This window comes from Hirundo rustica (assembly GCF_015227805.2).
Source record: "Hirundo rustica isolate bHirRus1 chromosome 1 unlocalized genomic scaffold, bHirRus1.pri.v3 SUPER_1_unloc_2, whole genome shotgun sequence".
Classification (NCBI taxonomy): Eukaryota; Metazoa; Chordata; class Aves; order Passeriformes; family Hirundinidae; genus Hirundo; species Hirundo rustica.
In genome coordinates this window covers 1-68,196 of record NW_026690165.1, presented here as the reverse complement: position 1 = coordinate 68,196, position 68,196 = coordinate 1, and the positions used below count along the sequence as shown (strand labels likewise).

General features: G+C 52.5%; 6 protein-coding genes and 2 pseudogenes across 6 annotated transcripts; 2 read left to right on the top strand and 6 right to left on the bottom strand.

Moving 5' to 3' along the window:
- Positions 1 to 573: 573 nt before the first annotated feature.
- LOC120766044 (erythroblast NAD(P)(+)--arginine ADP-ribosyltransferase-like) lies at positions 574 to 2,299 on the bottom strand. The gene is made up of 2 exons (XM_040091418.2): positions 1,544 to 2,299; positions 574 to 821 (listed from the first exon to the last, which is right to left on the bottom strand). The coding sequence occupies exons 1-2, from the start codon at positions 2,292 to 2,294 to the stop codon at positions 736 to 738; spliced, it is 837 nt and encodes a 278-aa protein (XP_039947352.1). The 5' UTR covers positions 2,295 to 2,299; the 3' UTR covers positions 574 to 735.
- A 27,180-nt stretch (positions 2,300 to 29,479) lies between these two features.
- On the top strand, positions 29,480 to 30,948 carry LOC120766046 (NAD(P)(+)--arginine ADP-ribosyltransferase 2-like; annotated as a pseudogene).
- Positions 30,949 to 34,015: 3,067 nt separating this feature from the next.
- On the bottom strand, positions 34,016 to 36,789 carry LOC120766035 (NAD(P)(+)--arginine ADP-ribosyltransferase 2-like). Its single transcript, XM_040091405.2, has 3 exons — positions 36,669 to 36,789; positions 35,161 to 35,945; positions 34,016 to 34,815 (listed from the first exon to the last, which is right to left on the bottom strand). Exons 1-3 carry the CDS (start codon positions 36,710 to 36,712, stop codon positions 34,730 to 34,732), a joined length of 915 nt encoding a protein of 304 aa, XP_039947339.1. The 5' UTR covers positions 36,713 to 36,789; the 3' UTR covers positions 34,016 to 34,729.
- Positions 36,790 to 42,261: 5,472 nt separating this feature from the next.
- LOC120766072 (NAD(P)(+)--arginine ADP-ribosyltransferase 2-like) lies at positions 42,262 to 44,836 on the bottom strand (annotated as a pseudogene).
- Positions 44,837 to 46,187: 1,351 nt separating this feature from the next.
- LOC120766045 (erythroblast NAD(P)(+)--arginine ADP-ribosyltransferase-like) lies at positions 46,188 to 51,200 on the bottom strand. The gene is made up of 3 exons (XM_040091419.1): positions 51,091 to 51,200; positions 47,216 to 47,997; positions 46,188 to 46,342 (listed from the first exon to the last, which is right to left on the bottom strand). Exons 1-3 carry the CDS (start codon positions 51,198 to 51,200, stop codon positions 46,188 to 46,190), a joined length of 1,047 nt encoding a protein of 348 aa, XP_039947353.1.
- Positions 51,201 to 52,618: 1,418 nt separating this feature from the next.
- Positions 52,619 to 54,081, bottom strand: LOC120766070 (NAD(P)(+)--arginine ADP-ribosyltransferase 2-like). The gene is made up of 2 exons (XM_040091439.2): positions 53,304 to 54,081; positions 52,619 to 52,704 (listed from the first exon to the last, which is right to left on the bottom strand). Exons 1-2 carry the CDS (start codon positions 54,079 to 54,081, stop codon positions 52,619 to 52,621), a joined length of 864 nt encoding a protein of 287 aa, XP_039947373.2.
- A 5,176-nt stretch (positions 54,082 to 59,257) lies between these two features.
- On the top strand, positions 59,258 to 60,007 carry LOC120766073 (NAD(P)(+)--arginine ADP-ribosyltransferase 2-like). Its single transcript, XM_040091442.2, has one exon. The coding sequence runs from the start codon at positions 59,258 to 59,260 to the stop codon at positions 60,005 to 60,007; it is 750 nt and encodes a 249-aa protein (XP_039947376.1).
- Positions 60,008 to 63,755: 3,748 nt separating this feature from the next.
- On the bottom strand, positions 63,756 to 66,510 carry LOC120766071 (NAD(P)(+)--arginine ADP-ribosyltransferase 2-like). The gene is made up of 3 exons (XM_040091440.1): positions 66,462 to 66,510; positions 64,954 to 65,738; positions 63,756 to 64,608 (listed from the first exon to the last, which is right to left on the bottom strand). Exons 1-3 carry the CDS (start codon positions 66,503 to 66,505, stop codon positions 64,523 to 64,525), a joined length of 915 nt encoding a protein of 304 aa, XP_039947374.1. The 5' UTR covers positions 66,506 to 66,510; the 3' UTR covers positions 63,756 to 64,522.
- Positions 66,511 to 68,196: the final 1,686 nt, after the last annotated feature.

The window sequence follows — 68,196 nt, the reverse complement described above, 5'->3', positions numbered from 1 at the left end:
GGATGGAGTGTGTTGGGTGCTGCCGCCTGCTGGTGGAACCCAGAACTGCAGCTGGGGGCGGTGCAGGCTCAGTGCTGCTGTTTAACCCTGCTCGCTGCTGCCCTCCGGTGGGCAATTCCCAAACTACAACTCCCAGAATCCCCAAATCCCAGAGTGGGACAGGCTGGAAGGACCCAGAGTGGGCACCTGGGCCAAGCTCCCAGCTCATGCAGCACCATCCCTGAGCACAGAGTTGGATCCAGAGCAGCCCAGAACTGGACATTGCACTTGACAGAGCTGGACATGGCACTGGAAAGAGCTGGACATTGCACTTGACAGAGCTGGACACGGCACTGGACAGAGCTGGACACGGCACTCCTGATGTTCCTCACCACACAGGACAGAGCTGGGCACGATCACTCCCTGACCTCTCAGTCCTTTCTCCTCCCGATGCCCCCTGCATCTCTCCTGGCCCCAGGACACACATCCAGCTCCCCAGGTCACCCACCAGCACCCCCAGGTCCTTCCCGAAAGCTGCTCCAGCAGGTCCCCCTCAGCCGGGCATGGCACTGGGAACTGCCAGAATTCTTTATTGGAATTATTTTGTACAAACTTTTAATTGAATTGCTTTGCACAATGGCCTTGGTGGCCACAGTGGTAGCAGTGGCTGTGGCAGCCTTGTGGCTCAAGGAGTCTTGGTGATGATGTTGGCCACAGTGGCCACAGTGACGGCAGTGACGTTGGTGGCCTCGTGGCTCAGAGGATCCCGGTGGCCACTGCCTGGGCTGTGGTGGCCAGGACGAGGCCTGCACGGTGGAAGGGGGCCAAGGGGACGCTCCCACCTGGGGGAAAAAGAGGGGTGTCAGGGGGACCATGGGGGAGTGAGGGGGTTGGGGAGGGCCATAATGGAGGGTTAGGGGTGACAGGAGAGATGGGGGCCATGAGGTGACAGGTGACAGGGTGTTGGGGGTATGGGGGGGGAGAGGGGCCAGGGAGGTTAGAGGGGCCATGATGGGCTTAGGGGTGACAGAGGTCAGGGGGAATCATGGGGTGACATGGCGGTGACAAGGGGTGACAGGGGTTCAGGGTGAGTCATGGGGGTCCCAACCCACCCACGTCCAGTACAGAGGGGCTGTCCCCACAGCACTGCCTTTGACAGAGAGGGAAAGGGTCAGAACGGTGGCGTCCCTGTCCCTGTCCCTGTCCCTGTCCCTCTCCCTGTCCCTGTCCCTGTCCCTCTCCCTGTCCCTGTCCCTCTCCCTGTCCCTGTCCCTGTCCCTGTCCCTGTCCTCCCTTGGCAGGGATGTCCCTGTCCCCTCCCAGATGTGGGGGTCCCCATCCCTATGCCCAGTCCCTGGGGAATTCTTCTCCCCATGCCAGTAATGGTTGTCCCTGTACTTGGTGTCCCCACCACTGGGTGTCCTTGTCCCCCCACACATAGTTGGTACCTCCCTCACTGTCCCCAGCCCCAGTGAGTGTCACTGTGTCCCCTGTGCCTTACCATGAGTGGCCCCATCGCCATGGCGGGTGTCCTCATCCCCCAGGCTGTCCCCTGTGGTGTCACCTCGCAGCCACTCACAGTTGTATTTGCTGTAGGTCCCGGTGGAGCTGAGCTTGATCTCTGCCTTGCCCCCTTTCCGGGTGACTTTGGTGACCTCAAAGGTTTCATATGGCGGGATCAGCACCTCACGGTTACCTCGATCGTAGGAAAAAGCCTGGATGTCCACACCGTGACACGTGTACACCTGGAATACTGTGTCTGTCCCATAGCGTGTGGCGACCTTCCTGCTCAGCGACGTCGACGTGAATTGTCCAAACCGGACCCTCTGGCCACGCTGCGCCATGAAGCGTATGTCATGCACACCCCGGAACACGTTGCGACACCGCGCATTCTGATCCTTCCTCAGCTTCACCAGGGCCTGAGTCAGCAGGAAATGCAACGTTTTGAAGTGGAACTTGTCCCGGTATTCCTGAGGGGATCTCCCGGCCTGGCGCACAGCATCATTGAACGGCCTGTACACGTACTTCATTGAGTAGGCCATGACAGCAATGGCCTGGGCTGAGGATGACAGAGGGGACACAGGGGACCTCTTCCTCTGCCACTCAGCCACGGCCTTAAGCCAGGCATGGGCGAACACAGGATTCTTCTGGAACTCGGAGCGGTTGAGGGCCGGCAACGCCGCGGTCATGGCAGGGCCGCAGCCCCGGTACTGGTCATCAAAGGAGTTTGGGGCCATGTCCATCCACTTCACATCAATGGCTGCAGTGGCCAAGGTCATTGCCAGCAGTGCCAGGGTGTGAGCCAGGGGGGCCATGGAGAGGAGAGGCCTCCGGGAGAGTGTGGGACACTGATGGGACACACAGAGGGGACACACTGGGGGACACAGAGGGGAAACACTGAGGGGACACAGGAGGACACTGAGGTGACACTGAGGTGACACAGGGAGGTTTCCTCAGGGAGGGACTGGGAGGGGAGTGGGGTCAGCCCAGTGGAAAGGGAGGCACTCCTGGCCAGAAGACCTCTGGACATGTCCGGGGTCCCTGATCCCCAGTTTTGCGGTTACTTGTGCCTCCCCAATGTCCCCCAATTCCTCAGGGTCCCCAATCCCACAGTACCATGTCCTCCTGCCCCCCCGGAATCCCAATCCTACTCCCATGATTACAATTCCCCGAACCCCCACACCCAAACCCTGACCCAAATCCTGGAGTCACTCCCTGAACCTCCCGGTGTTCCCCTCAGCCCATTCCCACACCCCAATCCCACACCCAGTCCCCAATTTCTTCAGTGTTGCCCCAGGACCTCAACCCAAATCTGAGCACCATCCCCTACCCCAGTGTCTCCCAGCCCCCCCCCATGACCCCACTCCCATCATCCTGTGTCCCCTCAGTTTCCCTCAGAGCTCCACAGGACCCCAGTCCCAGTGCTGCAACTCCCCCCGTGTCCCCCCTGGAGTGCAATCCAAATGCCACCGTCCCCTGTCCCCATCAAGTGTCCCCAGTGCTCCCCAGCCCCTGGTACCGGAACGGGCCAGAGTGAACTCCCTGACAGAACTGCAGGGATCACAAACTGCAATTCTTTATCAGCTCACACTCACTGCGGATCTCTGCTGGTCCTGTGGGTCCGGGGGGAGGCTTTGCCACTGGGTATTTATCTACCAGAGTCATAAATATTCATTTTGGTGGGGCTCCAATTTGACACAGAAACAGCACTTTTCCCGGAAATAATTTGCATGGCTCTGCCTCTCTAAGGAAATAATTTCTGTTGTCCCAGAGAGGAAACAAAGTGGGGTCTCTGGTGTGGTTTTCTTAGAGTGCGTCGGCCTCCACAATGACTTCCTGTTGAACTTCTGCTTTCTGCAGACGCAGCTCCTTCTGTGATCCAGAACTTGTCAAAACACCTTCATTGGAGTTCCCTTTATCTGTTTCTCCATGGGTTCCAGCCGCATTTGCCCTGCTGTGTCCAAATTTTACATCCTTTTCAGGCTTCTGCCTGTTTGTTTTTAGGCTCTATGCAGAACTTTCTGAGGAACTGAAACTTTCTATTCTCTCTCTGATTTCTCACCCTCCATGACCCCAACCCCAGGGTCCCATGTGCCCCCCGAGCCCCCCAGCCCCACTCCCCACTGCTCACGCAGTTGCTGTCACACCTCAGACACCACATGGGGTCCCCTATCAGATGACATCCCTGCGGGCACCCCGAGCCTGGCCATGATCTCCTGGGGAGTGCCTGCGTGACTTCCCCGGCCTTGTTGGGGCAGCAGGAGAAGTTCTGGAGCCCAAAACAGGGATCCACTGACACCAGGAGATCCCTGAACCCTTGTTGGCGTGGTGGCTCCGAAAATCCATTTGCCAGCAATCCCCGGCAGTGTTTCCTCTTCCAGGGATCCCTGGAGGTGATGGGTTTGGATTCACAGGGTTCTTTTTAACACACATTGTCCTAGGGTGACTTTATGATGCTGGTATCTCCAATCCTCTGTTCTGTTAGTGCTGGAGATTGAGTTCTGTGCCTTTAAGACTGGATCTAGGAGCAAAGGAGGAGCAAGAAGAAGGGTGGAGTTTGTTTTGAGAAAACTGCCTGGTTCCTACAAACTTTTCTCGAGGCTGGGTGTTTGGCTGAGGCTAAGAGAGACTGCAGGACACAGATCTTTTTATTTTTAGTTAGTTTTAGGTAGCTAGGGCAGAGAAGTTCACTGGACTGGTTTTTTTTCCCCCTTTTTTTCCCCTGTGTTTTTTTTTCTTGGGACTGTTTAAACCTGCTCTGGACTGAAAAGACCCAGGGGAGTACTGGGGGGGTGTTTGCACCTGTGGCCCACCGGGGCCTGGACTTTGCAATTTTCCAGCAGCGTCAGAGGGGCCGTTTGGGTTTGTTCCTCAAAGGGACCCCAAAAAAGGGGTTCCTTTGAGACGTTAATTTTGAGGGAGTTGCTGAACTAGCTGAAATAGATATGTAATCTTTGTTCGCAGTTAACAGAAGCCAGATCTTAGATAAGCTGCCCCGGATTTTGTAACTTATTTCTTGTCAGGTTTATGTTTATGTAGTTGTGCTTGTAATGAAAAACAAAATGTGGTCAATAGGACATAAGATAGCTGCAGATTTCCTGCTTAAAGGACCCATTGAACACAGGAAACTGTAAGTTCTACCAAGGAATCACTTGTCATGAATGCATTGAAAAGGTAGAAAGGTCAGGACGAGGAAGACTCATCTTACTTCCTCATTTTGGGTGTCCCCTCCCCAGAATAGACCCCCGACTCATTTTAAGAAACAAAGTACGCATGCTTAATAGCCTTTTTGCCAATTAGCATACCAAGCGAGGAATGGGAGGTGACAGGGGTATGAATATGCATTTGTATTTTGGATATTCAACACTTTTGTAAATAAAAGGCTTTGTAATTACCTGTGAATTTTGCAGTGCGAATTAGGGAAATATCCCGTGTGCTGCCCGGCCGTAATAAACATACACTTTCTAACTTTAAACTGTTAGAGAGTTTTTGTCTGTCACAGTTGGGTATCGATACTAGATCAATACCCATATTTCTTTAATAAATCATTTTGGCGAGCCAGCCAGGAGACTGCTCTCTCTGGCCCTGGGGCCAGCGGGGTCCAGGACCCCTCTTGGCGCCCACCCGGAATTTTCTGGGAAGAGGGCTCCTGCGGTCCCACTGACCACCCGGGGAAAGACCAGAACCTGCTGGAACTACGGACAAAAGGTATGTTTATATTTGAAAATAGGTGCCTTGGTATAGGCGGTTGGTAAGACACTGAGAGACGTCTCGTGCACAACATACGCCTCTTGCGTTTGTTTGTAAAAGTTGTGACAGCTCTGCGGAGCTTGGTATCAGTGGTTTGGTAGTCCATGTCCCGTAGTGGGGACAGCGGTAACCGGTTTTTTGTTATGTCATCTTGCAATTTAAAGATGACTTGGTAGTCCGTGTCTCGTGATGGGGCAGCGGCGGCAGTGAAATAACCGTTGTTGTTGTCGTGTATTAGGAGCAGTGGTGGCTCCGGTTACAGTTTGTGGTTCAAAGGTACCTTGACAATCCGTAATCCGTGTGGCGAGCCCGTGCTGGGACGCGAAGGGTCCCGTTGTGGGTCGCGGAAAATCCCGATTGCGGCCCCGAGTGCACGGAGTGTGCGTGGTGTGAACGGATCCGTGTTCTGTGGTCTCGTGGTTTTGTGTGTTTGTGTCTTCAGGTGTGGAAGAATTATTGGTGCACCGTATGTATCGTGGTCTGTGGGAGTTTGTGTAAGCGTTTTGATTTGTGTGATTTTGGAGTGTGTTAGTAACGTGTGTAAATGGTTTTAGGAGTTTTGCAAGGTTGAAGTTGTAAAAGCCTTTTGAATTCCCCGCCTGATCAGTGGAGGGATACCTCTGTTTGCAGGACGGAAGGATTTAAAGTGTTTGTGTTGTATCCAGATTGTGTGCTGGAGGGGAGTTAGACTCTGTGTGAGCTTGAACAGCGAGTGCTTTTGGCAACAAGATTTTGCTGACGTTTTGTTAGGTGGGGGGAAAACAAAACAAAACAAAACAAAACACCAAAACAAAACAAAACAAAAAAAACAAACAAACCAAAAAAATTTGTGTAAGTTTAAATTGTTTATTTTTGAACTAAAAGGAGCAAGCGGCGTAAGGAGGTTTGAAACCTGAGCCAGCCCCAGGAATTGGGAGGGGGTGATCTGTTTCCCTGGTAACTGCGGGGGAATCCAGGCTCTGCAGCCTCGGGCCGTGTCTCTAAACTCCCTGTAAAACCCTAAGAAGTTCTTTTAGCGAGTGAGTGTTTTAGTTAAAGGGAAAAAGGTTTTGCTTGTTTGTGAGGCTTGCAGTTGCTAGAGTGTGTGGCGATATTCTAAAGTCCTGGTGGTGTAGTCCCTAACCACAGAGTGGAGAGGCAGCGTGGGATCAGGGTTACCCCCCCACCTCCTTCTCACGGAGGGATTTGTGGGTGGTGTCCCAGCCGAAATCCGTAGGATTTTTCGGCGAGACCTTGTTGAAACTTCTGGTGGAGTGTGTTTGGGGTCGTGAGGGACCCCTGGCTATTTTCTTTGCGAGCCTAAATCGGTTGGTGTTTGGAGTTGGGTCTCTCTAAGAAAAGGCTTTGATTGTGTGCAGAAAGCAGAGAGCCCAGAACTTATGCCCAGAGCTAGCAGAAATAGCCGAGAAATTTTTGGTGCTGAGAAGCGCAATTGAAGTAGTCTACTTTGTGTTTTGTAACATCTTGGACCAAAAGGGATTCTAAACATGGGGGCAAATGAGAGCAAAGAGATTCCCAGAGGAAGCCCTTTAGGGTGTATCTTAACACACTGGAAGGAACTGGTGGGCTGTGGTGGTACCGAAACTAAGAGGGAGCTTGCTAAGCTTTGTACACAATGGTGGCCGTTATATAAACTTGATGAAGGTGTGAAGTGGCCAGTAAACGGTACACTAGACTATGAGACGTTATTGCAATTGATGCCTTTCCTTCAGCATGAACAAAAGTGGCAAGAAGTAGCTTATGCTGATATGTTTTTCACTCTCAGGAATCATCCCGAGTGGCAAAGGGATTGTGGAATGAGGTCACCATCTGATCCTTTAGTATTAGCCCTTGAAAAGGATAATAAAGCTACTGAAGGGAAGCCCAAACGGTGTTGTAGTACCTGCTCGATAAATCAGAGGTGCACCCATCCTGACAAAGTATACCAAGCAGAGGCTTTGGAACAAGAGACAGAAGACATACTTAAGCCAGCCCCTAGGAGGCAGGAAAGGAGGAGGGTGGTGGGGGATGCAAATTCAGAACCATCATTGACTCCAACCTCCCCCACTTCATCTTTAGCTTCATCTTCCTTTGGGAGGACAGCAACTGAGGTAGGGGTTTGTCCACCCACTCCTAAACCCCGGGATCCACCACTGCCTAGCAGTGACAGTGAGTGGGATGAACCTGAACCCCTCCCACCAGGTCCTAAGATTCCCTCACGAGGACCTATAGCATCAAGGACCCGAAAACAAACCAGAGTTGTCGTACAAGCACCTCTAAGACAAGCAATAACCTCTGATGGGGAAACAAAACTGATTAAAGTTCCCTTTTCCTCAATTGATTTAGAAATTTGGGAAAGGATTGCTAAGGGCTATCGAAGTGATCCTATAGGGGTTGCTAAGAAAATGAAGTTTATGATTAAGCAGCATTCACCTGATTGGGCAGATCTGCAACTGCTACTTGATGCCTTAACAGAAACTGAGAAACAATTAGTTTTGAAAGTAGCTGGGGATCTGGCTGAAGATGATTGTAGGACAACACAGGAGGATGTTAAAGATGTATTTCCCCTTCAAGACCCAGGCTGGGATCCTAATGATGATGAGGAGTTAGGGCAGTTAAAGAGATACCAAGAACTAATAGTAAAAGGGCTAGAAAGAGCAATCCCCAAAACCATAAACTGGTCAGCCTTATATGCTATCAAACAGAGCCCCTCTCAAACACCTTCTGAATTTCTAAATCACCTGCGAGACGCAATGCGCCGACACACCACCCTGGATCCTGGATCTGATGAAGGAACGCAGCAATTAATAAATTTATTTTTAGGACAATCCACAGGAGATATCAGGCGGAAACTCCAGAAGATCCGGGGCCCAAACAGCCGGAATTTAGAAACTTTATTAGATGAGGCCTGGAGAGTTTTTAGTAACCGGGAAGAAGGGTATAAACAAGGGATGAAGAAACTAGCAGCAGTAGTAAAAGAAGGAGAAAAAGGGAAACATGGGCAAGGTCCACCAAAACAAGGATCACCCCGACTAGGAAAAGATCAATGTGCATTTTGTAAGAAATTTGGTCACTGGAAAAACCAGTGCCCAGAATTAAGAAAGGGTAATGAACATAGAAAAGGTGATCAGAAAAGGGAAAAAGTAGTTGCTCATGTAAAAGAGGACTGAAGGGGACCGGAGGGCCCTATCCTAGGGGACCCTCTGGTTATAGTTAAACTGGGGAACAAAGAAAAAGAAGTGAAATTTTTGATAGATACAGGGGCAACATTTTCAGTGTTGAATAAGGCCCTAATACCTGTAACCAATGACTATATTATGGTAAAGGGGGCAACTGGCCAATCTGAAAGAGCTTATTTTTGTAAACCATTGAAGTATAAATTGGGAAAACAGTGGGGCATCCATCGATTTTTATACATGCCTAATGCTCCATCTGCACTTTTGGGCAGAGATTTGCTAGAGCAGCTGGAAGCAAGAATAATATTCAAAAATGGGGAAATTAGTTTGGAGGTAAAGGATCAACAATATGTAGAACTGTTAAGCTTAATGCTAATAACCAAAGAAATTGAAGTGGCAAGTGAAAAGGAAAATTTTAGGAAAATAATGGATCAAGTATTTCCAGGAGTGTGGGCCTCCAATATACCAGGAAGAGCAAAGAATGCACTCCCAGTGCAAATCAGGCTTAAAGAGGGAGGACAGCCAGTAAGAGTTAAACAATACCCCTAAAGAAAGAAGATATAGAAGGGGTTAGCCCAATTATTGAGAACTTTCTGCAGCTAGGACTACTGAGAGAGTGTCAATTTGATTTTAATACTCCTATTCTGCCAGTAAAGAAACCTGATGGGTCATACAGATTAGTACAAGATTTAAGGGCTGTTAACAAGGTAACTGAAGACTTGTATCCAGTGGTTGCCAATCCCTACACCTTGTTAACCCGTTTAACACCTGAACTAACTTGGTTTACTGTTCTAGATCTAAAGGATGCTTTCTTTTGCCTCCCTCTCCATGAAGCCAGCCAGAAAATTTTTGCATTCGAGCGGGAAAGCCCTAAAACTGGAAGAAAAACTCAGCTCGCATGGTGTGTGTTACCGCAGGGGTACAAGAACTCCCTCACTATATTTGGGGAACAGCTTGCCAAGGATTTAGAGTCCTGGGAACCTCCACCAGGAGAAGGACAGTTACTCCAGTATGTGGATGATCTCTTAATAGCCACCCAGACCCAGGAGACATGCGTGGACTGGACGGTAAGCCTCCTAAACTTTCTAGGCCTGCAGGGGTATGGAGTATCCCAGAAGAAAGCCCAAATGGTGAGGCAAACAGTTATTTACCTGGGTTTTGAAGTGAGTGCTGGACAAAGGACTCTGGGGCAGGATCGCAAGGAAGCAATATGCCAGACCCCAAAACCTCAGACAGTGAAAGAACTAAGAACCTTTTTAGGCATGACAGGGTGGTGCAGACTGTGGATTTATAACTATGGGTTGCTTGTTAAACCTCTGTATGCCTTGATCACGGAAGGGAGCAGAGATCTTCAGTGGACAAAAGATGCAACCCGAGCCTTCAACCAACTAAAGAAAGCCCTTATGTCAGCTCCAGCCCTAGGACTTCCAAACGTGAGTAAACCATTTTTCCTGTTTTCTCATGAGAAGCAGGGGATTGCCTTGGGAATATTAGCACAGAACTTAGGCCCGTACCGGAGGGCAGTGGCCTATCTTTCCAAGCAACTGGACACAGCAGCTAAAGGATGGCCAGGGTGCCTCAGAGCAGTTGCAGCAGTAGCAATAAACATCCAAGAAGCACGCAAATTCACCCTAGGCCAGAAGATGACTGTGCTAGTATCTCACACAATGTCTGCAGTCCTTGAGGCAAAAGGGGGACATTGGCTCTCCCCACAGAGATTTCTGAAGTACCAAGCCATACTGGTAGAACAAGATGATGTTGAAATTGTGGTAACTAACATTGTGAACCCAGCTTCCTTCCTCAGCGGGTGTATGGGAGAACCAGTGATCCATGACTGCCTGGAGACCATTGAAGCCACCTACTTGAGCCGCCCAGATCTGAAGGACACCCTGCTTGAGGATGCTGACACCTGGTTTACTGATGGAAGCAGCTATGTTGTCAGTGGAAGAAGGCATGCTGGGTATGCAGTTACCACAAGCAGAGAGGTAATAGAGTCTGGGCCATTACCAACTAATACATCTGCACAGAAGGCTGAAATAATTGCCTTAATCCGAGCCCTAGAGCTGGCAAAAGGAAAAGAGATCAACATCTACACGGACTCAAGGTATGCATTCGGAGTGGTTCATGCTCACGGAGCCATCTGGAAGGAAAGAGGACTGCTGAATTCACAAGGCAAGAGTATTAAACACGCACAAGAGATACTGAGGCTATTAGATGTCATACAACTACCTGAGAGAGTAGCCATAATGCACATCAAGGCACACCAAAAAGTGAGCTCTGAATTGGAAGAAGGGAATATGCTGGCGGACAGAGAGGCAAAAGAAGCAGCAAAAGGTGAGGTACCTGATAAGGCTGTTGAGGCAGCATTGATTCCAGATGGAAAAGTTTCTATTGAAGGTAAGCCAGTGTACAATAAGAAAGATAAGAAACTTATCAAGGTAGAAAAGGCAAGCTATAACCAGGAAGGATGGGCTGTAACAGAAGAAGGGAAACTTGTAGTACCCTCCTATTTGTTGTGGTCATTAGTACAGAGGGAACATGAGAAAACACACTGGGGAATAGATGCCCTGTATAACCATTTGAAAGAAAGAACCATGGCCAGGAAATTGCAGGGCACAGTGATACAAGTAACTCGTCAGTGTAGTCTTTGCCTCCGAGCTAACCCTAAAAATACCCCAAAGCCTAAAGTGGGACAAATTGGGAAAGGTTGTGGACCTGGGCAACAATGACAAATTGATTTTACCGAACTGCCCAGGAAGGGAGGGTATCGTTACCTATTGGTGTTAACTGACACCTTTTCAGGATGGCCCGAAGCCTTTCCTGCCAGGACAGCTAAGGCCCGAGAGGTGACCAAAGCACTGTTGCAAGAAATAATACCACGATTTGGAGTTCCAGCCACCATATCCTCAGATAGGGGACCACACTTTATTTCGAAAATTGTGCAGCAAATAAGTCACCACCTGGGAATAGACTGGGAATTGCACACCCCATACCACCCTCAATCTAGTGGCCAGGTAGAAAAGATGAACCATTTGATTAAACAACAAATTGTAAGATTGGGGCAAGAAGCAAATTTGCCCTGGCCTCAGGCTCTCCCATTGGCCTTGTTGCGAATTCGGACAAAACTAAGAGCAAAAGAGAAACTAAGCCCTTTTGAAATATTGTATGGAAGGCCATATGCAGTTCAAGAGGGAACAGCATCCATTCAAGTAGGGGAAGAAACCCTACATGGATATATGGTGGCCCTAAATAAACAACTTAGAGAAATTGAGAAATATGTGGCTGGAACTCAAAACAGAGAACTGGATGGGCCAGTACATAATTGTACAACCTGGGGATTAGGTGTATGTTAAGTCTTTTGCAGAAAAAACCTTAGAACCACAGTGGGAAGGACCATTCCAGGTGCTCCTCACTACCTTCACTGCAATCAAGATCCAAGAACAGAAGGCCTGGATCCATCACTCCCGAGTGAAGAAAGCCCCAGAAGGAATTTAGAAAGCCACACCAGGCGATAACGAACTGAAGCTGAAGCCCACTCGGAACAACGAATAAATGGACTAAGAGTTATTTTGGACATTATGTGGAAAGTTGTAACTATTGTAGTAATTACCTTATCCATAACAGGAGTCAATGCAATACCACGAAGGTATAATGTGACTGGGATATACCAGTGCCAAGGAAGAGCCTATGATCCTTACTGTCGTAAGGCTTTAAACAAGATACTAAAAGTCACAAATGCAAGCTTGTGGGAGGGAAGAAATGTTTGGGGATGTAAGTATGCATTTGTACAGGATGGGTTCCACGAGGCTTACCATCCACCCATGAAACTCATCAGGGTTAGTCCTGAATGCTGTGATAAATGCTTGAGTAAATGTCTAGAGTTTAGGCTCAAAACAGAAGGGTGTGCGATAAGGGGGTATGACATTGACTTTAACATCACTCAGGTATGTACTGAGGACCATAAGAACCAGACCAAGATTACTCCACCAGTGCCAAGAAAGGCTGTGACTATACACTATGACACAGAGACCATCAAAGGCGTTTTTAAAAGGCTTGAGGAACATTTGTCTCATCATTGGTGGGATGTGCTTTTTGAGTAGTCACCAACAGCAACCGGAATATTGAATACCTTAATCCACCCTATAGTTGTGTTGCTTATTTTGGTCAGCATAAGTTTAGTGTTAGCCATTGTAATACTTGTTTGGAATTGGAGGATGCTACGACGAGTGGCAGCTCTAACATCACTGTCAGAGGCGTATGGCTTAGTCTTGAGAGACACTAGCTGTACAGCTTGGATAGATGAGGAAGACTCTGTATACTGAGTAAAAGAATTTACTCATTTCAAAGAAGAAGTGGGGAATGAGACGTTAATTTTGAGGAAGTTGCTGAACTAGCTGAAATAGATAAGTAATCTTTGTTCGCAGTTAACAGAAGCCAGATTTTAGATAAGCTGCCCCGGATTTTGTAACTTATTTCTTGTCAGGTTTATGTTTATGTAGTTGTGCTTGTAATGAAAACCAAAATGTGGTCAATAGGACATAAGATAGCTGCAGATTTCCTGCTTAAAGGACCCATTGAACACAGGAAACTGTAAGTTCTACCAAGGAATCACTTGTCACGAATGCATTGAAAAGGTAGAAAGGTCAGGACGAGGAAGACTCATCTTACTTCCTCATTTTGGGTGACCCCTCCCCAGAATAGACCCCCGACTCATTTTAAGAAACAAAGTAGGCATGCTTAATAGCCTTTTTGCCAATTAGCATACCAAGCGAGGAATGGGAGGTGACAGGGGTATGAATATGCATTTGTATTTTGGATATTCAACACTTTTGTAACTAAAAGGCTTTGTAATTACCTGTGAATTTCGCAGTGCGAATTAGGGAAATATCCCGTGTGCTGCCCGGCCGTAATAAACATACACTTTCTAACTTTAAACTGTTAGAGAGTTTTTGTCCGTCACAGTTGGGTATCGATACTAGATCAATACCCATATTTCTTTAATAAATCACCTTCCCAAATTTACCCTAAACCAGGACACCCATCAGGCACTGTTCTGTACCAGACCAGACCATTCTGTCCTACGGACACCGAGTGTCTGAGGCCGCAGACCCGTCCCCATCCCATCGATTCCCCGGAGGTTTGCTGGGGCTTTTCTCCTTTACAAACTGCAGCATCGGTTGGGGTGGGCCTGACCTGGTGATTGGGCGTTACCACTCACCCTCTGTCCTGGTTTAGGGACGTATTTGGGAGAAAACCCCTGAATGGGATCCCTCTGGGAAGCAAACCCAAGTGGCCCCTCCCTCCAACTGCTCCGGTAAAAGAACTTCTTTGGAGAAAAGTGGAAAAAAATATTTTACTTAACAAACAAAGTGCATACAAGTATAAAGAATGAATAATATGAAAAAATAAAACCTCTCGTTCTGGAGTGAGATGGCAAATTGAGAAAGTTCTTGCCGTGGGTGTAGCTCGGCTCTCTCAGTCTCTCCTCAGTCCCAGTCCCTCCGGCGCTGCTGGAAAATGCCGAGGCCCAGGCCCCGGTGGGCCGCAGGTGCAGCCCCCAGTGCTCTCCTGGGTTTTCAGTCCAGAGCAGGTTTAAACATTTCCAAGAAAAAAAAACTGAAAAAAAACCAGTCCAGGGAACTTCTCTGTCCTAGCTAGCTCATAGTAACTAAAAGCAAAAAAATAAATCTCTGTCCTGCAGTCTCTCCAAGCCTCCACCGAACACCCAGTCTGGAGAACGTGTTGGAGTCAGGCAGTTTTCTCAAAACAAACTCAGCGCTTCTCCTTGCTCTTAGAGCCAGCTAAAAGGCACAGAGATCAATATCCAGCACAAACAGAGCAGACGATTGGGGATCCAAACATCATAAAGTCACCCTAGGACACCCTCCCAACCTTCCACCCTATTTACTCTGGGCTTTTAGTTAAGCAGCCAATTTTCAAGCTCTATCCTGGCCTCAAATCTGGTGGGGAAATTCCTTTCTCAGGAATTAACAGCAGGATGTTTTGTAGCAGAACCTCTGTGGCAGCTTTATTGCAAGTCAATTTCCCACACGGATTTGGCGATTCCCCAGCTGGTGTCCCCTGGACTGCGGTACGGCCGCTTCTTTGGGACAGCTGGGTGGTGTCATGGAGGGGATCAATATTCCTTGTTGATATTTAATCGGAAATCCCTGTGCTGTCAATAGACCTCTTTCATTCCCTGTGGCTGCACGGGCATGAGCAATGCTCAAAGTACACGATAAGTGAGCTCCTGTGTTTGCTCTTTCTCCTGCTGCCAGTTCCAGAGCTCTTTGTAACAAAGCCAGCTCGGACAAAAGGCCCCTCCGGTGCTGCTGGAAAATGCCGAGGTCCAGGCCCCGGTGGGCCACAGGTGCAAACACCCCCCTTGGTACTCCCCTGGGTCTTTTCAGTCCAGAGCAGGTTTAAACAGTCCCAAGAAAAAAACAGGGGAAAAAAAAGGAAAAAAACCTGTCCAGTGAACTTCTCTGCCCTCGCTACCTGAAACTAATTAAAAAGAAAAGATCTGTGTCCTCCAGTCTCTCTGAGCCTCAGGCAAACACCCAGCCTGGAGAAAAGTTTGCAGGAATGAGGCAGTTTTCTCAAAACAAACTCCGCCCTTCTTCTTGCTCCTCCTTTGCTCCCAGATCCAGTCTTAAAGGCACAGAACTCAATCTCCGGCACAAACAGAACAGAGGATTGGGGATACCAGCACCATAAAGTCACCCTAGGACAATGTGTTTTAAAAAGAACCCTGTGAATCCAAACCCATCACCTCCAGGGATCCCTGGAAGGGGAAACACTGCCGGGGATTGCTGGCAAATGGATTTCCTGAGCCACCACACCAACAGGGCTCTCCTGGTGTCGGTGGATCCCTGTTTTGGGCTCCAGAACTTCTCCAGCTGCCCCAACAAGGCCGGGGAAGTCACGCAGGCACTCCCCAGGAGATCATGGCCAGGCTCGGGGTGCCCGCAGAGATGTCATCTGAGAGGGGACTCCATGTGGTGTCTGAGGTGTGACAGCAACTGCGTGAGCAGTGGGGAGTGGGGCTGGGAGGCTCGGGGGGCCCATGGGACGGTGGGACTGGAGTCATGGAGGGTGAGTGTCGGAAAACAACGGGAGACAAGCCACATCCGATGATGATCAACAAGTCTCAGCTTTAGATTAATAGCAAATATATAGTGTCAATAATTAGTTCATACATATTACAAAACTATAGCTCATGATTGGCTTATGATATTTTGACGCATGTTCTTTCTGTAATCAGCCTTGCGGTTACAATTTTCTTAAGTTCTTAAGCCTAGCATTTTTCAGCATTTTTGTACTAACAACACCTTTGTTGTTGTATCATTCTAGTGCTCAAGGATATTATATCCTTGTTAATCATCACGTACACCACATAGACATAGTTACATTCCAACCGACTTAACAGTATCATGGCCCTTGCTGTGCAGCCATGCATCAGAAAAATTCTCCGCAGAAAGATTCTCCACATTTCCCCCGTTTTCTTTAAATTGCACAAGGAGATGCTGATTAAACATTTTCTGAACTCCTTGTTGTATCAAATTTTGCAAGCAAATACAAATACAAGGCAAACAGATAATCAACAAAACAAACACAATGCCTACTACAATGACTATTTTTATCATTGAGGTCAGCCAAGGTCCTAATCCCAAAGAAGCGAGCCATCCGTCTAAACTCCACCCCTGTTGCAATTTTAATTGTTCTGTCAATTTCTGTAAACTTGATATTTGAGCATGAATGGACTGAGAATGGTCAGACAAATTCATACAGCACATTCCTTCAAATTCCTCACATCCGTGACCTTGTGCTAAAAGCAAAAAATCAATCGCGGCCCTGTTTTGCAAAGTAGCATGCCTGACCGAATCTACATCTACTAATAAGTACTTAAAGTAAGAGACGTGGCATTAGTTTGTTTTGCCAGCCAACACCCTAATTTATTAAGAGTAGCTAAGCTCTGAGCTGTTCCTACTCCTGGGGCAAGGACGGATGCAGCAATTATTTTATCTGGGGACCAAAATTCCACGTCTGATTTACACTCCGATGTAAACTGATGGACCATTCTTTTTGTTCGCGTCCGAGCACCTGCTCGATGTAAAATCATAGATGTGTTCGGGGTGAGCAATGATAGTCGTCTTAATGTGCATGGACCACCTTTCATCCGAGAGGGAATGCCTGCCCAGGCCCTGTCGCCACAAATAAAAAACATTCCAAAAGGTAATTGAAGTGGTGCTAAAGTAGATACAGAAACAATAGGAGAAGTATAGTTACACCAAAGTGTGGAATTTCGATAAACTGCCAAAGAAGAGTTAACTGTTGTGGTATAGTTTTTTCCAGAGCGTAAGGTTCTACTGGTAAAGTTAAAAACAACACATCCATCAGCCTGAACTGATCCTAATAACTCAATCTCTTGTGGCTCTAAGGCTGCTAAAGGTAGATAAGGCACCCATTTGTCCCAAGCATCTACTGTTTTTTGGGAATTGTTCCTTTGACAAGTAGGGATCCGTGAAGGGCAAGGCCATTCATCAACAGGCAATCCTACCAAACATGTGGAGAAAGGATTTCCGGGGGATGAAAGAGAAAGACATATTGCTTCCTGATTGGTTAAATTAGCCAAAGTGACCCATACATTTGTTTTTGGCTGTGGGGAAACCCACCAAGCACTTGCTATACAGGAACAAAAGAACAGTAGGTACAAAACGCTCATGCTATCATCTGTACAACAAAAGCAACAACAACAACAACAAATTATTAATCCTTAATTAACAATTCGCTAAACAGGCTATTAAAAGTACAAAATGGTCTATTGTATATATAACAGAGGGTAGGTTCAGTCACTGTCAACAGGAACTTCTGATGAAGGCGGACCAAGCCGTCTAGGTGTAACTGAGGATTCCTGATGTCCTCCACTTTGAGGTTTTGATGCTGGCTTCGTCCACCGAGCTGGAATCCACTCAGGTCCTGCTGCTGTTGAGGGGAAACAGTCACTTGTTGTGTGGGGTCAGTCCCTTTCAGCAAAGGACGTAATTGATCAATTAGTTCATTAGGAATTCCAACTATAGGCCTGAGCCACTGTAAATCCCCAACAGTTTTTGTGCATCATGTAATGTAGTGATGTTGTGATGAAATTGCAGCTTTTGGGGAGTAACTGTCTGTTCTGTCAAAATCTATCCTAAATACTTCCATGGAGAAGATCGCTGGATTTTTTCAGGGGCTACAATCAGAGCTTGTTTAGCAAGGGTCTGTTGAATTTGGTGAATTTGTAAATCCGAAAAGGGCTGAGGTTGTGCAAACAAAAGGTCATCCATGTAATGATAAATGATAACTTGAGGCCACTGCTGCCTTAGAGGTTGTAGGGCAGCATTAACAAAAAGTTGACACAAGGTGGGGCTGTTGCGCATGCCTTGAGGTAACACAGTCCATTCAAACCTTTGATCGGGGTGCTGACGATTTACAGCTGGTAACGTAAAAGCAAACCTAGGTGTATCTTGAGGATGCAATGCTATAGTGAAAAAACAGTCTTTTAAGTCCACTATTAACAAAGGCCAATGTTGAGGCAACATAGCTGGGTTAGGCAAACCTGGTTGAAGGGCTCCCATAGGTTCCATTTGGGCGTTCACTGCACGAAGGTCGTGAAGCAGTTGATATTTTCCAGATTTTTTCTTTATAACAAATATAGGGGTGTTCCATGGGCTGGTAGACAGTTTCAGGTGACCTTGTTGAAGTTGCTCTTGTACTAAGGCATGTGCATGTTGTAAGCTTTCCCCTTTCAATGGCCACTGCTTAACCCACACCGGAGTGTTTGTATTCCAGGTGAGAGGAATGGGGAAAGTCCAAGCAGCAGCCATTATCCCAAAGGGTGATCATTGGTGAGAACAATACCAAGTTGTGCCAACACATCTCGTCCAATTAAACACTGTACTGTAGGTGGAAGTGGTGTAATTGAAAAGGATGCTTGTGCATATTTCCCATCAATGACTACAGTGAGCATCGGTGTTCGACTAGCTAGAGTCATTCCTCCTACTCCAGTCACTGTTGTGGCAGCTGCCTGCAGAGGCCAATCATGAGGCCATTCACTTGGAGCAATAATGCTGGTATCTGCTCCAGTGTCCAATAATCCCATAAGTTTTTTAATCTGTCCATTGAGGCAGAGCTCAACTGCCCTCCGAGGTCGTGTAGAAAGATCTATGGTTAATAATGTTAGTCCTCCTGTAGAGCCAAAACCCCCTTGATTTCTTGCATCATGTCGCATAGGAGAAATATCTTTCGCCAGTTGAGGAAGGGGTATTAATTGTGCCAGTCTTTGTCCCTTTTTTATCTGCAGGGGGGGGTATTGAGTATAAGCCATAATCATAATTTCTCTACAATAATCTGCATCAATGACACTAGGTAAAACAAACAATCCCAGCATAGTCATGGAAGAGCGCCCTAGCAAAAGTCCACCTACTGGTTGTCCATTGATTATAACAGGTCCTATAAGTCCCGTGGGGATCCTGAGAGGATTTGTGGTCATTATAGTGACATCTACTGCGGCTGCCACGTCCATGCCGAGGCTCCCGCTGGCGGCTGGTCGCAGTTGTTTGTTGGCATTGCAGCCGCTACTTGTGTCCCGGCACGGCGACTGTTCGCGCTGCTCTTCAAGTTTCCCGACCTCCGTCGACAGGCGCTGGTGTTATGTGTGTCAACGCGGCATTTTGCACACCAAACCCCTGCAGCATTACACTCTCTTCGGATATGTCCGCTACTGCCGCAACGAAAACATTTCATGCGAGCACCAGAAGGTGGGGTGCGAGGACCAGTGCTAGCTGTTGCCACTTGAAGAGGAGCAAGATCTGCCATTACCTGCGTCTGAGAAGCTTTTGCCTGCTCTTGTAATCCGAGCCCTAATTGTTTTATAGCATCAACTAAAAATGCCTGCATTCCTGATGGCACAGTTGCTGCCTTTTCTAATAAATCAGCTATTGACCAATCCCCTGCCATAGTATTTATCATTGATCTAGTGTGTGAATTGCTATTTTGTAAAACACACTGTTTTAATAATGCCCCTTTCATGTAATCCTGAACACCTGCTCTATCTATGGCTTCTGCTACCTTGTCTACAAAGGACCCCAAGGTTTCCTCACGACCTTGCTTTATTCCCATATATATGGGTAATCCCCCCGGAGCTTAACCTTATCGATGGCCCTTCTTGCTACTGCCATAGCCTCTCGACACTTGTCTGGTCCCATAAGGGCTTGAGCCTCCATTCTTTGATAGGGTCCCAGCCCTAACAATTCATCTAACGTTATACCTTGTAGTGGATCACTTTGTCCCCTTTGCACAGCCGCTGAGGCTTGTGCTTCTGCCTGCCAATGTGCAGTAAATAACAAATGTTGATGTTGCGTAAAAATGAGTCGGGCTATCCCTTTTATATCTGCTGGCAACAAAACATGAGCATTAAAAAGATACTCTAACATTTGTTTTGCAGGCTCACTAGTAACCTCATATTGCCCAACCGGAGAGCGCAGGTGTGCTAACATTTTCCAATCTAAAACTGTAACTGTTGCCTGCAAACCTCCTGCTGGATTTGGCGTAAAAGTAACTGGAAAAGCCAAACAATCAGAGGCAGCCTCCAACATATCTTTATCACCCTGCTCAGTGCCTTGCCGTGCCAAGGCTGCCCACACCTCGCGGCGTTCCCTTGCCATAGCCCCCGCAAGGTCAGATTCTGCCCCAGGGATAGGCTCCTGGCTATCTGGGAACATGGCCACCTGAGGCAATACGGGGGCAGCATTCCCGGGGCTGCGTGGAGGCTCCCTTATGTTGTTGGCTCCCTGTCTAGATTCTACTTCTGCCAGAGGAGGTGCTGAGGCTGGTAAGTGTATGGTAGTGAACACGGGAGGAGTAGGGGTACTAGTGCCTAAGAAGGGATTATAATCTTTATTCTTTTCCTGAGCTGACACTACTTCTCGAGCTGCCCTGTTTTCTGCCTGACATAACAACAACTCATTATGTACCACCCTCCATAGTTTGCTCATTTTCTTGGCTGTCTTATCATCGTCTAATGTGAGCTCCCATAGCTTATCCCCAAATCGTCTCTATTCCACTAACTCATGAACAGTATGAGGGTTAATAAAAAACCCTTGAGAATAACCATATTCTAAAAGTTCAGGTAACTCTTTTCCCAAATTTAATCCCTTAATCTGGCGTTTCTGCAAGAACGCCGTAAATAAATCATATGCTGCTTGCCTGTCCATAATTACGTCAGCGCTGTTGCAGCCTCTCCAGGTCTCGGCAGCACGTATCGGCTAAGCCCACCTCTGTGGTCGCTCAGGGCACGGAGCACTCCCAGGTTCTGTTGCTCTTAAGCCGTCCTTCTGCTTGCAGGACCCGAACCCTACGTTGTTCCCAGTCGTGGATCACGTCGGAATGGTCACCATTTGTCGGAAAACAACGGGAGACAAGCCACATCCGATGATGATCAACAAGTCTCAGCTTTATTTAGATTAATAGCAAATATATAGTGTCAATAATTAGTTCATACGTATTACAAAACTATAGCTCATGATTGGCTTATGATATTTTGACGCATGTTCTTTCTGTAATCAGCCTTGCGGTTACAATTTTCTTAATCTAGCATTTTCAGTTCCTTAGCCTTGCATTTTTCAGCATTTTTGTACTAACAACACCTTTGTTGTTGCATCATTCTAGTGCTCAAGGATATTATATCCTTGTTAATCATCACGTGCACCACATAGACATAGTTACATTCCAACCGACTTAACAGTATCATGGCCCTTGCTGTGCAGCCATGCATCAGAAAAATTCTCCACAGAAAGATTCTCCACATTCCAGGGGGGGCTGGAAGACACTGGGGTATCCAGAAGTGACCCCAGGATTGGGGATCAGGGACCCAGCATGTGTCCAGGGGTCTCCTGGCCAGGAGTGCCTCCCTTCCCCTTGGGCTGACCCCACTCCCCTCCCACGTGTTCCCTCCAGGAGGAACCCTCCCTGTGTCACCTCCAGGTCCCCTCTGTGTCCCCCAGCATCCCACACTGCACCCGGTGGCCTCTCCTCTCCATGGCCCCCCTGACTCGCACTCTGGCACTGATGGCAATGTCCGGGGCCACTGTGGCCATTGATGTGAAGTGGATGGACACAGCCCCGAACGCCTTCGATGACCAGTACCTGGGCTGTGGCCCTGCCATGACCACGGCGTTGCCGGCCCTCAACCTTTCCGAGTTCAAGGAGAATCTTGTGTTTGCCGAGGCCTGGCATGAGGCCGTGGAGGACTGGAAAGACCAGGGGTCCCACATGCCCAGTCTGTTGTCCCTAGACCAGGCCATCGCTCTCAGGGCCTACACCATGGAGGGGATGCACTTGTACCAGCAGTTCAACGTGGCCGTGCGTGAGGCTGTAGGTAGCAGCTGGAAATACCGGAATGAATTCCACTTCAAATTGCTGCATTTCCTGCTGACCCAGGCCCTCCAGAAGCTGAGACGACCGAACCAGCGTTATGATGTGTTCCGGTGGGTGAACAAAACCCAGTTCAAGGCGAATAAAAATGACAAAGTCCGCTTTGGTCAGTTTGCGTCATCGTCAATGGATATAAAGGTAGCGTGGGAATTTGGGCATGGCACTATATTCAAGGTGAACACGTGCCACGGCGTGGAAATCCAGGGATTCTCCAGCTTTCCAGAGGAGGAGGAGGTGCTGATCCCACCCTTTGAGACATTCAAGGTCACCGATGTGAGCAAGATAGGGAACACAATGGTTATTGATCTTCAATCCACCGGGAACGCCAGCAACTACAACTGCGAGTGGCTGAAAGGTGACATCATGGGGACAACCTGGAGGGGTCGGGGACACTGAGTGAGGGCTGGGGACAAGGACACACGGTGCTGGGGACAAACATGGGCAGGAGGGGACTGTGAGTGGGAGACAGGACAGCCATTGCTGGACACAGGGGATGGGGACACCCAGTGCCAGGTGAGGGGGACAGGGACATCCAGTGCTGGGGACATCCAGTGCTGGGGTTGGGGGGACTTGGCCACCCATGGCTGGGTACAGGGGAAAGGGACCTCGTTCTGGCCCCTCTGACCCCCACATCCTCAGGGCTCCTCCCTCACCCCTGTACCTCCCTCCATTGTCCCCCTGATCTCCCTCTTTTTGTCCCCAGGTGGGAGCCTCCCCAGGAACTGCCCCCACCTCGGGGTGCTTCTCCTGGTCACCGTGGCCATGGCAGTGGTCACCGGAACCCTCTGAGCCACGAGGACACAAAGGTCACTGTGGCCTTGAAGGCCACTGTGGCCACCATGCCCACGAATGCCACCAGGACCTGCAGAGAAATGAAGACACCAAGGTCACCAAGGCCTCTGTGGCCACTGTGGCTACTACGACCACCTTGGCCACTGTGACCATTGTGGCCATTGTTGCCACTGTGGACACTTTGGCCCCTAGGACCACTCTGGGCATTGGAAGCACCATGGTCACCACGGCCATTGTGGCCACTGTGATCCATGAGGCCACTGTGGCCACTGTGGTCACCATGGTCACTGAAACTACTGAGGCCACCATGGCCACTGTGGTTCCACAGTCACCACGGCCACCACAGCCTCTGCAGCCACCACAGTCACTGTAACAAGGGGTCCAACCTGGGGAAGCCCCCCGAGAGCTGCCCAGGATGGAGCAGTGCAAGGCCAGCAGGACCATCGAGGGCAGGGCTGGAGCTGCCGGGACAGCCCAGGACAGCACGGACAGCAGGGACCGGGCAGTGCCTGGGGCTGCTTGGGCATTTCCCAAAAGAGGGGCTTGGGGGTGGTGATGTCACAGTGACCTCCTGAAGCTGCTTGGCTGCCTTGCCTGATGCATCCAAAAAATTGCCGCTTGGTCACCTAGAGTGGGAAAAAATTGCTGCTTGCTTGCCTGGAGCATAAAACGTTCATCAGAAATTTGATCCTTGCTCCCCTGCCATATCGAAAGTTGAACAATTTGCTGCTGGGTCACCTGATGTATCCGCTACAGCTCTCCCTTTTCACTGCAGCCGCTCACAAAGGACCTGGAGGGGTTGCTGGAGGGGCTGGAACATGTCCAGGGAAGGGCCAGAGCTTGGGAAGGGCCTGGAGCACCTGGAATGGCTGAGGGAGCTGGGGGGGGGGTGGGGGGGGGGGGGGGGGGGGCGCTGCTCAGAACAATTAGAAAAGCATGAATCATCAGTTTGGGTCCAGTTCCGAAGTTCCATATTTGAGGTGATGCAACAGAAGAAACATACGGAGGAAAAAAGAAGGAAAACCATCAGAAAGGAAAAGGATGAAAAATAGAATAGAGAAAGGGGGACAGAAGCACCATCACCCATTCATTTATTAAAGAAGCTGATGTTTCCCTCAGGAAACTTTTTTCCTTAAACATGGGATTTTTCCTCTTTTGCCCTCACATCTCCTGAACTCGCCGTGTCATTGTGGTTTGGGAATTGCCCACCAGAGGGCAGCAGTGAGCAGGGTTAAACAGCGGCACTGCGCCTGTGCCGCCCCCAGCTGCAGTTCCAGGTGCCACCAGCAGGCGGCAGCACGAGCTGGCAGTGCTGCCCAGCGCCCGCCCTGCCCCATCCCGGCCCCGGGGCTCTGCAATGGTGTGGGATGGAGCGACCTTAAAGCCCGTGCGGTGCCAGCCCTGCCATGGGCAGGGACATCTTCCCCTGGGCCAGGCTGCTCCAGGCCCCCCAACCTGGCCTTGGACACGGCCAGGGACCGGGCAGCTGCAGCTTCTCTGGGCAACCTGTGCCAGGGCCTCACTGCCCTCACAGGGAAGGATTTTTGTAGGGGAGATGGATGGGGATGTCTTTGCAAAAGAACTCAGTGGGTTGGGGTCTTCAGGAGAAATGGTTGTCAGTGTCTTCAAAATGGGTCTTGATATCTCTGCAGACATGAAGTGTGCCACAGAACGCTCATGGTTGGACCAGAAAGTTTGAACTCATGAACTTTAAGTTAATAGGAGAGATGCGTCCCCACAAAGTCTCTTGCATAACCCCGACAGCCTGAACATCTGAACTTTGCAGGGAAATGACAGGTTCAAGGGGGATATGGGAGACCACCAGGAGACAATGAGCAAGCGCAGACCAAAAGAAGCTGATTAACATATGGAGCTAGAGTAGGCGGGGATACTCTTGAATATGTATAGGCAATGTTGAAACTTTCATCAAGATGTTTGAACTTAAGTGTATTTCAAGAGAGCGCCTGCTCTCTTTGGGGCGCACATCTTTGGCGGAGCTACTCCGGGTGCCAAGTAAAGCATACCGACTCCATGACCTGTGCTTGTGGAGTCCTTGTTCTCTGAAGGCAAAGGATTCTTCATCTCAAGGCACAGAGATATCTTCTCATTTCTTCACTGGCAGCGACGGCTTCCCATCTCTATCTCTGTTCAAGCATCTTATGGGATTAATATCACTTTGCCCTCTATTTATTTCCCAAAGTCTTACGCACTATACATCGGCATAACACCAGCACCTCCCATCCCCGCTCTGTATTAAGATGAGGCCATTAGTCCTTCACGCATGCATGATTCTTATCTTGAATTGGGTTGGTGGTCTCGAATTGGGTCAGTGGTCTCGTGCGAGGAAATCAGGAATGTCCTCACCACAATGACCTCTCTACCTTCTCATTGCAGGCAGGGCCTCTGTGACTGTCTAGCACACTTTAATATCCCCTGCTCCGTAATTAATCGATAGGAATTCCAGGTGCTGGTATCGGTTCATCTATTCCACTTCTTACTGTAGACAAAACTAGAACAAGTTCATAATGGCAACAATTACTGGCAGCCTAAGCATATGATAGCCTTTAACCAATCTTTGGTTTATCTAACTTGGATCTGTGCCTGCGGCGCAGGCGCAGTGCTGCTGTTTAACCCGGCTCGCTGCTGCCCTCCTGTGGGCAATTCCCAAACCACAACTCCCAGAATCCCCAAATCCCAGAGTGGGACAGGCTGGAAGGACCCAGAGTGGGCACCTGGCCCAAGCTCCCAGCTCAGGCAGCACCATCCCTGAGCACAGGGTTGGGTCCAGAGCAGCCCAGAACTGGACAAGCCCCTGGGCAGAGCTGGACATTGCACTGGAAAGAGTTGGACATTGCACTTGACAGAGCTGGACACGGCACTGGACAGAGCTGGACACGGCACTCCTGATGTGCCTCACTGTGCAGGACAGAGCTGGGTACAATCACTCCCTGACCTCTCAGCCCCTACTCCTCCCAATGCCCCCTGGATCTCTCCTGGCCCAAGGACACACATCCAGCTCCCCTGGTCACCCACCAGCACCCTCAGGTCCTTCTCCAGAGCTGCTCCAGCAGGTCCCCCCCAGCTGGGGATGGCACTGGGAACTGTCAGAATTCTTTAACAGAATTGTTTTGTACAAATTTTTAATTGAATGGCTTTGCACAATGGCCTTGGTGGCCACAGTGGTAGCAGTGGGTGTGGCAGCCTTGTGGCTCAAGGAGTCTTGGTGATGATGTTGGCCACAGTGGCCACAGCGAAGGCAGTGATGTTGGAGGCCTCACGGCTCAGAGGGTCCCAGTGGCCACTGCCAGTGCTGTGGTGGCCAGGACAAGTCTTCCGAGGAGGCAGCGGGCCAAGGGGATGCTCCACAAAGGCAGCCCCAGAATGACCTTTGATTCTGACACCTGAGGACAGAACTGCATTCTGTAACTCAAAGATGTCCCTGATGTCCACATGTCCTGCGGGATCTCCAGCCTTTAACAAAGCCCTTGGATCATTTTGTGCACTGATGACACCGACGGGCCCTTGGAGTCCTGGCTCAGAAGATGGGGGAGACTTCAGGAGAGACCTGTGGGGTGCTTCTCCAAACAACTCAGCATCAGCCAGGATTGGCCTGCATGCCTGTGAGCCGTAGCAGTGACAGTTCTCCTCATCCCAGAGGCCAGGAAATCCAGTCTGGGACAAAACCTTATGGTGGATGCTCTGCTCACCGTAACTGCAAGGAGATGTGGAACAAAGGGCAGAGCTGGCGGTGCTACAAAGAGCTCTGGAATTGGCAGCAGGAGAAAGAGCAAACACAGGAACTCACTTATCGTGTACTTTGAGCATTGCTCATGCCCGTGCAGCCACAGGGAATGAAAGAGGTCTATTGACAGCACAGGGATTTCCGATTAAATATCAACAAGGAATATTGATCCCCTCCATGACACCAGCCAGCTGTCCCAAAGAAGCGGCCGTACCGCAGTCCAGGGGACACCAGCTGGGGGATTGCCAAATCCGTGTGGGTAATTGACTTGCAATAAAGCTGCCGCAGAGGTTCTGCTACAAAACATCCTGCTGTTAATTCCTGAAAAAGGAATTTCCCTGCCAGAGGCGGGGCCAGGATAGAGCTGGACAGATTGAAAATTGGCTGCTTATCTCAAAGTCCACAGTAAAGAGGGTGGGAGGTTGGGACAGTTTCCTTTATGATGTTTTGATCCCCAATCGTCTGCTCTGTTTGTGCTGGATATTGAGCTCTGTGAATTTAAGTCTGGTTCTAAGAGCAAGGAGAAGCGTGGAGTTTGTTTTGAGAAAACTGCCTGACTCCAACACATTCTCCAGACCGGGTGTTCGGTGGAGGCTTGGAGAGACTGCAGGACAGAGATTTTTTTGTTTGCTTTTAGTTAGTTTCAGCTAGCTAGGGCAGAGAAGTTCCCTGGACTGGTTTTTTTCCCTTTTTTTTTCTTGGGACTGTTTAAACCTGCTCTGGACTGAAAACTCAGGAGAACACTGGGGTCTGCACCTGCGGCCCACCGGGGCCTGGACCTCGGCATTTTCCAGCAGCGCCGGAGGGACTGGGACAGATGAGAGACTGAGAGAGCCGAGATACACCCACGGCAAGAACTTTCTCAATTTGCCATCTCACTCCAGAACGAGAGGTTTTACTGCTTCATATTGTTCATTCTTTATACTTGTATGCACTTTGTTTGTTAAGTAAAATAGTTTTTTCCACTTTTCTCCCAAGAAGTTCTTTTACCGGACTTGTGGGAGGGAGAGGCCACTTGGGTTTGCTTCCCAGAGGGATCCCATTCAGGGGTTTTCTCCCAAATTTGTCCCTAAACCAGGACAGAGGGTGAGTGCTAACACCCAATAACCAGGTCAGACCCATCCCAACCAATGCTGCGGTTTGTAAAGGAGAAAAGCCCCAGCAAACCTCCGGGGAATCGATGGGATGGGGACGGGTCTGCGGCCTCAGACACTCGGTGTCCGTAGGACAGAATGCTCAGGTCTGGTACAGAACAGTGCCCATTGTGTTTTAAAAAGAACCCTGTGAATCCAAACCCATCACCTCCAGGGATCCCTTGAAGAGGAAACACTGCTGGGGATTGCTGGCAAATGGATTTTCTGAGCCACCACGCCAACAAGGGTTCAGGGATCTCCTGGTGTTGGTGGATCCCTGTTTTGGCCTCCAGAACTTCTCCTGCTGCCCCAACAAGGCCGGGGAAGTCACGCAGGCACTCCCCAGGAGATCATGGCCAGGCTCGGGGTGCCTGCAGGGATGTCATCTGATAGGGGACCCCATGTGGTGTCTGAGGTGTGACAGCAACTGCGTGAGCAGTGGGGAGTGGGGCTGGGGGGCTCGGGGGGGACATGGGACCCTGGGGTTGGGGTCATGGAGGGTGAGAAATGAAAGGGAGAATAGAAAGTTTTGGATTCTCCTGAAGTTGCTGGATAGGGCTGAAAGACTGACAGGCAAAAGAAAGAGAAGGATGCAAAAGTGTGCGAAGGCAGGTTAAATGTGGCTGAAATCCATGGAGCAGGAGACAAAGGGAACTCCAGTGCGGGGTTTTGGCAAGTTCTGGATCACAGAAGGAGCAGCGCTTGCACAAAGGAAAAGTTCCAGGAGTGGTTCCATTGGGGATATTGGGGCACTCCGTGAAAACGACCCCCAGGGACCCCTCTGGATGATCCTCCAGTACCAGAAAAGGACTTCCAGAAGGAGGCGGAGCCGTGCAAATTAATTCCCGAAAAACTGCTGGTTCTGTATTAGATAAGAAATTATTTGCAGTGAATATTTATGACTCTGGTGGATAAATACCCCGTGGTGAAGCCTCCCCTGGCCTGCAGGAGCAGGAGAGATCCGCTCCGAGCGAGAGCTGATAAAGAACTGCGGCTTTGTGATCCCTCCAGTTCTGTCAGGGAGTTTGGCCAATCTCGGTATCAGGGGCTGGGGGGACTCTGGGGACACCTGGGGGGTTCATGGGGCTGGGATTGCAGAGATGGGCTATGGGGGGCTCCAAGGGAACATTGTGTGGGCAGGGGGTGATCCCTGGATTTGCACTGGGGGTCTTTGAGTGAAAGGGGTCACAGGCCTGGGAGTGAATTTGGGGTCTGGGAGAAGGCTTTGGGGGACATTGGAGGTGGGATGAGGAATTGACTTTAGGAATTTGGGAGAGGTTCCTGAGGGGCCCGGGATCACAAGAGGGCTGCAGAAGGTCTGGGAGCAGGATTGAGGTCCTGGGGAGCACTGGGGGGGCACTGGAATGGTAAACATGGCACTGGGATTGGTACTGGGAATGGGTGGGGCACTGAGGGAACACTGGGAAGGTCCGGGATTGACCCCAGGGTTTGGACTGGGGAACTGCGGAGGGGCTGGGGTGACACCTGGGGGAAGGGACATGGGACTGGGAGAGGAATTATGGGGCTGGTGGGCACAGGGACGAGCCTGGGGGGACACAGAAGTGGGGGCCAGGGAGGGCATTGTGGGACTGGGGTCACGGAGGGCACTGCTGGGGGCACAGGGAGTGAGGCCAGAATTTGAATCAAGATCCTGGGGGTCTGAGGGACACTGGGGAGTCCAGGAATGACCCCAGGATTTGGGATCAGCTACCTGGGATGTGTCCAGGGTTCTTCTGGGCAGAGCTGTCCCCCCATCCCCTGGGCTGACCCCAGTGCCCCTCCTCAGTCCCTCATAGGGGAACCCTTCCCATGTACCCCCGGGTGCCACAGTGTCCCCTCAGTGTCCCCTCTGTGTCCCCTCAGTGTGTCCCCTGTGTGTCCCCCAGTGTCCCACACTCTCCTGGTGGCCTCTCCCCTCCATGGCCCCCCTGGCTCACTCCCTGGCACTGCTGGCAATGGCCGTGGCCGCTGCGGCCATTGATGTGGTGCCCCTGGACATGGCCTGGGAGTCCTTCGATGACCAGTACCGGGGCTGCGGCCCTGCCATGACCGCGGCCTTGCCGGCCCTCAGACTCTCCGAGTTCCAGAAGAATCCTCTGTTCACCCGGCTCTGGGTGAAGGCTGCAGCTGAGTGGCGCAAGCGGGGCTTCCGTGTGTCCCCTCTGTCGTCCCCAGCCCAGGCCATCGCTGTCATGGCTTACTCGAGCAAGGACGTGCACCAGCAGTTCAACGAGGCCGTGCGCAGGGCTGGGCGCTCCCCCCAGGAATACCGAAAGAACTTCCACTTCAAAACGTTGCATTTCCTGCTGACCCAGGCCCTGCTGAAGCTGAGGCAGGCTCAGAACCCGCAGTGCCGCAACGTGTTCTGGGGCGTTCCTGGCACTCATTTCCAGGCGCGGCGTGGCCAGAGGGTCCGGTTTGGTCATTTCACATCAATGTTTCCGCGTAAAGAGATTGCTCAGAAATTTGGGACAGACACTATATTCCAGGTGGTCACATGCCAAGGCATGGACATCCGGGCTTTCTCCATGTATCCAATGAAGCAGGAGGTGCTGATCCCACCATACGAAACCTTTGAGGTCACCCAAGTCATCTGGGATGGGAAGACGACATGGATCCGGCTCCTCTCCACCGGGACCTACAGCAAATACAACTGCGAGTGGCTGTAAGGCAACAGCACAAGGAACAGCCTGGGGGAATGGGGCCACCCACAGTAAGGCACAGGGGACACAGTGACACTCACTGGGGCTAGGGACAGGGAGAGGGGCACCCACTGTGTGTGGGGGGACAAGGACACTCAGTGCTGGGGACACCAAGTACAGGGACCACAAGAGTACCCCAGGGACAGGGCATAGGGATGGGGACCCCCACATCTGGGAGGGGACAGGGACACCCCTGCCAAGGGAGGACAGGGACAGGGACAGGGACAGGGATAGGGACAGGGACAGGGACAGGGACATTGACAGGGACAGGGACAGGGACAGGGACAGGGATTGGGATGCTCCCGTTCTGACCCATCCCTGTCTGCCAAAGGCAATGCTGTGGGGACAGGCCTTCTGCACTGGATGTGAGTGGGCTGGGATCCCCATGGCACACCCTGAACCCCTGTCACTCCCTGTCACTCCCTGTCACCCCCTGACTCCCCCTGACCCCTGTCACCCCTAAGCCCATCATGACCCCTCTGACCTCCTTGGCCCCTGTACCCCCCCATACCCCCACCACCCTCACACCTGTCACCTCGTGGCCCCCATCTCTCCTGTCACCCCTTATCCCCCATTATACCCTCCCCAACCCTCAATCCCCCCATGGCCCCCCTGACGCCCCTCTTTTTCCCCCAGGTGGAAGCGTCCCCTTGACCCCCTACCACCTCGGAAGACTCGTCCTGGCCACCACAGCACTGGCAGTGGCCACCGGGGCCCTCTAAGCCATGAGGCCACCAATGTTTCTGATGTTACCGATGTTACTGATGTCATTGATGTCACCGATGTCACTGAGGCCACTGTGGCCAACATCATCACCAAGACTCCCTGAGCAACAAGGTTGCCACACACACTGCTACCACTGTGGCCACCAAGGCCGTTTTGCAAAGCCACTCTATTAAAAATTTGTACAAAACAATTCTGTTAAAGAACTCTGACAGCCCCCAGTGCCATGCCCGGCTGGGGGGGACCTGCTGGAGCAGCTCTGGAGAAGGACCTGGGGGTGCTGGTGGGTGACCAGTGGAGCTGGATGTGTGTCCTGGGGCCAGGAGGGATCCAGGGGGCATTGGGACGAGAAGGGGATGAGAGGTCAGGGAGTGATCGTGCCCAGCTCTGTCCTGCATGGTGAGGAACATCAGGAGTGCCATGTTCAGCTCTGTTCAATGCCGTGTCCAGCTCTGTCAAGTGCAACGTCCAGCTCTTTCCAGTGCCATGTCCAGGTCTGCCCAGTGCAATGTCCAGCTCTGGGCTGCTCTGGATCCAAATCTGTGCTCAGGGATGGTGCTGCATGAGCTGGGAGCTTGGCCCAGGTGCCCACTCTGGGACCTTCCAGCCTGTCCCACTCTGGATTTGGGGATTCTGGGAGTTGTGGTTTTGGAATTGCCCACCAGAGGGAAGCAGTGAGCACGGTTAAACAGCGGCACTGCGCCTGCCCTGCCCTCAGCTGCAGTTCCGGGTGCCACCAGCAGGCGGCAGCATGAGCTGGCAGCGCTGCCCAGTGCCCGCCCTGCCCCATCCCGGCCCCGGGGCTCTGCAATGGTTTGGGATGGAGCGACCTTAAAGCCCGTGCGGTGCCAGCCCTGCCATGGGCAGGGACATCTTCCCCTGGGCCAGGCTGCTCCAGGCCCCACAACCTGGCCTTGGACATGGCCAGGGACCGGGCAGCTGCAGCTTCTCTGGGCAACCTGTGCCAGGGCGTCACTGCCCTCACAGGGAAGGACTTTTGTAGGGGAGATGGATGGGGATATCTTTGCTAAACAACTCAGTGGGTAGGGGTCTTCAGGAGAAATTGTTGTCTGTGTCTTCAAAATGGGTCTTGATATCTCTGCAGACATGAAGTGTGCCACAGAACCCTCGTGGTTGAACCAGAATGTTTGAACTCATGAACTTTAGGTTAATAGGAGAGATGGGTCCACGCAAAGTCTCTTGCATAACCCTGTGTCCTAGGGTAACTTAATGATGCTTGTATCCCAAATCGTCTGTTCTGTTTGCGCTGTATATTGAGTCCTGTGCCTTTAAGACTGGTTCTAAGAGCAAGGAGAAGGGCGGAGTTTGTTTTGAGAAAACTGCCTGACTCCAACACATTCTTCTGCGGACAGTGTGTTCGGTGGAGGCTTGGAGAGACTGCAGGACAGAGATTTTTTTTTTTGCTTTTAGTTAGTTTCAGCTAGCTAGGGCAGAGAAGTTCCCTGGACTGTTTTTTTTCCTTTTTCTTGAAACTGTTTAAACCTGCTCTGGACTGAAACCCAGGGGAGCACTGGGGGCTGCACCTGCGGCCCACCGGGGCCTGGACCTTGGCATTTTCCAGCAGCGCTGGCGGGACTGAGACTGATGGGAGACTGAAAGAGAGCCGAGCTACAGCCTTGGCAAAAACTTTCTCAATTTGCCATCTCACTTCAGAACGAGAGGTTTTATTGTTTCATAGTATTCATTCTTTATACTTGTATGCACTTCATTTGTTTAGTAAAATAGTTTTTTCCACTTTTCTCCAAAGAGGGTTTTTTTTACCGGAGCAGTTGGAGGGAGGGGCCACTTGGGCTTGCTTCCTTAGAGGGATCCTCTACAGGGGTTTTCTCCCAAATTTGTCCCAAACCAGGACACCCTGACAGCCTGAACATCTGAACTTTGCAGGGAAATGACAGGTTCAAGGGGGATATGGGAGACCACCAGGAGACAATGAGCAAGCGCAGACCAAAAGAAGCTGATTAACACATGGAGCTAGAGTAGGCGGGGATACTCTTGAATATGTATAGGCAATGTTGAATCTTTCATCAATATGTTTGAACTTAAGTGTATTTCAAGAGAGCGCCTGCTCTCTTTGGGGCGCACATCTGTGACGGAGCTACTCCAGGTGCCAAGTAAAGCATACCGACTCCATGACCTGTGCTTGTGGAGTCTTTGTTCTCTAAAGGCAAAGGATTCTTCATCTCAAGGCACAGAGATATCTTCTCACTTCTTCACTGGCACAGACAGCTTCTCATCTCTGTTCAAGCATCTTATGGGATTAATATCACTTAGTCCATCACAAACACATTTACTCAAATCTACACACAAATCTAAACAATCATCTCCCTCCTAATTGGGAAAGATGGGAAGGTTTGGAAGGGAGGATTCGCTTCACAGAGGCCTGGGGCAATCAATCCCAGTGCCCCAGCAGGACTCACGGAAACAGCAAGCTGGGACGGCAGGACGTCTCGGCAGGCAGGGGCTGAGGGGCTACAGTGCAGTAAAAACTCGGAGCAGTGCTGAAGGAGCAACAGGGAAGGGGCAGCTGCAGCCCAGATCCCAACAGGGCAGGGAGACGTGCGCTCAGGATGCCGGGCACCCGAGCACAGCCCTTCTTTTCTAGTGAGGTAAATCCTCATGAGATCCCACTTCAGTAGCTGCTCTCACAAGCAGAAGTTCACCCCACGGCAGAAGAAGCAGCTCTGGGCTGGGCTCTGGCAGCAGCAGTGAATTCCCTTCTCCAAGCAGCAGCTCCAACCGCCCTCCTCCAAAGCCGAAGGAGAGAGAGCGCCGGCAGCTCCCCCAGCCCTGTCTTTTATCAGCCCAGTTATCACAATATCTCTGCCCATTGGAGAGAAACTGCCAGTGACTTATGAAAGAAAATATGGGTATTGATCTAGTTTCGATACCCAACTGTGACGGACAAAAACTCTCTCACAGTTGAAAGTTAGAAAGTGTATGTTTATGACGATGCTGGACAGTGTGCAGGATAGCTCCCAAATACACACCGCAATTTACAGGTGATCACAGAGTCCTTTTATTTACAAAAGCATTGAATACCCCAAACGCAAATGCATATTCATAACCATGGTACATCCCATTCCCCGCTTCTTATGTTAATTAGCTAAAAGGCAATGAAGCATGCGTCGTTTGTTCTTTGAAATGGGTCGGTGCTCCTTTTCATGGGGATGGGTCCCCAAAATGAGGAAGTAAGGAAGTCTTCCTCGTTCTGACCTTTCTACCATGTCAATGCAAATATGAGAAATGAACGCTTGGTAGGACTCCTATTTCCTGTCTTCATGACCGTTCAATGGGTTTCTGTGCAGAGGAGGCCTACAATTCCCTTATGTTCCTAAAAGCTATTGATCAGGTTCTGTATTCTTCATTATAAACACAGCTAACAAAACATAAAGTTGACAAGTCATCAGTTATTCTAACACAGAAGAGTGATCCCAAACCCAGTTTCTCTCAGTTAATTACGAACCTTTAATTTCAGCAAAGCCTACATGTCTACTTTAGCTAATTTCAGAAAAGCTTATCACTAACTAAAATCATAACCCCTCTAAAATTCTTAATTCTTTAAAGTTTCTGTCTCACCAGATGAGAGAAGTGCAACCAGATGCCCTCCTCCCCTGAGCTTGGCCACTTCTTTTGTTTCTCTTACAACAACAAGCCTCGGTAGCCTTGGTGTCCTCTTTTCTCTGCAGGTCCTGGTGGCATTTGTGGGCATGGTGGCCACAGTGGCCTCCAAGATCACAACAACCTTGGTGGCGTCGTGGCTCAGAGGGTTCCAGTGACCACTGCCATGGCCACGGTGGCCAGGAGAAGCCCACCGAGGTGGGGGGAGTTCCTGGGGAGGCTCCCACCTGGGGACACAAAGAGGGGGGTCAGGGGGACAATGGAGGGAGGGACAGGGGTGAGGGAGGAGCCCTGAGGATGTGGGGGTCAGAGGGGCCAGAAGGAGGTCCTTGTCCCCTCTACCCAGCCATGGGTGGCCAAGTCCCCCCAACCCCAGTGGGTGTCCCCAGCACTGGATGTCCCTGTCCCCCTCACCTGGCACTGGGTGTCCCCATCCCCTGTGCCCTGCAATGGCTGTCCTGTCTCCCACCCACTGTCCCCTCCTGCCCATGGGTGTCCCCAGCACCGTGTGTCCTTGTCCCCAACCCTCACTCAGTGTCCCTGGCCCCTCCAGGTTGTCCCCATGATGTCACCTTTCAGCCACTCGCAGTTGTAGTTGCTGGCGTTCCCCGTGGATTGAAGATCAATAACCATTGTATTCCCTATCTTGCTCACATTGGTGACCTTGAATGTCTCAAAGGGTGGGATCAGCACCTCCTCCTCCTCTGGAAAGCTGGTGAATCCCTGGATGTCCACGCCGTGGCACGTGTTCACCTTGAATATAGTGCCATGCCCAAATTTCCAGGCCACCTTTATATCCATGGACGATGATGCAAACTGACCAAAGCGGACTTTGTCATTTTTATTCACATTGAACTGGGTGTTCTTCACCCCCCGGTGCACATCATAACACTGGTTTGGTCGTCTCAGCTTCTGGAGGGCCTGGGTCAGCAGGAAATGCAGCGATTTGAAGTGGAATTCATTCCGGTATTTCCAGCTGCTACTTCCAGCCTCGCGCATGGCTGCGTTGAACTCCTGATACAAGCGCATCTCCTCCATGGTGTAGGCCCTGAGAGCAATGGCCTGGGCTGGGGACGACAGAGGGGACACACGGGACCCCCGGTCCTTCCACTCAGCCACAGCCTTAAGCCAAACTTCGGCAAACAGAGGATTCTTCTGGAACTCAGAGCGGTTGAGGGCCGGCAACGCCGCGGTCATGGCAGGGCCACAGCCCAGGTACTGGTCATCGAAGGAGTTCGGGGCCGTGTCCATCCACTTCACATCAATGGCTGCAGTGGCCAAGGTCATTGCCAGCAGTGCCAGGGCGTGAGCCAGGGGGGCCATGGAGGGGAGAGGCCACCGGGAGCAGTGAGGGACACTGGGGGACACAGAGGGGACACGGAGGTGACACAGGGAGGGTTCCTCATGGAGGGAACATGGGGGAAGGGAGTGGGGTCAGCCCAAGGGGAAGGGAGGCACTCCTGGCCAGGAGACCCCTGGACACATGCTGGGTCCCTGATCCCCAATCCTGGGGTCACTTCTGGATACCCCAGTGTCCTCCAGCCCCTCCTGGAACTCCAGTCCCACACCCACAATCTTGTGTCATTTCCCCAGTGTCCCCTCAGGGCCCTTCAGGACTCCAACTGTCTGGTAAATCCCTGACCCCCCAATGTCCCCCACAGCCACCCTCAGACCCCAATCCCACTCCCAGTCCCGTGTCCCCTTTGGGCTTGTTGGAAATGATAGACCCCAGGACCCCAACCCAAATCTGGGGATCACCCCCTGCCCCCTGCAGTGTCCCCCAGCCCTCCCATGGCCCCAGTCACACTGCCAGCCCCCCCTGCTGCCCCCAGAGCCCCGTGAGCCCCACTCCCATCTCCCCAGTGCCCCCCACCTTCGCCCAGGACTGCAATCCCACATCACATTCACCCCAGGCTCCCCCCCAGTGCCCCCCATGGCCCCAGTCCTGATGCCATTTTCCCCTCTCCCCCACCCCAAGTGTCCCCAGTGTCCCCCCAGCCCCTGATACCCAGATCGGCCCAACTCCCTGACAGAACTGGAGGGATCACAAAGCTGCAATTCTTTACCAGCTCGCACTCACCGCCGATCTCTCCTGGTCCTGGAGGTCAGGGGCGACTTTGCCATATGGATTTTATCCCCCAAAATGATACATATTCATGAAAATGGGCCTCTGATTTAACACTGCAATAAGCATTTTTCCCAGAAATCATTTGCATGGCTCTGTTTCTCTCCGGAAATCCTTTCATTGTTCTGGAGAGTTCCTAAAAAGGGATCTGAGGGGTCATTTGTTCTGAGAGCCAAAATATCTCAGATTACCTCACCTCAAACTTTCGCTTTCGGTAGGCACTGCTCCTTCCCTTACAGCACTTGTCAAAAACCACCCTGGAGCTCCCTTTATCTCTCTCTCCACTGGTTCCAGCTGCATTTATCATCCTGTGTAAATACTTTTATATCCTTTTATCATTCTTTAAGTCACTCTTTAAGCCCTACCCAGCACCTTCAGCATGTGGGGAAAAGCCAAGCTATGGAAAGCCAAGTGTCCACAAAACAGCCTTGAAACTTTATTTGAGTACAGGGACAGAGTTTCCACAGCCATTCCCCCGTGGGCTTTCCCTCTCGAGGTTTTGGAGGACGCAGCCTCCTTTTAACCCAAAGTCCCCATCGTATTTCCCTCTCTCTTTCCCCATTGGCTGAGGTACTTGACAGGTACAGGCTTCCCAAAATGCCTAAGACCTAAGATTCCCCTTTTAATGCATAACCCCCTAATTTTTCATTCTTATGGGATTTATGGGTATTCCCCACTGTTGCTTTCATATTTCAATATCCAATTTCATTTATAAACAAACCTGCAATTTGTTTGCAAAGGCAAATATCTTCTTTTCCATTCATCAATCAGTAGAATCCTTCCCATTGTTTCTCTCATTTCTCAGTGCTGATTTTATCTATCAGCAGACCCAGGACTTGCTTGTAAAGACAAATCTTGTCATTCCTCTCACTAAAATCCCTAATTCTTCAGAATTCATGTTTCAATGAGGCAGTTGGGAATGGGGAAAGCTGTCACCGAGGAGGCTTGGCATGACAACAGCTGACCTCCAAACAGACTGCAGGAAGGTCTCCACCAATGGACAGCCCGGAAGAGTCGACTGGCAGCTTTGGGAGCAGCCCGGGACACAGAAGGAAAATGTCTGGATATATGACTGCTCTGGATCTGGATTTGGCTGCTGCAACAGCAGGGGTATAAAAGGCAGAGCCGCCATTTTGTGGATGTGCGTCTGGCTGCAGCTGAGCACCCAGCGCCGTCCCTTCTTCCTTATTCAGTCTTTTTGTTGTGTTGTTGAGATTTAATTAATCTTTAAAATTTTAAAGTGAGCGGTCATTTCTCACAGGTTTCTTTCCTTTTGTTTCTTTTTACTTACAGAATTTTTTCCCATAAATGTCATCCTGTTCTTTTCAGCCTTCTGATGTTTGCATTTCTGTAGTGGAATTTCTCATGGATTGGGGCAGGGATTGGAGAATGAGGTTGCCACCTCTCCGACCCCACTGGTCCAACTAGAAGTCCATCAACTGTCCCTCCTCCAGAGAGGAATGCAAAATTCATCTGTTAGTTTATGTTACCATGCGTAAGAAACTCCAGTACAAAAATGCAAACATCGGAAGGCTCAAAAGAACAGGGCACCATAAGTTGCTGGAAGATGCTGATGACTGGGGACTTAACAAAAACAAAAGAAGTGGGCAAGCTCAGGGGAGGAGGGCATCTGGTTGCACTTCTCTCATCTGGTGAGACAGAAACTTTAAAGAATTAAGAATTTTAGAGCGGTTGAGGTTTTAGCTTTTCTGACATGAACTAATGTAGACAGGAAGGCTTTGCTGAAATTAAAGGTTCGTAATTAACTGATTGAAACTGGGTTTGGGATCACTCTTCTGTGTTAGAATAACTGATGACTTGTCAACTTTATGTTTGGTTAGCTGTGTTTATAATGAAGAATACAGAAACTGATCAATAGCTTTTAGGAACATAAGACAATTGTAGGCCTCCTCTGCACAGAAACCCATTGAACGGTCACGAAGACAGGAAATAGGAGTCCTACCAAGCATTCATTTGTCATATTTGCATTGACATGGTAGAAAGGTCAGAACGAGGAAGACTTCCTTACTTCCTCATTTTGGGGACCCGTCCCCATGAAAAGGACCACTGACCATTTCGAAGAACAAACGACGCATGCTTCATTGCCTTTTAGCTAATTACCATAAGAAGAGGGGAATGGGATGTACCATGGTTATGAATATGCATTTGTGTTTGGGGTGTTCAATGCTTTTGTAAATAAAAGGACTCTGTGATCACCTGTAAATTGCGGTGTGTATTTGGGAGCTATCCTGAACACTGTCTGGCGTCGTCATAAACATACACTTTCTAACTTTCAACTGTGAGAGAGATTTTGTCCGTCACAGTTGGGTATCGAAACTAGATCAATACCCATATTTTCTTTCATAAGTCACTGGCAGCTTCTCTCCAATGGGCAGAGATATTGTGATAACTGGGCTGATAAAAGACAGGGCTGGGGGAGCTGCCGGCGCTCTCTCTCCTTCGGCTTTGGAGGAGGGCGGTTGGAGCTGCTGCTTGGAGAAGGGAATTCACTGCTGCTGCCAGAGCCCAGCCCAGAGCTGCTTCTTCTGCCGTGGGGTGAGCTTCTGCTTGTGAGAGCAGCTACTGAAGTGGGATCTCATGAGGATCTACCTCACTAGAAAAGAAGGGCTGTGCTCGGGTGCCCAGCATCCTGAGCGCACGTCTCCCTGCCCTGTTGGGATCCGGGCTGCAGCTGCCCCTTCCCCCCTGCTCATCACTGCTCCGAGTTTTTACTGCACTGTAGCCCCTCAGCCCCTGCCTGCCGAGACGTCCTGCCGTCCCAGCTTGCTGTTTCCGTGAGTCCTGCTGGGGCACCGGGATTGATTGCCCCAGGCCTCTGTGAAGTGAATCCTCCCTTCCAAACCTTCCCATCTTTCCCAATTAAGAGGGAGATGATTGTTTAGATTTGTGTGTAGATTTGAGTAAATGTGTTTGTGATGGACTAAGTGATATTAATCCCATAAGATGCTAGAACAGAGATGAGAAGCCGTCTGTGCCAGTGAAGAAGTGAGAAGATATCTCTGTGCCTTGAGATGAAGAATCCTTTGCCTTCAGAGAACAAGGACTCCACAAGCACAGGTCATGGAGTCGGTATGCTTTACTTGGCACCTGGAGTAGCTCCACCAAAGATGCGCGCCCCAAAGAGAGCAGGCGCTCTCTTGAAATACACTTAAGTTCAAACATATTGATGAAAGTTTCAACATTGCCTATACATATTCAAGACTATCCCCACCTACTCTCACTTCATATGTTAATCAGCTTCTTTTGGTCTGCGCTTGCTCATTGTCTCCTGGTGATCTCTCATATCCCCCTTGAACCTTTCATTTCCCTGCAAAGTTCAGAAGTTCAGGCTGTCAGGGTTATGCAAGAGACTTTGTGGGGACGCATCTCTCCTATTAACCTAAAGTTCAGGAGTTCAAACTTTCTGGTCCAACCATGAGGGTTCTGTGGCACACTTCATGTCTGCAGAGATATCACCTATTTTGAAGACACAGACAACAATTTCTCCTGAAGACCCCAACCCACGGAGTTGTTTAGCAAAGATATCCCCATCCATCTCCCCTACAAAAATCCTTCCCTGTGAGGGCAGTGAGGCCCTGGCACAGGTTGCCCAGAGAAGCTGAGGCTGCCCGGTCCCTGGCTGTGTCCAAGGCCAGGCTGGGGGGCCTGGAGCAGCCTGGCCCAGGGGAAGATGTCCCTGCCCATGGCAGGGCTGGCACCGCACGGGCTTTAAGGTCGCTCCATCCCACACCATTGCAGAGCCCCGGGGCCGGGATGGGGCAGGGCGGGCGCTGGGCAGCGCTGCCAGCTCGTGCTGCCGCCTGCTGGTGGCAACTGGAACTGCAGCTGGGGGCGGCCCAGGCGCAGTGCCGCTGTTTAACCCTGCTCTCTGCTGCCCTCTGCTGGTCAATTCCCGAACCACAACGCCACGGCGAGTTCAGGAGCTGTGAGGGCAAAAGAGGGAAAATCCCCTGTTTTTAAGGAAAAAGACTCTCCTGAGGGAAACCGTTAAGAATGCGCATTATATATTTGGCTTTTTGCAAATGTTAAAATGAATACTGTGTGTATAATGTGGGAGGATTGTACTGTATTTTATTTTATTAATAGAGTTAGGAAATGTGATGAATGTGTGTGTGTGTGTGTATTAATTTTTATTTTAAATTGTAACATAGTGTTAAAAGCCTGGGTGTTGGGGTTTTTTGTAACATCTAAACTGGCCAAACCAGAACTCATCCTTTATTCCTGCCTGAAGATTGCTGACTAAAAACGAATTTGAATTTCTCTTATTCAAATGAAGTGGACCAAAGCCCTGGGAGAACAATTTGTGGGACCTGTGCTATCAGACAGAATGGAGCCACCTGCAAATGTGTCTACCAGATAAAATTATCAGGAGGGGGCTTGAAACTGAAGAAAGAAATTCACACTCAAAAGGAATGTTTGAATCATGAACGTGAATTTATAAATATGCAACAGGTTGACACTTTTCTCCCTAAAACTTTTTGTTAGCAGGCATGCTGGCTGACTAACGTCCAAGCATCCTCGGCCGAGAAATTGTATTTTGCTTTTGTCTCACCTAACTCTCTCTTTTGTTTTTCTTTAATTTTTATCAAACTTATAAATTTCTCTAAGAACATGAACGTTGTTTTTCACAAAACATCAGTTTTTTAATAAGTGAATGGGTGATGGTGCTCTGTCCCCCTTTCTCCATTTAATTTTTCATCCTTTTCCTTTCTGATGGTTTTTCTTCTTTTTTCCTCCCAATGTTTCTTCTGTTGTGTTGCCTCAAAGGAGGAACTATGGAACTGGCCCCAAACTGACCATTCATGGTTTTCTAATTGTTCTGAGCAGCCCCCATCAGCTCCCTCAGCCACTCCAGGTCCTCCAGGACCTTCCCAAGCTCCAGCCCTTCCCTGGACATTTTCCAGCCCCTCCAGCAACCCCTCCAGGTCCTTTGTGAGGGGCTGCAGTGAAAAGGGAGTGCAGAGGAAAAAGGGAGGAACATTTCTCCTTTGCCTCTCTGAAGATGGAGGTCTGAAACATAAAGCTTTGAGTCACCACTATTGAACACACCAGGAAGTGCTTTATAGCAAGAAATGAGGCACCCCACACAAGATGTGTTAAAAGAGCTGTAGCGGATTCATCAGGTGACCCAGCAGCAAATTGTTCAACTTTCGATATGGCAGGTGAGCCAGGATCAAATTTCTGATGAACGTTTTATGCACCAGGCAAGCAAGCAGCAATTTTTTCCCACTCTGTGCCAGCAAGCGGCAATTTTTTGGATGCATCAGGCAAGGCAGCCAAGCAGCTTCAGGAGGTCACTGTGACATGACCACCCCCAAGCCCCTCTACTGGGAAGTGCCCAAGCAGCCCCAGGCACTGCCCGCTCCCTGCTGTCCGTGCTGTCCTGGGCTGTCCCGGCAGCTCCAGCCCTGCCCTCGATGGTCCTGCTGGCGTTGCACCGCTCTGTCCTGGGCAGCTCTCGGGGGGCTTCCCCAGGACGGACCCCTTGTTACAGTGACCATGGTTGCTGCAGTGCCTGTGGTGGCCGTGGTGACTGTGATCACTTTGGAACCACAGTGGCCATGGTGGCCTCAGTAGTTACAGTGACCGTGGTGGCTGCAGTGCCTGTGGTGGCCGTGGTGACCATGAACACTTTGGAACCACAGTGGCCACGGTGGCCTCAGTAGTTACAGTGACCATGGTGACCACAGTGGCCACAGTGGCCTCATGGGTCACAGTGGCCACAATGGCCGTGGTGACCATGGTGCTTCCTAGGCCCAGAGTGGTCCTAGGGGCCAAAGTGGCCACAGTGGCAACAATGGCCACAATGGTCACAGTGGCCAAAGTGACCATAGTGGCCACTGAGGCCTCGGTAGCCTTGGTGTCTTCATTTCTCTGCAGGTCCTGGTGGCATTTGTGGGCATGGTGGCCACAGTGGCCTCCAAAACCACAGCAACCTTGGTGGGCTTGTGGCTCAGAGGGTTCCGGTGAGCACTGCCATGGCCACGGTGGCCAGGAGAAGCCCCCCGAGGTGGGGGGAGTTCCTGGGGAGGCTCCCACCTGGGGACAAAAAGAGGGAGGTCAGGGGGACAATGGAGGGAGGGACAGGGGTGAGGGAGGAGCCCTGAAGATGTGGGGGTCAGAGGGGCCAGAACGAGGTCCCTGTCCCTTGTACCCAGCCATGGGTGGCCAAGGCCCCCCAACCCCAGCACTGGGTGTCCCCAGCACTGGATGTCCCTGTCCCCCTCACCTGGCACTGGGTGTCCCCGTCCCCTGTGCCCAGCAATGGCTGTCCTGTCTCCCACCCACAGTCCCCTCCTGCCCATGGGTGTCCCAAGCACCGTGTGTCCTTGTCCCCAGCCCTCACTCAGTGTCCCCGACCCCTCCAGGTTGTCCCCATGATGTCACCTTTCAGCCACTCGCAGTCGTAGTTGCTGGTGTTCCCAATGGATTGAAGCTCAATGACCACTGTGTTCCCTTCCTCGCTGACATCAGTGACACTGAAGACCTCGAAGGGTGGGATCAGCACCTCCTCCTCCTCTGGATGCTTGGAGAACTCCTGGATGTCCACGCCGTGGCACGTGTGCACCTTGAATAGAGTGCCCTGCCCAAAACCCTTGGCCACATTTTCGCTCGTTGACGACGACGCAAACTGACCAAAGCGGACTTCGTCGTTTTTATTCACTGAGAACTTGATGTCGCCCACCCCCCGGTGCACATCATAACACTGGTTTGGGCATCTCACCTTCTGGAGGGCCTGGGTCAGCAGGAAATGCACCGATTTGAAGTGGAATTCGTTCCGGTACTTCCATTTGCTGCTTCCAGCCGCACGCGTGGCCACATTGAACTGCTGTTACAAGCCCAACTCCTTCATGGTGTAGGCCCAGAGGGCGATGGCCTGGTCTTGGGTAAGAGAGTGTGAAACAGAACCCCCTGCTGCCCAGTCGGCCTTGGCCTTCGTCCAGTTCTTGGCAAACATTTTATTCTCACAGAAGTCAGAGAACTGGAGTTCCCGGAATTTCTTGGGCATGCTCTCCGTACATTTCAGGTACTGGTCATCGAAGGAGTTCGGGGCCATGTCCAGGGACAACTCTATGATGGCCGCAGTGGCCATGGCCATTGCCAGCAGTGCCAGGGTGTGAGCCAGGGGGGCCATGGAGAAGAGAGGCCACCGGGAGCAGTGAGGGACACTGGGGGACACAGAGAGGACAGAGGGGACACTGTGTGTGACACAGGGAAGGCATTGGGGGACACCAGGGAATGCTGAGGGGACACTGAGGGGACACAGGGGACACTGAGGGGACACAGGGGACACTGTGTGTGACACAGGGAAGGCATTGGGGGACACCAGGGAATGCTGAGGGGACACTGAGGGGACACAGAGGGGACACTGAGGGACATGGGGAGGCTTCCTTGGTGAGGGGCTGGGGAGGGAGAGTGGGGTCAGCCAAGGGAGGGGGGACAGCCCCAGCCAGGAGACCCCTGGACACGTCCTGGTACCAGATACCAAATCCAGGGGTCACTTCCTCACACCACCCCCAGCAACCCCAGTGTCCCCCGCCACCCCAATCCCACTCCCGTAGTTCCGTGTCCCCCCCTCCCGGAGTCTCCCAGTGCATCCTTTACCCCAATCCCTCTCCCAGTCCCTTGTACTCCTCCCAGTGACCCCCTGCCCCCAGGACCCTGACCCAAGGCCTGGGGTCCCCCAGTGTCCCCCTTGTCCCCCTCCCACACCCCAACCCCACTCCCAGTCCCATGAGATCCCCGCTGTCCCCCCAGGGCACCAATCCCATCCCATGTGCCCCCCAGTGCCCCCCAGTGTCCCCCAGTACCCCACTGCCACTCCCACAGCCCTGTGCCCCCCATCGCTGCCCCCGGCCCATCCCAGGACCCCAATCCCAGTCCGGTGACACCCCCAGTGTCCCCCCAGACCCCAACCCCACAGTCCCATGAACCCCCCAATGTCCCCAGTGTCCCCCCAGCCCCTGGTACCGAAACGGGCCGGAGTGAACTCCCTGACAGAACCGGAGGGATCACAAAGCCGCAATTCTTTATCAGCTCACAGCGGATCTCTCCCGGTCCTGCGCCTCGGGGGGACTGCACCACGGGGTGCTAATCCACTGGAATTACACATTTTCATTAAAACGAGTCCCTTATCTAAGACAGAGACAGCACTTTTCCCGGAAATAATTTGCATGGCCCCGCCTCCCCCTGGAAGTCCTTTTATGGCACTGGGGAGTGGTAAAAATGGGGTCTCTGGGGGTCGTTTCCACCCAATGCTCCGATATCAAAGGGACTTCTCCTAGAATGCTTTATTCCACAGGTGCTGTCGGTTCCTGTCAGGGAACTTGCCAAAACCCCACTGGAGTTCCCTCTATCTGTTCCTCCACGGGTTCCAGCCACGTTTATCATCCTGTGCGCAAACCTCCACATCCTTTTATCACGTCTGCCCGTTCGTCTTCAGGCCCTGTGCAGCGCCTTCAGGGGAAGGGAAAATTTCCGTTCTCTCTGTCGTTTGTCACCCGGTGAAAGAAATGCTGCAGCCCTGGCATCATCCGTGCTGCCCTCCAGGAGCTCCAGAGATCCAGGTCTTTGCTGTCCTGAGGAGACCAGAGATGGACACGGCACTGGGCAGAGATGGACACGGCACTGGGCAGAGATGGACACGGCACTGGGCAGAACGGGACATTGCACTGGGCAGAGATGGACATTGCACTGGGTGCAACTGGACATTGCACTGGGCAGAGATGGACACGGCACTGGGCAGAGATGGACACAGCATTCCCGATGTGCCTCACTGGGCCGGACACAGGGGCACGGTCACTCCCTGACCTCCTGTCCTCACTCCTCCCGATGCCCCCTGGATCCCTCCTGGCCCCAGGACACACATCCAGCTCCACTGGTCACCCACCTGCACCCCCAGGTCCTTCTCCACAGCTGCTCCAGCAGGTCCCCCCCAGCCAGGCATGGCACTGGTGCTAAACTGGGCTAAAACCAGCCCAAATCACCAACCCCAGGTGATTCCTCTCCCATATTCCTGCTTGGAATGGAATGTGTGAGAGCTCCCTCCCTCGGCAAGGGGACGCTCCCCGAGGATCCTGCGCGAGGTTGAGAGAAAGAGACGTTCCCACGAGTGTTGGTGTGGGGAGTGACATCCAGCCCTGCTAAAGAACTGTTCCTTTTGGTTGGCTTTGCCAGAATTATTTATTGGAATTGTTTTGAGAGAATTTTTAATGGAATGGCTTTGCACAGTGGCCTTGGTGGCCACAGCGGTCACCGTGGCTGCGGTGGCCTTGTCACTCCAGGGGTCTTGGTGACCACGGTGGCCCTGGTGGTTATAGTGACCGTGGTGGCCAGAATGGCCAGAGTAGCCACAGTGACCATAGCCACAGTGGTGGCAACAGTGGCCTCACGGTGGCCGTAGTGGACACGGTCGTCATAACAGCAGCGGTGGCCTCGGTAGCCTTGGTGGCCTCATTTCTCTGGGGGTCCTGGTGGCCTCGGTGATGGTGGAGACCACAGTGACCTTGGTTGCCCCATGGCTCTGATGATCCTGGTGGCCACTGCCAGGGCTGTGGTGGCCAGGAGGAGCCCCCTGGGGTGGGAGGGGGCCCTGGGGATGCTCCCAGCTGGGGGGAAAAAGAAGGAGGTGAGGGGTTCCATGTTTGTGAGGGGGTTGAGGGGGGTCAGGGAGGGGTCAGGGGTCCCAGGGGTCCAGGGGGGGCCATGAGGGGGGTTCAGGTGGGACAGAGGACCACGGGGGGTGGGGACCAGGGCGGTCAGGAGGGCCATGGGGGCAGTGAGGGGGTGGCAGGGGGCCACAACACAGGGTTAGGAGTGACAGGAGAGATGGGGGCCATGGGCAGGGGGAGGGTCAGGGGTGACTGGTGGCTGGGGGGTGCAGGGGGGGATTGGGGGTCAGAGGGGCCACCGGGGCTGTGGGGATGATCGGGTGTCAGGGGGCCATGGGGAGATGCAGGGAGCAAGGGGTTTCAGGGGGTCATGGTGGGCTTTCGAGGTGCCAGGACTCAGGGGCAGTCAGGGGGTGCCATGAGGGGCGTCAGGGGGGTGCCAGGGGTTCAGGGGGTCAGGGTGGTCCTGGCCCACCCATGCTGAGCTCTCAGGGCCAGTCCCCACAGAGCTGGTGGGCAGAGGGCAGGGACAGAGTCAGCACAGGGGGGTCCCGTCCCTGTCCCTGACCTCCCCTGGCCGGTGTGTCCCTGTGCCCTCATGGGTGTGTGAGTCCCCATCCTTGTGACCTGTCACAGGTGTCCCGGTCCATGTCCCCAATCCCTGGGGGTGTCATTGTCCCCTGTGCCCTCTCATGGCTGTCCCCATACCCACAGTGGGTGCCCCTGTCCCTGTCCCTGTCCCTGTCCCTGTCCCTGTCCCTGTCCCTGTCCCCATTCCCTGTGGGTGTCATTGTCCCCTGTGCCCTCTCATGGCTGTCCCCATACCCACACTGGGTGTCCCTGTCCCCCAGGTTGTCCCCGTGATGTCACGTCGCAGCCACTCGCAGCTGTATTTGCTGAAGGTCCCGGTGGAGCGGAGCTGGATCTGTGCCCTGTCCCCTTCCTGGCTGACCCCGGTGATCCTGAAGGTCTCGAAGGGCGGGATCAGCACCTCCTCCTCGCCGGGAGAGGAGGAGAACTCCCGGATGTCCACGCCCTGACACGTCTGCACCTGGAACACCGTGTCCGTCCCAAATTGCTGAGCAATCTCTTTCCGCAGCGACGTCGACGTGAATCGGCCGAAGCGGACGGTGTCGCCGGGCCGCGCCTGGAACCGGAGCCCGCGCACCCCCCGGAACACGTGGTGACAGCGCGGGCCCCGAGCGTCCCTCAGCGTGGCCAGGGCGTCGGTCAGCAGGAAATGCAGCGCCTTGAAGTGGAAGTTGTGGCGGTATTCCCGGCGGGAGCGCCCGGCCACGCGCACGGCCGCGTTGAACTCCTTGGACACGTCCTTGGTGGTGTAGGTCATGAGGGCGATGGCCTGCGCTGGGGACAGAGGGGTCACGGGGGGTCCCCGCCTCTGCCACCGCTCCGCGGCCTCCACCCAGAGCCGGGCCAACTGAGGATTCTTCTGGAACTCAGAGTGCTCGAGGGCCGGCAGCAGCTGGGTCATGGCGTGTCGGCAGCCCCGGTACTGGTCATCGAAGGAGTCCAGGGCCATGTCCAGGGCCACCACCGTGGTGGTCACGGTGGCCACGGTCATGGCCAGCAGTGCCGGGGTGCGAGCCAGCGGGTCCAGAGAGGGGAGAGGCTGCCAGGAGCAGTGTGGGACACTGGGGGACACAGGGGGACACTGATGGGGGCAGGACACCGAGGGGACTCTGAGGGGACATGGGGGAGCACTGAGGGACATGGAGGGACACCCGGGGACACAGGGAAGGTCCCTCCATGCGGGCTGAGGTGGGACAGTGCAGTCAGTGCGAGGAGAGGGGAGGCAGCCCTGTCTAGAGGAGCCCTGGACATGTCTGGGGTCCCTGAGCCCCAATCCTGGGGTCACTCCTGGATACCCCAGTGTCCTCCAACCCCAATGGAACCACACTCCCACACCCACAATCTTGTGTCATTTCCTCAGTGTCCCTTCAGGCCCCCCAGGACTCCAATGCCCTGGTCAATCCCTGACCCCCCCAGTGTCCTCCACAGCCACCCTCAGACCCCAATCCATCTCCCAGTCCCGCGTCCCCTTTGGGCTTGTTGGAAATGATAGACCCCAGGACCCCAACCCAAATCCAGGGATCACCCCCTGCCCCCTGCAGTGTCCCCCAGCCCTCCCATGGCCCCAGTCACACTGCCAGCCCCCCCTGCTGCCCCCCAGAGCCCGTGAGCCCCACTCCCATCTCCCCAGTGCCCCCCACCTTCCCCCAGGACTGCAATCCCACATCACATTCACCCCAGGCTCCCCCCCAGTGCCCCCCATGGCCCCAGTCCTGATGCCATTTTCCCCTGTCCCCCACCCCAAGTGTCCCCAGTGTCCCCCCAGCCCCTGATACCCAGATTGGCCCAACTCCCTGACACAACTGGAGGGATCACAAAGCTGCAATTCTTTACCAGCTCACACTCACTGCGGATCTCACCTGCTCCTGCAGGTCGAGGGGGGCTTTGCCACATGGAATCAATCCATCCTAACTCTACACCGTCGTTCAAATGGGCTTCTTCGCTGCCACACACCCGTCACTTTCTCCATAAATAATTTGCATGGCTCCGTCTCTCTCTCCGGAAATCCTCTTGTCATCCTGGAGAGTTCCTAAAGAGGGATCTGAGGGGTCATTTCTGCTGAGAGCCAAAATATCTCAGGCGACCTCAACTCAAACTTTCGCTTTCGGTAGGCGCTGCTCGTTCAGTTACAGCACTTGTCAAAAACCACCCTGGAACTCCCTTTATCTCTCTCTCCACTGGTTCCAGCTGCATTTATCATCCTGTGTAAATTCTTTTATATCCTTTTATCATTCTTTAAGTCGCTCTTTAAGCCCTACCCAGCACCTTCAGCATGTGGGGAAAAGCCAAGCTGTGGAAAGCCAAGTGTCCACAAAACAGCCTTGAAACTTTCTTTGGATACAGGGACAGAGTTTCCACAGCCATTCCCCCGTGGGCTTTCTCTCTCGAGGTTTCAGAGGACGCAGCCTCCTTTTATCACAAACTCCCGGCTGCACATTCCCCTCTTCCTTTCCCCACTGGCTGAGGCAGCGGGAAGGTGCAGTCTATTTGTCTGTTTCTAGGATGCCTTGCAGTGGCTAGCTGGAACAGAGGCCAGGCACGATTACCAGAATAAAAGCGGGGATTTGTTCAAAGCCGCCAATAGACACACCTTGGGCAGGCAGAAGCCTCCGAGAGGCTGCACCCAAGATGAACGATGGCCACGAGTTTTTCACTCAGTTATCGGTTTGGTTTGTTTATACATCAGGGGTGATGCCTCCAATTGCAGCTTCAGGTAATGAAGTCATATTCCCCCAGGTTTGCAAACACCTCAATTCACTTTTATTTATATGTTTCAGGCCTAGAGAGGAATTGTTTTGTCTAAATAGAACGGGAGAACAGCAGCTGACAGGCGATGGAGATTTACAATTACACACTAAAGCAGCACAGGATCTGAAAAAGATAAAAGCAAAATCCTAAGGCATCAAATACACAGGGATGAGGACCCTGGTCAGCTGTGTCTCCTCTTGAGGCTGAAGAGCCCCAGCTCCTGCAGCCTTGCCTGGTGAGAGAGACGCTCCAGTCCCTTCATCATCCTCACAGCCTCTGCTGGACCTGCTCCAGGACCTCCACGGCCCTCCTGTGCTGAGGAGCGCAGAGCTGGACACGGCACTGGGCAGAACTGGACACGGCACTGGACAGAACTCTGAAGCAGGACTTAAGTTTTATTAAGCTTCTTGCTGACGGCAGAGCCGACACTCTCCAAGGGGATCGAGGACCGACTCGGTGCTGACGACCCCACAAGACACCTTCTGGGCAGCTTGGACCTGCCAGAGCTCCTGAGTTGAAGTTGGTGGGGAAGCTGCCCGGGATCCAGGCAGTTTTGTTTTGTTTTACATTTTAGTGTCTTGTGGGTGGGCGACCCCTTTCCATCATGGACAGCTGTGGGGAGTGCGATCTCCCAGGCTAAAAGGAGACGTGAACGTGTGGGTTGGGAAAGTTGTAAATTTAAAGGTGGAATCATTTCATAAGGGAAGTTTAGTTTATTAATAATGATTTTACCCCCTCTTTTTTGTTAACTTTATGGGGCCCTTTTAAATATCCCAAACTGTAGATATTGCTTTGCTGCCAACTCCAGGACGGTGTGGATGAATGTAGACAAGAGATCTCTGAAGCTGGGTTTTAGAAGATGAGATTTATTGTAAAGGATGTGAGGGAGGCCTTGCTTTGAGTTGCCAGGCGCAACTCGTGACAAGGCCTAGGGAGTGGGGGAAGGGAGAGGTAGGGAGAGGAAATTCCAAGAGAGGAAAGTCCTTGGGGAAGGGTGCCAGGCGAAGAGGGAGAGGGGAACGAGAGAGAGCAAAGAGACCAAAGAGACCAACCCACCCTCGCAGCCCCCTGATAAGGGGGCTTCAAGGTGGGCTGGAACAAGACTTGGGCCAATGGGGTTACAGAGACCCGATACTTCATGGGAGGGTTACAGGTGTGGGATGGACCATACATTGAGGGGTGAGACAGAACATCCCATCTGACCTCTGGGTCTAGCCGCAGGTGACCTTCAGCTGTCCACCAAACTGTTTTCCCAGACATCCAGTAGCTAGGACATCTCAAACATCAAAACTTGCTTTCAATTCTATCTCACTTATAGGTTTCACATTCTCAGAATCTAAGCAGTCATATTTATAGGGCTTTCTGGCTTCATCCTCCCCAACAACAAACTGAAGGGGGGAACTGACATGTTGAGTTCATTCGCGCCATCCTTGTTCTCCACATTTGCGTCAAGTCTGTCCATTGTGATGGGTCGAACTCTTCCATCGGGATCCTCCCCGTTCATCAGGAAGTCCATCCCTATCGCAGACCCCGCTCCTTTGATCCAGCCTCTTCCAGTTCCTGCACATCCAGAACCAGAAATGATGCCTGCCACAAGGGAGCCGTCTTGGCTGCCGAGGGCTCAGAACACCGCGCCTTGCCGGTCGGCTGAAAGCTTTGCTGCACTGCCGTCGGGCAGGAGTGTTTCCTCTTTGGAGAAAGAGAGCGAGCCACTGGAGCCCTTGGCGTGCTCCGTGTGGGCTGTTGGTTCTGGGATGGCAGTGGGGCAAGCACTGAGCCCTTCCCAGCATGAGACATTCCCACTCGGATCCCTCTGCCAGCTCTGGGCCTCAGCACAGAGAGGATGTGGAGCTGCTGGAGCCAATCCAAAGGAAGCCACTGAGAGACTGAGATGGGATCATGAGAGGAATCCTCCACTGTGAGGTCAGTGAGGTCCTGGCACAGGTTGCCCAGAGAAGCTGTGGCTGCCTGGTCCCTGTCCGTGTCCAAGGCCAGGTTGGGGGGCCTGGAGCAGCCTGGCCCAGGGGAAGATGTCCCTGCCCATGGCAGAGCTGGCACCGCACGGGCTTTAAGGTCGCTCCATCCCAAACCATTGCAGAGCCCTGGAGCTGGGATGGGGTGGGGCGGGCACTGGGCAGCGCTGCCAGCTCGTGCTGCTGCCTGCTGGTGGCACCCGGAACTGCAGCTGAGGGCAGCCCAGGCCCAGTGCCGCTGTTTAACCCGGCTCGCTGCTGCCCCCCGGTGGGCAATTCCCAAACCACAACTCCCAGAATCCCCAAATCCCAGAGTGGGACAGGCTGGAAGGTCCCAGAGTGGGCACCTGGGCCAAGCTCCCAGCTCAGGTAGCACCATCCCTGAGCACAGAGTTGGATCCAGAGCAGCCCAGAACTGGACATGGCACTGGGCAGACCTGGACATGGCACTGAAAAGAGCTGGACATTGCACTTGACAGAGCTGGACACAGTATTGAACAGAGCTGGACATTGCACTGGGCGGAACTGGACATGGCACTAGGCAGAGCTGGACATTGCACTGGGCAGAGCTGGACAAGGCACTCCTGATGTGCCTCACTGTGCAGGACAGAGCTGCCTCAGGTCACTCCCTGACCTCTCAGCCCCTTCTCCTTCCAATGCCCCCTGGATCCCTCCTGGCCCCAGGACACACATCCAGCTCCAGTGGTCACCCACCAGCACCCCCAGGCCCTTCTCCAGAGCTGCTCCAGCAGGTCCCCCCAGCCGGGCGTGGCATTTGGGACTGTCAGAATTCTTTATTGGAATTGTTTTGTACAAACTTTTAATAGACTGGCTTTGCACAATGGCCTTGGTGGCCACAGTGGTTGCAGTGGCTGTGGCAGCCTTGTGGCTCAAGGAGTCTTGGTGATGATGTTGGCCACAGTGGCCACAGTGACGGCAGTGATGTTGGTGGCCTTGTGGCTCAGAGGGTCCCGGTGGCCACTGCCAGTGCTGTGATGGCCAGGACGAGTCCTCCAAGGTGGAAGGGGGCCAAGGGGTCGCTCCCACCTGGGGGAAAAAGAAACGTGTCAGGGGAACCACTGGAGGAGTGAGGGGGTTGGGGAGGGCCATAATGAGGGGTTAGGGGTGACAGGAGGGATGGGTCCATGAGCTGACAGGTGACAGGGTGTCGGGGGGTATGGGGGGGACAGGGGCCAGGGAGTTCAGGGGGGTCATGATGGGCTTAGGGGTGACAGGGGTCAGGGGGAATCATGAGGTGACAGGGGTGACAGGGGTTCAGGGTGAGCCATGGGGGTCCCAGCCCACCCACGTCTAGTACAGAGGGGCTGTCCCCACAGCACTGCCTTTGGCAGAGAGGGATGGGTCAGAACGGTGGTGTCCCTGTCCCTGTCCCTGTCCCTGTCCCTGTCCCTGTCCCTGTCTCTGTCCCTGTCGTCCCCTGGCAGAGGTGTCCCTGTCCCCTCCCAGCTGTGGGGGTCCCCACCCCTATGACCTGTCCCCAGGTCATTCTTGTCCACATGCCAGTAATGGTTGTCCCTGTACTTGGTGTCCCCAGCACTGCGTGTCCTTGTCCCCCCCACACACAGTGGGTGGCCCCCTCCCTCTCCCCAGCCCCAGTGAGTGTCACTGTGTCCCCTGTGCCTTACCATGAGTGGCCCCATGGCCACGGCGGGTGTCCTCATCCCCCAGGCTGTCCCCTGTGGTGTCACCTTCCAGCCACTCACAGTTGTATTTGCTGTCGGTCCCGGTGGAGCTGAGCTCGATCTCTGCCTTGTCCCCTTTCCGGGTGACTTTGGTGACCTCAAAGGTTTCGTATGGCGGGATCAGCACCTCACAGTTACCTCGATCGTAGGAAAAAGCCTGGATATCCACACCGTGGCACGTGTACACCTGGAATACTGTGTCTGTCCCATAGCGTTTGGCGACATCTTTGCTCAGCGACGTCGACGTGAAATGACCAAACCGGACCCTCTGGCCATGGTGCGCCATGAAGCAGATGCCACGCACACCCCGGGTCACGTTGCCACACTGCGCATTCTGATCCTCCCTCAGCTTCACCAGGGCCTGGGTCAGCAGGAAATGCAACGTTTTGAAATGGAAGTTGTCCCTGTACTCCTGGGGGGAGCTCCCGGCCTCACGCACGGCCTCATTGAACGGCCTGTACACGTACTTCATTGAGTAGGCCATGACAGCGATGGCCTGGGCTGAGGATGACAGAGGGGACACAGGGGACCCCTTCCTCTGCCACTCAGCCACGGCCTTAAGCCAGGCCTGGGCGAACACAGGATTGTCCTGGAACTCGGAGCGGTTGAGGGCCGGCAACGCCGCGGTCATGGCAGGGCCGCAGCCCCGGTACTGGTCATCAAAGGAGTTCGGGGCCGTGTCCATCCACTTCACATCAATGGCCACAGTGGCCAAGGTCATTGTCAGCAGTGCCAGGGTGTGAGCCAGGGGGGCCATGGAGAGGAGAAGCCACCGGGAGCAGTGTGGGACACTGGGGGACACAGAGGGGACACACTGAGGGGACACAGAGGGGACATTGGGGGACACAGAGGGGACACACTGAGGGGACACAGAGGTGACACTGAGGTGACACAGGGAGGTTTCCTCAGGGGGGGACTGGGAGGGGAGTGGTGTCAGCCCAGGGGAAAGGGAGGCACTCCAGGCCAGAAGACCTATGGACATGTCTGGGGTCCCTGATCCCCAATCCTGCGGTTACTTGTGCCTCCCCAATGTCCCCCAATCCCCCAGAGTCCCCAATCCCACAGTACCATGTCCTCCTGGCCCCTCCAGAATCCCAGTCCTACTCCCATGATTACAACTCCCCGAACCCCCCCCACCCGGACCCTGACCCACATCCTGGAGTCACTCCCTGAGACCCGCAGTGTTCCCCCCAGCCCATCCCCACACCCCAATCCCACTCCCTGTCCCCAATTTCTTCCGTGCTGCCCCACAACCTCAACCCAAATCCAAGCACCACCCCCTACCCCCAGTGTATCCCAGCCTCGCCATGACCCCACTCCCACCATCCCCTGTCCCCCCCCTCTTTCCCCCAGAGCTCCCCATGATCACAATCCCAGTGCTGGGATTCCCCCTGCTCCCAGGAGTGCAATCTCATGAACCCCTCAGTCTCATGAACCTCCCAAGTGTCCCCAGTGTCCCCCACCCCTGGTACAGAAATGGGCTGGAGTGAGCTCCCTGACAGGAATGAAGGGATCACAATCCACAATTCTTTATCAGCTCGCACTCACTGCGTATCTCTGCTGGTCCTGTGGGTCCAGGGGAGGCTTTGCCACAGGGTATTTATCAACCAGAGTCATAAATATTCATTTTGGTGGGGCTCCGATTTGACACAGAAACAGCACTTTTCCCGGAAATAATTTGCATGACTTTGCCTTTTTTAGGAAATCATTTCTATTGGCTCAGAGAGGAAACAAAGTGGGGTCTCTGGGTGTGGTTTTCATAGAGTGCTTCAGCCTCTGCAATGGCTTCCTGTTGAACTTTTGCTTTCTGCTGGCATTGCTGCACAAAGTCAGGGAAGTTCTGTGCTCCAGAACTTGTCAAAAAACCCTCACTGGAGTTCCTTTATCTGTTTCTTTTCTGGTTCCAGATGGATTTTCCCTGCTGTGTCCAAACTTTTACACCCTTATCAGGCTTCTGCCTGTTTGCTTGTAAGCTCTATGCAGAACTTCCTGGGGAGCAGAAGCTTTCTATTCTCTCTCTGATTTCTCACCCTCCATGACCCCAACCCCAGGGTCCCATGTGCCCCCCGAGCCCCCCAGCCCCACTCCCCACTGCTCACGCAGTTGCTGTCACACCTCAGACACCACATGGGGTCCCCTATCAGATGACATCCCTGCGGGCACCCCGAGCGTGGCCATGATCTCCTGGGGAGTGCCTGCGTGACTTCCCCGGCCTTGTTGGGGCAGCAGGAGAAGTTCTGGAGCCCAAAACAGGGATCCACCCACACCAGGAGATCCCTGAACCCTTGTTGGTGTGGTGGCCCAGAAAATCCATTTGCCAGCAATCCCCGGCAGTGTTTCCTCTTCCAGGGATCCCTGGAGGTGATGGGTTTGGATTCACAGGGTTCTTTTTAAAACACATTGTCCTAGGGTGACTTTATGATGCTGGTATCCGCAATCCTCTGTTCTGTTTGTGCTGGAGATTGAGTTCTGTGCCTTTAAGACAGGTTCTGGGAGCAAAGGAGGAGCAAGAAGAAGGGTGGAGTTTGTTTTGAGAAAACTGCCTCGTTCCTACAAACTTTTCTCCAGGCTGGCTGTTTGACTGAGGTTTGGAGAGACTGGAGAACACAGATCTTTTCTTTTTAATTAGTTTCAGGTAGCTAGGGCAGAGAAGTTCACTGGACTGTTTTTTTTTCTTTTTTTTTCTTTTTTTTCCCCTGTTTTTTTCTTGGGACTGTTTAAACCTGCTCTGGACTGAAAAGACCCAGGGGAGTACCAAGGGGGTGTTTGCACCTGTGGCCCACCGGGGCCTGGACTTTGGCATTTTCCAGAAGCACCGGAGGGGCCTTTTGTCCGAGCTGGCGGTGCCACAAAGAGCTCTGGAATTGGCAGCAGGAGAAAGAGCAAACACAGGAGCTCACTTATCGTGTACTTTGAGCATTGCTCATGCCCGTGCAGCCACAGGGAATGAAAGAGGTCTATTGACAGCACAGGGATTTCCGATTAAATATCAACAAGGAATATTGATCCCCTCCATGACACCAGCCAGCTGTCCCAAAGAAGCGGCCGTACCGCAATCCAGGGGACACCAGCTGGGGGATTGCCAAATCCGTGTGGGAAATTGACTTGCAATAAAGCTGCCCGAGAGGTTCTGCTACAAAACATCCTGCTGTTAATTCCTGAGAAAGGAATTCCCCTGCCAGAGGTGGGCCCAGGATAGAGCTGGGCGGATTGAAAATTGGCTGCTTATCTAAAAGCCCACAGTAAAGAGGGTGGGAGGTTGGGAGGGTTTCCTAGAGTGACTTTATGATGTTTGGATCCCCAATCGTCTGCTCTGTTTGTGCTGGATATTGATCTCTGTGCCTTTTAGCTGGCTCTAAGAGCACGGAGAAGCGTAGAGTTTGTTTTGAGAAAACTGCCTGACTCCAACACATTCTCCAGACCGGGTGTTCGGTGGAGGCTTGGAGAGACTGCAGGACAGAGATTTATTTCTTTGCTTTTAGTTAGTTTCAGCTAGCTAGGGCAGAGAAGTTCCCTGGACTGTTTTTTTTCCCTTTTTTTTTCTTGGGACTGTTTAAACCTGCTCTGGACTGAAAACCCAGGGGAGCACTGGGGGCTGCACCTGCGGCCCACCAGGGCCTGGACCTCGGCATTTTCCAGCAGCGCCGGAGGGACTGGGACTGATGAGAGACTGAGAGATCCGAGCTCCACCCACGGCAAGAACTTTCTCAATTTGCCATCTCACTCCAGAATGAGAGGTTTTACTGCTTCATATTATTCATTCTTTATACTTGTATGCACTTTGTTTGTTAAGTAAAATAGTTTTTTCCACTTTTCTCTCAAGAAGTTCTTTTACCGGACTTGTGGGAGGGAGAGGCCACTTGGGTTTGCTTCCCAGAGGGATCCCATTCAGGGGTTTTCTCCCAAATACGTCCCTAAACCAGGACAGAGGGTGAGTGCTAATGCCCAATAACCAGGTCAGGCCCACCCCAACCGATGCTGTGGTTTGTAAAGGAAAAAAGCCCCAGCAACCCCCCGGGGAATCGATGGGATGGGGACGGGTCTGCGGCCTCAGACACTCGGTGTCCGTAGGACAGAATGCTCAGGTCTGGTACAGAACAGTGCCCATTGTGTTTTAAAAAGAACTCTTTGAATCCAAACCCATCACCTCCAGGGATCCCTGGAAGGGGAAACACTGCTGGGGATTGCTGGCAAATGGATTTCCTGAGCCACCACACCAACAAGGGTTCAGGGCTCTCCTGGTGTCAGTGGATCCCTGTTTTGGCCTCCAGAACTTCTCCTGCTGCCCCAACAAGGCCGGGGAAGTCACGCAGGCACTCCCCAGGAGATCATGGCCAGGCTCGGGGTGCCCGCAGGGATGTCATCTGATAGGGGACCCCATGTGGTGTCTGAGGTGTGACAGCAACTGCGTGAGCAGTGGGGAGTGGGGCTGGGGGGCTCGGGGGGCACTTGGGACACTGGGATTTGGGACATGGAGGGTGAGAAATTAAATGGAGAATAGAAAGTTTTGGATTCTCCTGAAGTTGCTGGATAGGGTTAAAAGACTGACAGGCAAAAGCAAGAGAAGGATGTAAAAGTGTGCAAAGGCAGGTTAAACATGGCTGAAATCCGTGGAGCAGGAGACAAAGGGAACTCCAGTGAGGGGTTTTGGCAAGTTCTGGATCACAGAAGGAGCAGCGCTTGCACAAAGGAAAAGTTCCAGGAGAGATTCCATTGGGGATATTGGGGCACTCCATGAAAACGACCCCCAGGGACCCCTCTGGATGATCCTCCAGTACCAGAAAAGGACTTCCAGAAGGAGGCGGAGCCGTGCAAATTAATTCCCAAAAAACTGCTGGTTCTGTATTACATAAGAAATTATTTGCAGTGAATATTTATGACTCTGGTGGATAAATAGCCCGTGGCAAAGCCCCCCCTGGCCTGTAGGAGCAGGAGAGATCCGCTCCGAGCGAGAGCTGATAAAGAACTGCGGCTTTGTGATCCCTCCAGTTCTGTCAGGGAGTTCGGCCAATCTCGGTATCAGGGGCTGGGGGGACTCTGGGGACACCTGGGGGGTTCATGGGACTGGGATTGCAGAGATGGGCTATGGGGGGCTCCAAGGAGACATTGTGTGGGCAGGGGGTGACTCCTGGATTTGCACTGGGGGTCTTTGAGTGAAAGGGGTCACAGGCCTGGGAGTGAATTTGGGGTCTGGGAGAAGGCTTTGGGGGACATTGGAGGTGGGATGAGGGATTGGCTTTAGGACTTTGGGAGAGGTTCCTGAGGGGTCCGGGATCACAAGAGGGCTGCAGAGGGTCTGGGAGCAGGATTGAGGTCCTGGGGAGCACTGGGGAGACACTGGAAGGGTAAACATGGGACTGGGAATGGGACTGGGAATGGGTGGGGCACTGAGGGAACACTGGGAAGGTCCGGGATTGACCCCAGGGTTTGGACTGGGGAACTGCAGAGGGGCTGGGGTGACACCTGGGGGAAGGGACATGGGACTGGGAGTGGAATTATGGGGCTGGTGGGCACAGGGACGAGCCTGGGGGGACACAGAAGTGGGGCCAGGGAGGGCATTGTGGGCCTGGGGTCACGGAGGGCACTGCTGGGGGCACAGGGAGTGAGCCCAGAATTTGAATCAAGGTCCTGGGGGTCTGAGGGACGCTGGGGAGTCCAAGAATGACGCTAGGATTTGGGATCAGCATCCTGGGATGTGTCTAGGGGTCTTCTAGGCAGAGCTGTCCCCCCATCCCCTGGGCTGACCCCAGTGCCCCTCCTCAGTCCCTCATAGGGGAACCCTTCCCATGTACCCCCGGGTGCCACAGTGTCCCCTCAGTGTCCCCTCTGTGTCCCCTCAGTGTGTCCCCTCTGTGTCCCCCAGTGTCCCACACCGCTCCTGGTGGCCTCTCCCCTCCATGGCCCCCCTGGCTCACACCCTGGCACTGCTGGCAGTGGCCATGGCCGCTGCGGCCATTGATGTGGTGCCCCTGGACATGGCCTGGGAGTCCTTCGATGACCAGTATCGGGGCTGCGGCCCTGCCATGACCGCGGCCTTGCCAGCCCTCAGACTCTCCGAGTTCCAGAAGAATCCTCTGTTCACCCGGCTCTGGGTGAAGGCTGCGGCTGAGTGGCGCAAGCGGGGCTTCCGTGTGTCCCCTCTGTCGTCCCCAGCCCAGGCCATCGCTGTCATGGCTTACTCGAGCAAGGACGTGCACCAGCAGTTCAACGAGGCCGTGCGCAGGGCTGGGCGCTCCCCCCAGGAATACCGAAAGAACTTCCACTTCAAAACGTTGCATTTCCTGCTGACCCAGGCCCTGCAGAAGCTGAGGCAGGCTCAGAACCCGCAGTGCCGCAACGTGTTCTGGGGTGTTCCTGGCACTCATTTCCAGGCGCGGCGTGGCCAGACGGTCCGGTTTGGTCATTTCACATCAATGTTTCCGCGTAAAGAGATTGCTCAGAAATTTGGGACAGACACCATATTCCAGGTGGTCACATGCCAAGGCGTGGACATCCGGGCTTTCTCCATGTATCCAATGAAGCAGGAGGTGCTGATCCCACCATACGAAACCTTTGAGGTCACCCAAGTCATCTGGGATGGGAAGACGACATGGATCCGGCTCCTCTCCACCGGGACCTACAGCAAATACAACTGCGAGTGGCTGTAAGGCAACAGCACAGGGAACAGCCTGGGGGAATGGGGCCACCCACAGTAAGGCACAGGGGACACAGTGACACTCACTGGGGCTAGGGACAGGGAGAGGGGCACCCACTGTGTGTGGGGGGACAAGGACACTCAGTGCTGGGGACACCAAGTACAGGGACAACAAGAATGCCCCAGGGACAGGGCATAGGGATGGGGACCCCCACATCTGGGAGGGGACAGGGACACCCCTGCCAAGGGAGGAGAGGGACAGGGACAGGGACAGGGACAGGGATAGGGACAGGGACACGGACAGGGATTGGGACGCTCCCGTTCTGACCCATCCCTGTCTACCAAAGGCAATGCTGTGGGGACAGGCCTTCTGCACTGGATGTGAGTGGGCTGGGACCCCCATGGCACACCCTGAACCCCTGTCACTCCCTGTCACTCCCTGTCACCCCCTGACTCCCCCTGACCCCTGTCACCCCTAAGCCCATCATGACTCCTCTGACCTCCTTGGCCCCTGTACCCCCCCATACCCCACCACCCTCACACCTGTCACCTCGTGGCCCCCATCTCTCCTGTCACCCCTTATCCCCCATTATACCCTCCCCAAACCCTCAATCCCCCCATGGCCCCCCTGACGCCCCTCTTTTTCCCCCAGGTGGAAGCGTCCCCTTGACCCCCTACCAACTCGGAAGACTCGTCCTGGCCACCACAGCACTGGCAGTGGCCACCGGGGCCCTCTGAGCCACGAGGCCACCAATGTTTCTGATGTTACTGATGTTACTGATGTCATTGATGTCACCGATGTCACCGATGTCACTGAGGCCACTGTGGCCAACATCATCACCAAGACTCCCTGAGCAACAAGGTTGCCACACACACTGCTACCACTGTGGCCACCAAGGCCGTTTTGCAAAGCCACTCTATTAAAAATTCGTACAAAATAATTCTGTTAAAGAATTCTGACAGCCCCCAGTGCCATGCCCGGCTGGGGGGGACCTGCTGGAGCAGCTCTGGAGAAGGACCTGGGGGTGCTGGTAGGTGACCAGTGGAGCTGGATGTGTGTCCTGGGGCCAGGAGGGATCCAGGGGGCATCGGGAGGAGAAGGGGCTGAGAGGTCAGGGAGTGATCGTGCCCAGCTCTGTTCTGCATGGTGAGGAACATCAGGAGTGCCATGTTCAGCTCTGTTCAATGCCGTGTCCAGCTCTGTCAAGTGCAATGTCCAGCTCTTTCCAGTGCCATGTCCAGGTCTGCCCAGTGCAATGTCCAGCTCTGGGCTGCTGTGGATCCAACTCTGTGCTCAGGGATGGTGCTGCATGAGCTGGGAGCTTGGCCCAGGTGCCCACTCTGGGTCCTTCCAGCCTGTCCCACTCTGGATTTGGGGATTCTGGGAGTTGTGGTTTTGGAATTGCCCACCGGAGGGCAGCAGTGAGCAGGGTTAAACAGCGGCACTGCGCCTACGCTGCCCTCAGCTGCAGTTCCGGGTGCCACCAGCAGGTGGCAGCACGAGCTGGCAGCTCTGCCCAGCGCCCGCCCTGCCCCATCCCAGCTCCGGGGCTCTGCAATGGTTTGGGATGGAGCGACCTTAAAGCCCGTGCGGTGCCAGCCCTGCCATGGGCAGGGACATCTTCCCCTGGGCCAGGCTGCTCCAGGCCCCACAACCTGGCCTTGGACATGGCCAGGGACCGGGCAGCTGCAGCTTCTCTGGGCAACCTGTGCCAGGGCGTCACTGCCCTCACAGGGAAGGACTTTTGTAGGGGAGATGGATGGGGATATCTTTGCTAAACAACTCAGTGGGTAGGGGTCTTCAGGAGAAATTGTTGTCTGTGTCTTCAAAATGGGTCTTGATATCTCTGCAGACATGAAGTGTGCCACAGAACCCTCGTGGTTGAACCAGAGTGTTTGAACTCCTGACCTTTAGGTTAATAGGAGAGATGGGTCCCCGCAAAGTCTCTTGCATAACCCTGTGTCCTAGGGTAACTTTATGATGCTTGTATCCCCAATCCTCTGTTCTGTTTGCGCTGTATATTGAGTCCTGTGCCTTTAAGACTGGTTCTAAGAGCAAGGAGAAGGGCGGAGTTTGTTTTGAGAAAACTGCCTGACTCCAACACATTCTTCTGCAGACAGTGTGTTCGGTGGAGGCTTGGAGAGACTGCAGGACAGAGATTTTTTTTTTTGCTTTTAGTTAGTTTCAGCTAGCTAGGGCAGAGAAGTTCCCTGGACTGTTTTTTTCCTTTTTCTTGAAACTGTTTAAACCTGCTCTGGACTGAAAACCCAGGGGAGCACTGGGGGCTGCACCTGCGGCCCACCGGGGCCTGGACGTCGGCATTTTCCAGCAGCGCTGGCGGGACTGAGACTGATGGGAGACTGAAAGAGAGCCGAGCTACAGCCTTGGCAAGAACTTTCTCAATTTGCCATCTCACTTCAGAACGAGAGGTTTTATTGTTTCATAGTATTCATTCTTTATACTTGTATGCACTTCATTTGTTTAGTAAAATAGTTTTTTCCACTTTTCTCCAAAGAGGGTTTTTTTTACCGGAGCAGTTGGAGGGAGGGGCCACTTGGGCTTGCTTCCTTAGAGGGATCCTCTACAGGGGTTTTCTCCCAAATTTGTCCCAAACCAGGACACCCTGACAGCCTGAACATCTGAACTTTGCAGGGAAATGACAGGTTCAAGGGGGATATGGGAGACCACCAGGAGACAATGCGCAAGCGCAGACCAAAAGAAGCTGATTAACATATGGAGCTAGAGTAGGCGGGGATACTCTTGAATATGTATAGGCAATGTTGAAACTTTCATCAAGATGTTTGAACTTAAGTGCATTTCAAGAGAGCGCCTGCTCTCTTTGGGGCGCACATCTTTGACGGAGCTACTCCAGGTGCCAAGTAAAGCATACCGACTCCATGACCTGTGCTTGTGGAGTGTTTGTTCTCTAAAGGCAAAGGATTCTTCATCTCAAGGCACAGAGATATCTTCTCACTTCTTCACTGGCACAGACGGCTTCTCATCTCTGTTCAAGCATCTTATGGGATTAATATCACTTAGTCCATCACAAACACATTTACTCAAATCTACACACAAATCTAAACAATCATCTCCCCCCTAATTGGGAAAGATGGGAAGGTTTGGAAGGGAGGATTCGCTTCACAGAGGCCTGGGGCAATCAATCCCAGTGCCCCAGCAGGACTCACGGAAACAGCAAACTGGGACGGCAGGACGTCTCGGCAGGCAGGGGCTGAGGGGCTACAGTGCAGTAAAAACTCGGAGCAGTGCTGAAGGAGCAACAGGGAAGGGGCAGCTGCAGCCCGGATCCCAACAGGGCAGGGAGACGTGCGCTCAGGATGCCAGGCACCCGAGCACAGCCCTTCTTTTCTAGTGAGGTAGATCCTCATGAGATCCCACTTCAGTAGCTGCTCTCACAAGCAGAAGTTCACCCCACGGCAGAAGAAGCAGCTCTGGGCTGGGCTCTGGCAGCAGCAGTGAATTCCCTTCTCCAAGCAGCAGCTCCAACCGCCCTCCTCCAAAGCCGAAGGAGAGAGAGCGCCGGCAGCTCCCCCAGCCCTGTCTTTTATCAGCCCAGTTATCACAATATCTCTGCCCATTGGAGAGAAACTGCCAGTGATTTATGAAAGAAAATATGGGTATTGATCTAGTTTCGATACTCAACTGTGATGGACAAAAACTCTCTCACAGTTGAAAGTTAGAAAGTGTATGTTTATGACGACGCAGGACAGTGTGCAGGATAGCTCCCAAATACACACCGCAATTTACAGGTAATCACAGAGTCCTTTTATTTACAAAAGCATTGAATACCCCAAACACAAATGCATATTCATAACCACGGTACATCCCATTCCCCTCTTCTTATGGTAATTAGCTAAAAGGCAATGAAGCATGCGTCGTTTGTTCTTTGAAATGGGTCGGTGCTCCTTTTCATGGGGATGGGTCCCCAAAATGAGGAAGTAAGGAAGTCTTCCTCATTCTAACCATTCTACCATGTCAATGCAAATATGACAAATGAATGCTTGGTAGGACTCCTATTTCCTGTCTTCGTGACTGTTCAATGGGTTTCTGGGCAGTGGAGGCCTACAATTGCCTTATGTTCCTAAAAGCTATTGATCAGTTTCTGTATTCTTCATTATAAACACAGCTAACCAAACATAAAGTTGACAAGTCATCAGTTATTCTAACACAGAAGAGTGATCCCAAACCCAGTTTCTCTCAGTTAATTACGAACCTTTAATTTCAGCAAAGCCTACATGTCTACTTTAGCTAATTTCAGAAAAGCTTATCACTAACTAAAATCATAACCCCTCTAAAATTCTTAATTCTTTAAAGTTTCTGTCTCACCAGATGAGAGAAATGCAACCAGATGCCCTCCTCCCCTGAGCTTGGCCACTTCTTTTGTTTCTCTTACAACAACAAACCTCAGTAGCCTTGGTGACCTCATTTCTCTGCAGGTCCTGGTGGCATTTGTGGGCATGGTGGCCACAGTGGCCTCCAAAACCACAGCAACCTTGGTGGCCTCGTGGCTCAGAGGGTTCCGGTGAGCACTGCCATGGCCACGGTGGCCAGGAGAAGCACCCCGAGGTGGGGGGAGTTCCTGGGGAGGCTCCCACCTGGGGACACATAGAGGGAGGTCAGGGGGACAATGGAGGGAGGGACAGGGGTGAGGGAGGAGCCCTGAGGATGTGGGCGTCAGAGGGGCCAGAAGGAGGTCCTTGTCCCCTCTACCCAGCCATGGGTGGCCAAGTCCCCCCAACCCCAGTGGGTGTCCCCAGCACTGGATGTCCCTGTCCCCCTCACCTGGCACTGGGTGTCCCCATCCCCTGCACCCAGCAATGGCTGTCCTGTCTCCCACCCACTGTCCCCTCCTGCCCATGGGTGTCCCCAGCACCGTGTGTCCTTGTCCCCAACCCTCACTCAGTGTCCCCAACCCCTCCAGGTTGTCCCCATGATGTCACCTTTCAGCCACTCGCAGTTGTAGTTGCTGGCGTTCCCAGTGGATTGAAGATCAATAACCATTGTGTTCCCTATCTTGCTCACATCGGTGACCTTGAATGTCTCAAAGGGTGGGATCAGCACCTCCTCCTCCTCTGGAAAGCTGGTGAATCCCTGGATGTCCACGCCGTGGCACGTGTTCACCTTGAATATAGTGCCATGCCCAAATTTCCAGGCCACCTTTATATCCATGGACGATGATGCAAACTGACCAAAGCGGACTTTGTCATTTTTATTCACCTTGAACTGGGTGTTCTTCACCCCCCGGTGCACATCATAACACTGGTTTGGTCGTCTCAGCTTCTGGAGGGCCTGGGTCAGCAGGAAATGCAGCGATTTGAAGTGGAATTCATTCCGGTATTTCCAGCTGCTACTTCCAGCCTCGCGCATGGCTGCGTTGAACTGCTGGTACAAGCGCATCTCCTCCATGGTGTAGGCCCTGAGAGCAATGGCCTGGGCTGGGGACGACAGAGGGGACACACGGGACCCCCGGTCCTTCCACTCAGCCACAGCCTTAAGCCAAACTTCGGCAAACAGAGGATTCTTCTGGAACTCAGAGCGGTTGAGGGCCGGCAACGCCGCGGTCATGGCAGGGCCACAGCCCAGGTACTGGTCATCGAAGGAGTTCGGGGCCGTGTCCATCCACTTCACATCAATGGCCACAGTGGCCAAGGTCATTTCCAGCAGTGCCAGGGTGTGAGCCAGGGGGGCCATGGAGGGGAGAGGCCACCGGGAGCAGTGTGGGACACTGGGGGACACAGAGGGGACACAGAGGTGACACAGGGAGGGTTCCTCATGGAGGGAACATGGGGGAAGGGAGTGGGGTCAGCCCAAGGGGAAGGGAGGCACTCCTGGCCAGGAGACCCCTGGACACATGCTGGGTCCCTGAGCCCCAATCCTGGGGTCACTTCTGGATACCCCAGTGTCCTCCAGCCCCTCCTGGAACTCCAGTCCCACACCCACAATCTTGTGTCATTTCCCCAGTGTCCCCTCAGGGCCCCCAGGACTCCAACGCCCTGGTCACTCCCTGACCCCCCAATGTCCCCCACAGCCCACCCTCAGACCCCAATCCCACTCCCAGTCCCGTGTCCCCTTTGGGCTTGTTGGAAATGATAGACCCCAGGACCCCAACCCAAATCCGGGGATCACCCCCTGCCCCCTGCAGTGTCCCCCAGCCCTCCCATGGCCCCAGTCACACTGCCAGCCCCCCCTGCTGCCCCCCAGAGCCCGTGAGCCCCACTCCCATCTCCCCAGTGCCCCCCACCTTCCCCCAGGACTGCAATCCCACATCACATTCACCCCAGGGTCCCCCCCAGTGCCCCCCATGGCCCCAGCCCTGATGCCATTTTCCCCTGTCCCCCACCCCAAGTGTCCCCAGTGTCCCCCCAGCCCCTGATACCCAGATTGGCCCAACTCCCTGACAGAACTGGAGGGATCACAAAGCTGCAATTCTTTACCAGCTCGCACTCACCGCCGATCTCTCCTGGTCCTGGAGGTCAGGGGCGACTTTGCCATATGGATTTTATCCCCCAAAATGATACATATTCATGAAAATGGGCCTCTGATTTAACACAGCAATAAGCATTTTTCCCAGAAATCATTTGCATGGCTCTGTTTCTCTCCGGAAATCCTTTCATTGTTCTGGAGAGTTCCTAAAAAGGGATCTGAGGGGTCATTTGTTCTGAGAGCCAAAATATCTCAGATTACCTCACCTCAAACTTTTGCTTTCGGTAGGCACTGCTCCTTCCCTTACAGCACTTGTCAAAAACCACCCTGGAGCTCCCTTTATCTCTCTCTCCACTGGTTCCAGCTGCATTTATCATCCTGTGTAAATACTTTTATATCCTTTTATCATTCTTTAAGTCACTCTTTAAGCCCTACCCAGCACCTTCAGCATGTGGGGAAAAGCCAAGCTATGGAAAGCCAAGTGTCCACAAAACAGCCTTGAAACTTTATTTGAGTACAGGGACAGAGTTTCCACAGCCATTCCCCCGTGGGCTTTCCCTCTCGAGGTTTTGGAGGACGCAGCCTCCTTTTAACCCAAAGTCCCGGTCGTATTTCCCTCTCTCTTTCCCCATTGGCTGAGGTACTTGACAGGTACAGGCTTCCCAAAATGCCTAAGACCTAAGATTCCCCTTTTAATGCATAACCCCCTAATTTTTCATTCTTATGGGATTTATGGGTATTCCCCACTGTTGCTTTCATATTTTAATATCCAATTTCCTTTAATAAACGAACCTGCAGTTTGATTGTAAAGGCAAATATCTTCTTTTCCATTCATCAATCAGTAGAATCCTTCCCATTGTTTCTCTCATTTCTCAGTGCTGATTTTATCTATCAGCAGACCCAGGACTTGCTTGTAAAGACAAATCTTGTCATTCCTCTCACTAAAATCCTTAATTCTTCAGAATTCATGTTTCAATGAGGCGGTTGGGAATGGGGAAAGTTGTCACCGGGGAGGCTTGGCATGACAACAGCTGACCTCCAAACAGGCTGCAGGAAGGTCTCCACCAATGGACAGCCGGGAAGAGTCGACTGGCAGCTTTGGGAGCAGCCCGGGACACAGAAGGAAAATGTCTGGATATATGACTGCTCTGGATCTGGATTTGGCTGCTGCAACAGCAGGGGTATAAAAGGCAGAGCCGCCATTTTGTGGATGTGCGTCTGGCTGCAGCTGAGCACCCAGCGCCGTCCCTTCTTCCTTATTCAGTCTTTTTGTTGTGTTGTTGAGATTTAATTAATCTTTAAAATTTTAAAAGTGAGCGGGTCATTTCTCACAGGTTTCTTTCCTTTTGTTCCTTTTTACTTACAGAATTTTTTCCCATAAATGTCATCCTGTTCTTTTCAGCCTTCTGATGTTTGCATTTCTGTAGTGGAATTTCTCATGGATTGGGGCAGGGATTGGAGAATGAGGTTGCCACCTCTCCGACCCCACTGGTCCAACTAGAAGTCCATCAACTGTCCCTCCTCCAGAGAGGAATGCAAAATTCATCTGTTAGTTTATGTTACCATGCGTAAGAAACTCCAGTACAAAAATGCAAACATCGGAAGGCTCAAAAGAACAGGACACCATAAGCTGCTCGAAGACGCTGATGACTGGGGACTTAAGAAAAACAAAAGAAGTGGGCAAGCTCAAGGGAGGAGGGCATCTGGTTGCACTTCTCTCATCTGGGGAGACAAACTTCAAAGAATTAAGGATTTTAGAG

Excerpts from the sequence above, each read along its gene's own strand:
- LOC120766044 (XM_040091418.2), bottom strand. The coding sequence starts at position 2,294 with ATGGCCCCCCTGGCTCACACCCTGGCACTGCTGGCAATGACCTTGGCC. Across the intron at positions 822-1,543 it reads CAACTGTGAGTGGCTGCGAG|GTGGGAGCGTCCCCTTGGCC; the intron begins GTGACACCACAG and ends TTTTTCCCCCAG.
- LOC120766045 (XM_040091419.1), bottom strand. The coding sequence starts at position 51,200 with ATGGACTTCCTGATGAACGGGGAGGATCCCGATGGAAGAGTTCGACCC. Across the intron at positions 47,998-51,090 it reads GGCGCGAATGAACTCAACAT|TGTCCCACACTGCTCCTGGC; the intron begins GTCAGTTCCCCC and ends TGTGTCCCCCAG. Across the intron at positions 46,343-47,215 it reads CAGCTGCGAGTGGCTGCGAC|CTGGGAGCATCCCCAGGGCC; the intron begins GTGACATCACGG and ends TTTTCCCCCCAG.
- LOC120766035 (XM_040091405.2), bottom strand. The coding sequence starts at position 36,712 with ATGGCAAAGTCGCCCCTGACCTCCAGGACCAGGAGAGATCGGCG. Across the intron at positions 35,946-36,668 it reads AGGACCAGGAGAGATCGGCG|TGTCCCTCACTGCTCCCGGT; the intron begins GTGAGTGCGAGC and ends TGTGTCCCCCAG. Across the intron at positions 34,816-35,160 it reads CAACTGCGAGTGGCTGAAAG|GTGGGAGCCTCCCCAGGAAC; the intron begins GTGACATCATGG and ends TTGTGTCCCCAG.
- LOC120766071 (XM_040091440.1), bottom strand. The coding sequence starts at position 66,505 with ATGGCAAAGTCGCCCCTGACCTCCAGGACCAGGAGAGATCGGCG. Across the intron at positions 65,739-66,461 it reads AGGACCAGGAGAGATCGGCG|TGTCCCACACTGCTCCCGGT; the intron begins GTGAGTGCGAGC and ends TGTGTCCCCCAG. Across the intron at positions 64,609-64,953 it reads CAACTGCGAGTGGCTGAAAG|GTGGGAGCCTCCCCAGGAAC; the intron begins GTGACATCATGG and ends ATGTGTCCCCAG.
- LOC120766073 (XM_040091442.2), top strand. The coding sequence starts at position 59,258 with ATGGCCCCCCTGGCTCACACCCTGGCACTGCTGGCAGTGGCCATGGCC.
- LOC120766070 (XM_040091439.2), bottom strand. The coding sequence starts at position 54,081 with ATGACCTTGGCCACTGTGGCCATTGATGTGAAGTGGATGGACACGGCC. Across the intron at positions 52,705-53,303 it reads TGGCCATGGGGCCACTCATG|GTGGGAGCGACCCCTTGGCC; the intron begins GTAAGGCACAGG and ends TTTTTCCCCCAG.